Raw genomic sequence first — 71,491 nt, 5'->3', positions numbered from 1 at the left:
GGGGTGGGGGGTGGGGATGGCAAAGCATGCCAGCCAGGGAACTGCAGGTGGACTCGAGGCATCTACAGTGTAGGGAGGGAGTCGGGCGGGGCAGAAGGAAGAGAGCCAGGAGATGAGGCAGGAGAGGCGGGCAGGAGCTGGACTGTGAGCCTGTTAGGGAGATGGGCTTCCTCCTGAGCCTGAGAAGGTCTAAGTATGTCTTTTACACAGCAAGTTGGTGGCAAAGCACAGCCTGTGGCCCAGGTGCCTCTCTCTTATACTCACTCACCACAAAGAACCATACGTCCCCTTGCCTGGAATGGTGAGGGACAGAGGCCTGGCCATGGGGCTGAGGACCTCCTCAGATGACCTCCTCAGGGTCCCTCCCTAGGACCTTGGGAATCTGGCCTTAGCCAGACCTACCTGTCCTTACCTTCTCTAACCCAGAATTAGCTTCCCGAAGTCTTGTTTAATTAGGGTCATTTCTCTCAACCTACACATCAGACTGAAAACGAAAACACAGCAACAATCCCGGCCTCTCCCGCACAGCTCCAGCACTGCTTCTCCCACAACAGAAGGGGCGGCCCCACACCCATCTCCCTAGCACTACCCAGAACTCCCAGCATGGGCCGGGCCTGGGGGCCAAGGTGCCGTGGGCCAGGTCTGCCCCACCACCCAGGGAGGGGCCAGGGCACAGAGTCCATATAAATTAATTTAATTGGGCCTATTATCACTTTGCTCCAAGCCTGCAAGTCTAATCTAGCGTTGAAGTAATTCATTGGGTGTGAATGTCCTGGAGCCAGGACTTCCCTCTGCTCTCAGAACAAAGCTCTCCGCTTGGCGCAGGCCCCGGGCCACTGCAGCCTGGCGCGCAGCGGGGCTGTGTGGGGAGCGGGCGGGCAGGGGAGGCCTTAAAATAGCTCTTTGCTTTGGCTGCATCCCCTGACTTTCCCAGAATGAGGCCCTGGTCCACACCTCCAACACACACACGTTCAGCCACACAGACACACATCGGGTGACAAAGACCCAAAGATGGCTGAAGGGGTCCCGGGAGACCGGGGTGAACCCTGAATTATTACAAGATGCTGGACAAGTCTTTTCTCCTTTCTGTGCCTCAGTTTCCGTTCGTGCAGAATTTCCTGGCTTCTCACTTTAGTAGCTGTGTGGCCTTAGGCAAGTTCTTAAACCCCTCTGAGACTCAGCTTTCTCATCTGTGAAACAGAGAATCCAATGCTTATCTCATCGGGCTATTAGGAGGATTAAATGAGTTAATAGATGTAAAATAACTAGAACTATGCCTGGCATACTGTAAGCACTGCATAAATGTTCGCTCATGATTACTGTGAGACTCAGACGGAACGGGGGCAGCGAGCCTTCCATGCCGCTGTAATTGCTGAGGCCGAGGTACGCGCTGTAGTTATAATTTCAGAGAAGTACGAGCGAGCTGGGTAGTGTGGTTCCCACGAAAGTTTTGCCCCAGGATTAGGGCATCTGAGAGCTGAGGGAAGGCAAGTCGCCCAGTGTGGTGGTGTTATGACTAGATTTACATACTTGATGGTGCAATTACTCATTCCTTGATGCCAAGCTCATTAAGCAATCAGACACCATGAACAGGACCCACTGGGTTGAACCCCAATCTGAAGGAGAGACACGGCCTTGGAGGCCCCCAGGGGCCCTGGCCTGAGGGCAGAAGCAGCACACCCATTCTTTAATGCAAGTGTGCAGACCACACCCCCATGGGGGCCCAGTGCATTGCTCAGGACCTCGTCAGCAGGAGGCCGGGGGCACAGGCCCTAAAGGGGGTGTGGAGGCTGAGGACAGACTGGTCTGTCTGCTCCCTCCCTTACCCACCCTGAAATACCAACGAACCTTTGCAGGGCCCCTCCTGCTGTCCAGGCCATGAGCCTGTGCTAACCCCTGAGCACGCGGCCTTCTGAAAGGCAGAGTTTATTTATTAGCACTACTCCCAGTATTAATACCGATCTAATGGACGGGGAAAGTGAGGGTGGGCAGGGCCAACCAAAATCTCCCCCCAAGAAGCATGAAAGCCAAACCAAAGACTCCCACCCAGTGGTGTTCTCTCCCTAATGCAGGGATCGCAAGAGACGGGTGTTGTCCTCTGGGGAAGCAGCCGGGAAAAGTTGAGAGAACCCTGGGCTGGGAGTTGGGAGGTCTGGGTGAGTCCCTTCACCTCTGGGGACCTCAAGCTCCCCCCTCAGGGCCACTGGCATGCTGGTCTCTCTCTCGGTGGCCCCTGTACGGACTGGATGGGACCCCTGACTTCCAAAGTCCCCCATGGGCTCAGCACACCTCAGGTGCCTGCGAGATAAAGCAGCATCTGAACTCAGCCCCAGAGCTGCCAGGCCAGGACAACGCTTGAATGGGTCCTGACCAGTCTCAACCTCTGTTAAGAAGAGACTGCTTGGTGACAAAACCTGGCCCCTCCATCTCGCCCTAGAAGGAGACTCTTCAGGGCGGAGGGAAATCAGGGCCCTGGCCTCGTTACTCAGGATGGAACTTTCCTCGTTCTGTAGCCAGTGGTCACGCTGTGGGGAGAGGCTCTGCTCCCCCTTTGTTCTCTTCCCTCCACTCCCAGGGCTCAGCAGAAGCCGATGGAACGTTTCAGACAAGCGTCACTGAGGGATCCGTGGCTGAGGCAGCTTGAACACGTCCCACCTGCAACTCGCTCCAAATGTAGACTTGAGGTGGCTGAGCCTGGGTGTGGGGGGCTTCCTCTCCCTGCTCCAGGAGGGCTGCCAGGGCTCTGGGAAAGGGCGGTGGCTCAAGTCAGGGACTCTGTCCCGGCTCCCACTCCTACCCTCCACTCTGAATTCTCTTCCTCTGATTGAGGCTCCCACTGCCCACCAGGAACCACGGTGCAAGTCTGTCGCTCTCCAAGCCTCCCTTTCTTCATCTTTAAAATGGGCTGATTGAACCTCTCCACAGAGCTGTGAGAACGACTTGCAGTGTACACAGAGTACAGCGGGAGTGCTTGACAAACCCTTCCAACCGGCTGGGGCGCGGGGAGCCCTGTTCTGTTTGGTTTTGTCGTTTAGCTTGTCTAAGCTGCAATCATGGGAATGGCAGGCCCCGGCTCTCTCGACTGTCTTTCCCCTAAAACATCCCACTGACATCACCTGCAGGCTCTCAGCCAGCACGCAGGCTGGGCCTCTGTGGGTGTGGGGGCCAGGGATGGCACCCAGGGCTGTGAAATGCCCGCAGGAGGCCCCAGAGTCCTCCTCCCTCTTGTATCCCCCAGAGGCAGCGTCTGCAACATCCCTTCAAGCGCCAGGTGATGCCACCTGGCAGAGGCACTCCCCCCCTCACCGCCCCCATGGCCCGCCACGGGCCCTTGTGCCAGCTCACTTAATCATCTGAAGCAGCCCTGGGAGCCACCCGCGCCCAGCTGCCTCCCGGTTCCCCAAGGGGAAAGCGGGTGCCCAGGGCAGAGAGGACGGTTGGGAGCGGATAGAGCAGCTGAGACACCACGCAATCACAGAAACTCCGTGAGCCTCAGTTTCCCCACGCGTCATGTACCTCACAGGTGCTGTGCTGGGCTGGCCAGGTCCCCCCTTCAGGAATGAGGTGCTGGGACAGCTGCCTCTGCTGTCAGCCCTTTGCGGGGACTAGCTCTGCTGAAGAAAACGCCCTCACCCACGATCCCAGTCTTGCTGGGGCAGCCTCCATCCACGCCGATCGACTGGAGGGAAGGGAAGGCCCCGGCCCCCCCCCCCAGATTGGGACAAGTCTGAGGCTCGTCCCAGTGCCAGAGCTCCCCGCGGGGTCAGCTGAGGGCTTGGGGACCGTCTCCCGCCCACCTCTGCTCCCTCTCCCAGTCCAGCATCCTCCCGTCCCTTTTGCAGTGGTGATGCCAAGGGTGCACCTAAGAACCCGCTGCGGGCCAGGCTCCAGCTCCGAGGCTGCCTCTCGGGGGAGCCGACCTGACGGACACTGTGTGAGAACGAAGGAGGCTGGTCCGTTGGTAGTTATTTCCCGGGCGTTCTTTGTTTGATGTAAGTCTCCCTCATTAGACACCAGGCTCCAGGAGGGCAAGAACCAGGCTTATCCTTGTCCATCACCGTATTTCCATGCCTGGTACAGAGTAGGGACTTAAATACGGGCAGAGAGAAGGAAGGTAGGAAAGGGAGAAGTTAGGATGGTCTGGGGGGGCAGGCAGAGAGTACCTAGAGGAACCTAACTAGATTCAGGGGGTCAGGTAAGACAGCTCCAGGAAGCGGCGTTAAACTGAGAGCTCAGGGAGGGAGGCAACTGGCCACCAGCGGATGCCATGCGCTTGGGGTGGACGGGCAGAAAGACGCATTCTTCCAGCGAGGACAACAGCACAGGCAAAGGCCTTGAGGCAGGCCTTTGAGAAGCTGAAAGAAGGCCAGGTGGAAAAGGCAGGGGGCACGAGACGAGGCCAGAAGGTGGCACAGCCTGACACTGACCCACAGAACATGGCTTTAGCCTCTGGGCACTGGGGAGCCTGGAAGAGTTTTAAGCAGAGAGAGATCCAGCCAGGTCTGCATTTTGGAACGACAATCCGCAGCCACGTGGAGGCGGGTGAGAGAGACCAGGAGGCGACAGTCACGACTCCAGTGAGACTCTGGTGATGAGGGTTTGATGGGGGTGGCGACGGTGGAGATGGAGAAAGTGGAAAGAGCAGGAACTTACTGGGAGGCAGGATCCTCAGTTTCCTGCTTGCTTGTTTGGGTGTTAGAGGGAAGTCGGGGGGGAGAGGAGGCTGAGATTGGAGAGGTCATTTACCGACTGGGGAAAACTGGAAGAGAAGAGGTTGGGGGTGGTGCTCCGTGTTCCAGTGTGAGGAGCCTGGGAGGCATCTAACAGGCAAAGTTAAGGCATTTGTGGAAAATAAGGATCTCGACCTGGGAAGAAAACATCCAGGCCAGGGACAGAGATGCGGGGGACGCTTGAGGACCTCTCATAGGAATTTACTCTGCAATCCCAGTGTAACCTCGGCCTGAGACAGTGACCCTGCTGGGTAAACGTCTGCTGGGCAGCCAGCTGGCTGGCGGGCTGGCTGGACAGACTGATGGATAGATGTGTTTTCCGCTGGAGAACCTCCGGCCCCCTGAGGGTGGGCACTGGCCCTCTCTTGATGCCCAGCCCAGGCCTGAAAAGTGGCCAATACACAGGATGCTACTGTAGCCACCACCTTCGCTGTGAGGCTGATGGAGAGAGGGTGAGCGGAAGGGGGAGGAACAGGCAAGAGCCAGGGCTGCTCTTTGTACAGACAGGTTGCTGAGGGCAGAGCTGAGCAGAGCTGGGCCTGGCTCCTGGTCCAGCAGTTTCTCTGCTTCCTCCTTCCATGGAGGCCAAGCAGTCCCTCCATCTCTACAGGCACCTTCAGGAATACTGGGCAACAATTTTCTTCTTCAAACACATAAAGAAATGAGGCCCAGAGGAAATCACCCACTTGCCCAAACTCACATCTTCAGGCAGCACTGGGATTAAAATAAGCCAGACTGGAGTTCAAGGCCTGATTTCAGATTCCCAGCTGGGCCACTGCTCGCTGAGCACTCAGGACCCGTCTGGCCCCTCCCTTGGTGGGTCCCACTTTCCTCGGTGACCAAATGAAGATGAAGAGGTCAGCCCCCTGGGGTGTGAGGAGACGGCGGGGAGCAGCACAGGCCTGGTAACCTGCAGAGCACTGCAGATGCTCTCTGACCCTGGGGGTGGACTGTGGGACCCGCCCCCACCAGCCCTGGCTGATGTCAGCAGATCTGCTGGCCGAGCAGGCTTGCTCAGCGGGGCAGAGAGATCCGAGCTGAGACAGAGCATTTCTGAGATGAAGCAATGTGAAGCAGCGTGGGGCCAAAGCGACTCGGTGGTCTTTCCCCGTGTCCCTCAGTGGGGCTCAGGGCTGAGCAGACGGGGCCATGGGGCAGCTTCCTGCTAAGCATTTGCAGTGCGCTTGGCCCCGCCTCACCCCCCCACCCCCCCCCCATTTCTGAGGAGCAGCCCGAGGGTCTCGTTACCCCAGTGGACTGAGGTGAGATTGGAAACCAGAGTAGACCAGGGCTTTGCCCAATGTCCCCCAGACAGGTGGTGGCAGAACTGAGCCCCAGGGCTTCCCAATTGGGGCTATTTGCACTGCTTGTTTCATTCATTCATTTATTCCTTCATTCGTTCACTCACTGGTTCAACAACCTTCCTTCCTGGCCATGTCATGGGAGCTGCAGACTCCGAGAGGAATCAGACAAGCCCTGCCCTCAGGGAAGGCCTGGTCTGATGGGAAAACAACCACATAACTAGTCGATGACAGCATGGAACTTGTGTGACAACAATTCACAAGGAGGGGGGAGCCCAGAGTGAGGCCCAGGCCAGGGGTAGCACAAGAAGGATTCCTGGAGCAGGTCGGGTCTGTGGGAGAAGAGGGGCTCCCAGGGGTATTCCCAGACAAGCAGGGGCACAGAGAGCTGGGGACAAGACCAAGGAGCACACAGAGGGGACACCCCAGTGTGAATTCAGCCCTCCATCAGATCCTTCTTGTCTTCCTCACCTCAAAGTTGCCTTGCCTACCTTTCAAAGGTGGGGGTGAGAAAGAGGAAATGACCCCCCAGGTCGTTGCAAGGGACAAGGGTGACTGCCCCCGGGTCCCTGAAGGGCACCTCCTCTCTGGGCCAGGGTTGAACGCCAATAAGGGCAGGCCCTCTCATCAGGCCCCAGCCCCTGAGAGAACTAGCTCATTCACCCACTCATTCGACAAATACTTACTGAGCCCTTACTACATGCCAGCTGAAATATATTCTCACCAGTCCAATCATTTGAAGAAGAAACGATGAATGGTCTTTCCCCCTCCACAAAAGGGGACAGCCTGGGAAAAGGAGTGAATTTGGATTCAGAGAGTTAAATTCAAGCCCTGGTTCCCCCACTTAGTGGCTTGGCACTTTGAGGTCTAAGCTGGTCATCGGGGGGGGGCGGGTGACACCCACACGGCATAGAGTGGCTCTGAGGACTAACGCAGGAGCATTTACATGGAGCACCAGCAGGAGCTCAGGAAGGGCTGTGCCCTCTCCTCCAGAGCAGCAGGCAAGCGCCCTCACGGCTCATTCCCGGAGAAGGGAGAGGATATTTCTGGGATGAGGCAGGGCCTGAGGAAGAGCCAGGAGGCCAGGAGCAGAGGCTCTCGGCGCGTTAAGACTCGCCCAATTTCTCCACTTGGGGTGGGATGACGCCCCCTCAGGCGAGCTGGTGGCACCGTCCCAGGGGCTGATCTGACCTTTTCCAGCAGGCACTTCTCCCTGCAGCCCACAGCTGGGGAGCAGTGACTAGAGGCCCCGCTGTCCAGAACTGGGTGCCTGGAAGAAATGCCCCACCCTGAGATGGAGGACTCAGGGGAAGACTTGCCTTCCAGAAGTGGCTGGACCCCTTGGCTGAGTCAGGGACAAGACCTGACCAGGACCCCCTGGGAGCCCCCAGGAGCAAGCCTCCCAGAGCAAGGATGACCTCACCAACCGTGTGATGCTGATGGGCGGGCAGGCAGGCGTCAGGCTGAGCTGGGCGTCACCACCAGGCAGACAGCCCTCTCCCACCAGCAGCTCTTCACAATGCCCTGCCACAGACACATCCATGAGCAGGATGGCTGCAGCTGGAGGGAGTCGGGGTACACCCCAGGAAGTTCTCCAGCACTGTCTGGAGTGGATTTAGACCAGGAAGGCACGTGAACACGCCCTCCTTGGGGGTGAGGATTAAAGTGGGCCTGCCCAGCCACAGAGGCTGCACCGAATGACCCCCAAAGGGTTCCCCCAAAGAACGAGAGCACAAATCTGGGGAGAACAGGAGGGAGTGTGCTCTGAGTCCTCACCAAATCAGGCTGGGAATCAGGAGAACTGGGTTCTGGGCCTGGGCAGGCGCAGCCCCTCTCTGGGCCTCAGTTTCTCCTTCAGATAATGAGGGGCCCAGGCTTAGGCCCTTCTGTCTCTGACTTCTGTGTAGCTTCAAGATTGGACATCCAGACATAGAGGCCCCCTGGGGACTCTAGGCTAGAATTTTCTTTATTGGTGCCTAGACCAGGCCAAAGACGCACAGCCAGCTGAGGACACTCCCATCATTGACTGTGACCCAGAGGCCTGAGACACCCTGCGGGCCCCTCCTTCTGCCCATCCCCAGCCCTGGGTTTCTCTGCAGCAAATATTTGCAGCCGGTTACCACGTCCTGCCCGCCTGTCTTCTGTGGGCAGCCTTACCTCTGGCTCCCAGCATCCAGCCTGCTGACCACAGGGCTCCTTGGAAAGTCTTGCTATTTTGGCCCAGCCTGATCCCACACCATGAGCCGCCCACCCAGCGGGGCCTTGCCTCTCCCTGGATCTCCAGGTCAGCCTCTTCCCTGGCCTCCAGCCTCTGGTCTCTGCCTCACAGCCACCACACGAGCACTTCTGGTACGCAGGCCCCAGGTCCCTGCCTAGCTCAGAACAGCTGGGGGCTCCCCATGCTCCAGGACAGGGAGGGAGCCTCACTTTTGGGGGGCCCTCTGCCCCAGGCACCCCGGGTGGTCTCCTGAGAGCCCCACACCAGCCTCACTCGGACCCTTGGGTACCTGTGGCTCCCAGCGCCCTGCAGCCCCCTTCAGCTGTGGCCCGAGGCCTTGCTGTGCCCACAGCCTGCTGAGCCGGGCTCCGCTCCCTCGGGCTCCGCTCCCTCACCGGCTGTAGGAGCTTCTGCACTTCCATCTCCTCTTCTGCAAAACAGGGATGGTAACAGCAGTCTCTGACCTGTGCAGGTTGTGGTGAGGACCGAGAGGCTGTGTGTGTGCAAAAGCACCCAGCACCATGCCTGGCCCACAGTGGTGGGCATGAGTCTGGCATCGCTCCCCACCAAGTGTAGCTATCGTTCCGTCATCCACCCAAAAAGGTCGTACTGAGTCCAAGTGTGGTCCACGCCCTGTACCAGGGTCCCCACCCAGAGGCTCTCCGGGTCACCCAGCAGAGGAGATGGGCACAGGGGTGCCCAGTCACATGGTGCAGTACCAGCCATGGGAGCCCAGCAGGGGCCTTCAAAACCCCACATCTTGGAGGCCCCGCCAAGTCGCAGAGCATGAGTAGGAGTTTGACAGGACAGGCAAGGGAGGCTCAGCACGGACACAGGTGTTAGGGGCCCAGAGCAGATGTGCACGGCCTCAGCAGAGGGCTAAGGCCTGGACAGCTGGGCTAAGGAGCCTCTGTGGAGGGGCGGCGGGTAGGCGGGACACTGGGAAGGGCATCAGCTGGGAGGGTTCTGGTCGGATCCGTGTGGGGAAAAAACCCTTGGGTTGGGTGGGGGTTGGGTGGGGTGGGGAGAAGCCCAGGCAGGAGTGGAAGAGGACCACAGGGCAGGGACCTGTGAGGAGACAGGGACGGTGGTGGAGCCCAGGCAGATGGTTGAGGACCCAGTGGGGAAGGGGTCGTGGGGATGCCAAGGAGGAGGCGAACTGGAAGGGACAGGATGACCTCCCACATGGGGCACACTGGAACCACGTGGGGCTACTAACCCACTAAGTGACTCAGGCAAGTCCTCCTTTCTGGGCCTTAGTTTCCCCACAAGTGAAATGGGCCAGAAGGGGCCCGGGGACACCCCCTGCTCTCATCCTGTGGCTTTCTGCAAAGCAAAGCGAGCAGCCTCCGCTGCTTCCGGAGCAGGGGGAGCAAAGCCCAGCCCGACCCTCAGCCCAGCCCAGCCCTTCTCCCAGCCTGGAGCCTCATCAGCTGAGACAGGGCCCCAGCACCAGGGCCCAGCAGGCCCAGGGGTCTCCCCTGCCTAGGTGAGGGGCAGGTAGGCCCGCCCATGAGGCTGGATGCACAGAGCTGCAGCGCCACCTACTGTCCACCTTGGAAGAGGCCACCCGCCCCAGGAGCCTGACCCTAACCTAAGTCCCAGTGGATTGAAGCATAGTGAGGGGCTCCTACTGGGCCCCCTGCTCCAGTTCCCCCCTCCGCCAGGCCTCTCCAGGTGGCTTCCTGAACACAGAAGATTCCCTTCTCTAATGGATTCTGACCACATCATTCTCTTGCTCAGAAACGTTCCATGGCTCCCCACTGCCCTCGGGTTCCATGCACACTCCTTAGCCTGGCATTCAAGGCCCTTCTCATTGCAGCCTCTGCTGTCTCCTGCAGCCTCACTTCCCATACAGCAAAATACTCACCTGCCCCCTAAACACCCCATATTTTCCCCTGCCCTCCTGGCTTTGCATATGCTCTTGCCTGTGCTTGAAATACCTTTTTCTGCCTTCTTGGTTTAGAAAACTCCTGCATAGCTATCAAAGACCAGTGCAAACATCACCTCCTCTGTGAAGCCCTCCTGACATACCTTTCTCCCCAAGTTCACCACCGAGCACCGAGCCTGCCCTGCAGCAGGGCTTCAAGCCCATCTTCCTCTGCATCCCCAGAGTCCCTGGGCTGCCCTCTTTCCCTGCATAGGCCAGGAATGTTCCTGTGTCCACCGCCTGCTCTTCCCAGGCTCTAAGCTCCTTGAGGGAAGAGACTGAGCGTGTGACCCATTGCCTCCCAGTAAAGGGTCTGGTGTGAAATCAAGTAGCATTTATTAAGCATCTACTATATGCCATTGGACTAGAGGTTTTCCCATGCCTCACCTCACTACAGTGACTCAGTTTACCTGTGTTGAACACAGAAGCCTTTACCACTTTGCTCCTGCTCCTCCTGTCAGCCAAAACGCCCTGCCAGGATCCTGCGGTACGACCATGTGTGGCTCACTTCATTTTCACCTGGGCAGAGAGAAGGGTGCGACGACACCACTGTTATGCTCCTTCAGCTGAGACCTACCCAAATCCCGGGGCTCTGCTCACACACATCTCCTCCTGCTGTTCCCAAGATGCCCACCTCCCGTACCCTGAGAGCTGCTGCAGCTGCTCCAAGGCAGGCCCCCACCTGGATCTGTAGCTCTGGGCTTGTCCTCCAGGTGCTCTCCCCCTGAAGGAAACCCAGACCCCATCCCACTAGACTCCAAGCCCTGCTGGAGGACCAGCCCCGGGTATGGTCCCTGGAGGCCTGGAGGAGGGCGATGCTCTTGCTTCCCCATCAGGATGACCGCAGTGGGGAGCCAGACTCCCAGGCTGGAGGCAGGAGGTTATGGCAGCGTGGGAATGGGCACTGCTATCCCTCAGCACTCAGTGCTTTCTGGGAGCTATGGGACTCCACTGGAAACTGGATGACCACAGGGCAGCAGTGGGACCTCTGGGGCCATCTTGCCCACTCCCTGTTGTCCACGGTAGACAAAGAGGCCTGACTTGCCTGACGTCACACTGGAAGTCCACAGCAGGAGCTCATGCCTTTCAATCCCTGGCCCTAAAATCTTTCTGTTACTTCTGTCCAAAAGCCCCAGAGAGATTTCAGGAGACACTCTAGAGGTCTTTGCTGGTTTCCAGGCTGACCAACTAGTGGGGAAAAAAAAGCCAACTCACTGAGCACACGCCACATGCCAGCCACACAGAATCCCTCACGGGCGGATTATTATCCCCATTGAACCAACGGGGAAAGTGGGGCTCAGAGCGAATGAGTGACTCTCCCAGGTCACAGAGCAAGTCTGCAGCAGAGCTGGGATTCTAATGGGAGCCTAACCACCATGCCGGCTCCCTTGAAGGGTGATGCACACAAATTAATTCGAGAACAATCCAAGACAGCAAATAACCAAATGCAAGCTTTGACGTTCTGAGATCCGTAAGGAAGCAGGGAAGGCTTCCTGGAGGTGGTGGAGTAGGGCACTAAGCGAGGCCTTGAATTCAAGCTGGAGGGACAGGGAGGGAGGAGGATTTTCCAGATGGGACGCATTGTGGGAGGAGGCGCCATCCTCCTCCTTGCTTCCTACTTGGGAAAGGCTGGGCCACCCACCCATCCCCCACTTCCTGATGCCCACATCCAGTCTATCAGTGAGTCTGCTCCATTCCGCTCAGAAATTCTCCACTCCATCCGCTTTCCTCCATTCCCACCGCGGCTACGCGGCTACCTTGGACCAGGCACCGTGACGTCTGTCTCCAGACTCCTCACCCACGTCCCTGCAAGCCCTCCATTCCCCCGCCCCGCCAAGCCAGAGTGCTCTTTCTTAAAAGCCAATACTCTGGCGGAATCGCACGTCCTGCTTAGAACCCTACAGCGCCTGCCCTGCTTGGTTTACAAGGCCCTGCTTGGATGGGCCCTTGCCACTCTCTCCAGCCCGGTCTTGTGACACTTCCCTTTGAACTCAATACTTCAGTGACACACAATACTGCTAATTTCCCCAAATGCCTCTTGGTCTTTGTATATTCTGTTCGCTCCATCCATGTATTCTTCCATCTTTCAGAGTTTAGCTTAAACATCTCCAGGAAGCCTTCCTTGACGCCTGGGTGGAGTGGCGAGCTCCCCTGCAGATTCCCCCCGCGGCTCTGCGTGCCTGCACCCCCCGCGTCCCCCTCGCCAGGGGCGCGGGGCTCCCGGGTCAGCCGCGGGTCCCGGGCCGCGCATGCGCCCCTCGGACTGCACGGGGCGGGCGGAGAGGCGCTGAGTGGCGTCCAGACTTCTCCTTGCAAGGATCCGCGCGGGGCAGGTGGCCAGAGCCTGGAGGCGCGCTGGAAAGTCCGTTTCCGCCCCCTCCGGGCGCAGGGAATATTTATGGGCTGCTGGAGGGCAAGGAGGAGGGAGGCGGGGGCCGCGGCTGCCCGGCGGGCGGGAAGCGCCGCGCGCTCCGGTCCCCTGCGGCCCCGGCGGGGGGTCGGCGCGTGCGGAAAGCGCCCCGAGCCCCCAACCTGAGGGCCAGTCCGCAGCTGATGAGGACGCGACCGCAGTCTGGAAGCCGAGAGCCCCCAGCTGTTTCCTCCCCCTCCGGGGGCGGGCGGGGGCGGATGGAGGCGGGAAGGAGCTTGGGGAGGGGGGAGCGAGGCGGGGGAGGGAGGCAGGTGTGAGCTCCCCTGCTACCCGGGTGGCAGCCCGCGGCGCTTCTGCCCTCGGAGCCTCGCGTGAATAGGCCGCCTTCACAGGAGGGAAACTGAGGCGGTTCCGAGACAGAACGAGGAAGGGCAGTGCTGACTCCAGGGTCCCCGCTCTGCCCGCTGCGCCATTTGGCATCACTGTAGGCGGAGGGCAGCTCAATCTGAGCTGAGCACAAGAATCACGGGGACAGTTGTTAAAATGCAGATTGCCCGGCCCTATCCCCCAGAGATTAGGTAGGTCTAGAGTGGGACCCAGTAATGGGCTTTAAAAAACAAGCAGGCTGTACACCACACATCGTGAAACACTGGTGAAGAGAGGAGTCTCAACTGATGGTGGGATAAAGCAGGTGTGCACAGGGTCGGGGAATCGGCCAGCCTGGACTTGGAAAGCCTGGATTTGAATCCTGGAACCAGCATTTTCCTCTGGGTAACCAGGAGCTCGTGATTAACCTGTGCCTTGGTTACCTCTTGCCTAAAATGGAGATAACATTCAGCACGTGATGTTCTGTAATATCAAGGAGATCTTTGCAAACTAAACCACCACCACCATTATTCATGTCACTGACAATCCTCTGAGCAATGAGAGAAACCAGCCTGAAGTGGAGGTGGTGGTGAGCTCAGATGCCACCTCCTCTGGAGAGCCCTCCCTGATTCAGTCACTTGGGAGGAAGCCCTCCTTCCTCTGGACTGCAGGCCACTCAACTTCTTCACCCCCGTTTGTACTCCTTTCCTGTGCCTGGGGCTGACTTTACAGTCCATGTGCCATTTTTCCACCAGAATGTGAGCTTCTCCTTTGGGGCTCCTCAACGTAGCCATAATGTCAGAGGGGCTGAGTGATGGAGACAGACCTGAGTTCAGATCTCAGTCCCGTCACTCATTAGCTGTGGGATCTTGGTCTCTGAATCCACCTCTCTGAGCCTCTATAGCTATGAAGTGTAAAGGTTTAAATGGAATAATGTCCGTAAGGATCTGTAATGTCTGTCACTCAGTAGGCCCAACTCAGGTAGAACAAGACACAAGCTTGGGAGACTGAGGAAGGCATCACAAGGGATGGCTTTTGACCTGGGCTTTTAGAGCCAGGAAAGGTCTTAACAGGTCAAGCACTGGCAGGGAAGGGCCCGGTAGACCCACTTCCGTATTCTGGTTACACTCTATTTACTTCTGTAAATTGGCATCAGAGAATTCCTGCTCTGCTCTGAAAAGTGTTGCTGTTCATTTATAAATTGAAATGGGATAAAGATAGCAAGTTGGACACACACTGTGGTCTTTCCTGAAACCAACTAAAACAACAGGAAAGGGATTTATCAAAATATTGGAAACCAGACACAGCCAACAAAGAATGGTAACTGACTGAAGCCTAAACAGGCAATAAAGAAAGTTGAAGAGCAGCCCAGTTTACACTGCAAACCCTTAAATGGGTCCGGAATTGGCTGTACCAGGTACTTCTGGAAATTGGGTGGGTGGAGAAGCTTAAAAACAGGAAAATTGTTTGAAAATCTATTTAAGAAGCAGTCAGACTCCCAGACGCTCTCCCCACCTGTTGGAATACTGAAGGTCTGTTCTCAGGAGAGCGACAGAGGATGTCTCTTCTGGGGGCACTCTGACAATGGGAATCAAGTGAACACTTGTGTACCCAGTCCTGAAGCCTCTAGCCTTCTTCCTCCACTCTGCTACCCAAACTCTGGCTGCCAGGATAGTACCCTCCAGGCAGGAGACTGGAGGAGCTTTTCTCTTGACTAGCTCAACAGGAAAGACATGGAATGGCCCAGCCAAGTCCATGTACACAGCCCCATCATGATCAGAGGGGATCAAGTCTGTGGTTTAGTGTCTGATTCTTAAATATGAGCAGACAGCAAAGGATGAGTAAGCCTTTGAGGAAAGCCTCTGATAAGAAAGAGGTTAAAACTAACATCAGGAAGAAAAAAAATTAGCTTGGAAGATAGTGACCATGCAAAAAGCAGAGGACTTAAAAGAGAAAATTATCATTAATGTCCTAAGAGATAAGATATTGCATCCCTGAACAAGAGTGGGATGCTACAAAAAAGAACTCTTGGAAATTAAAACTACGACAGCAGAAAATGAAAAACTCAAAAGAATAGGAGAAGAAATTTGAGAAAATAGAGCAAAAAGGCTAAGAGATGGAAAACAGAAAACACAAGATAACTAGAGGGCCAGTCACAGGAACTCAACATCGGAATAACAGGAAATCTAGGAAGAGGGTTAGAAAACTACGTGAGCTTCAGACTGAAATGCCCCTTTGAGGACTCAGCACAGTGGATGAAGGCAGACTGATGCCAAGACATCAAAACTTCAGAACGTTGAGAACAAAGAGAAGATCACGAAAGCGTCCAGACAGAAGAAAAACCAAAATAAGCAGGCCTCTTACAAAGGAGTAAGAATCACAGTGGCATTGGATTTCTCAATAGCAAGATGGGAACTAGGGGACAATGGCAAAGTGCCTTCAAGATTCTGAGGGAGGGGCTGGCCCCGGGACCGAGTGGTTAAGTTCACAGGCTCCACTTCAGTGACTCAGGGTTTCACTGGTTCAGATCCTGGGCGCAGACATGGCACCGCTCATCAGGCCATGCTGAGGTGGCGTCCCACACAGCACAACCAGAGGCACTCACATCTAGAAAATACAACTATGTACTGGGGGGCTTTGGGGAGGAGAAGAAGAAGTGGGGTGGGGGAAGAAGATTGGCAATAGACGTTAGCTCAGGGCCAATCTTTAAAGAAAAAAAAGAAAGATTCTGAGGGAAATGATTTCCATTCCAAAATTCTATACCCAGCCAAATGGTGATCAAGGGTGAAGATAGAATAATGACATATTTAGTCATGGAAGGTCTCTGCATGCTTTCTCAGGAAGCTGCTGAAGGATGTGCTTCAGCAGAAATGAGTGAGTAAACCGAGGACAGGAGGACACGGCATCTGAGGAAGAGAAGGCACCACAAGGAGGGGGCAGGCCAATGCTTGTGCAGTAGAAAGCAGCCAATCCTGACTGGAACAAGATGGAAGACTCCAGAAGAGATTCCTTCAGGAAGATGAAATTGGTAGACTGTCCAAAGCATTTAAACATATCGAGAGGAGATTACATAACTGTACTTGTTATGCAGGAAAGGAAAAGTGATCAAAGACTATTACATGGCTCACTTGTCAACAGCAGTTATGTGGCCTAATAATGCAAACGGTGAACACTTTTCCAACCAAACTCATGATGTAATTTTATACTGGGAGGATGGCAGGGAACACAAAATGGACATGTGGTATGGAGAGAGCAAGGAGAAAGAGAGAGATTGAGAGAGAGAGAGACCTCAAACTAAAAAATCAAGAAGTAGGAATATAAGCAAATAATTTAGAATTGAAAGCAATTGCTTCTGTAGAGCAGAAAATGATGATGATGATGATGATGATGTGTGTCCCTGTGCATGTGTGTGTTGAGGAGGGCAACTGTTACTTTCCATTACAACTCTTGCAGACTTTCTAAATCACGTGCATGTACAACTAAAGTTTTAAAAAATTGAGTGGCAACAAGCCGCTAAGCCAGGGCCACTAGTGGCGGGAGGACAGTCACTTCAGAAGGCTTAGCTGACCCTGACCAACTCTGAAATGCTAGCAGGAGAGGAACATCCTGGGGAAGTCTGGGGAGCTGAGCTGAGTGGGTGGAATGCACTGCATCCGAGGGCAAGCTCAAATGCCAGCCTTCCGGAAGCCGTCCACCATCCCCACAACCTCCTGTGATGCTTCCTTCGCCCTCCCCCAATGCCCCCTCATTACCTGATCACTGCCTGGCTTCACCTGGAGATATTTTGTCTGGCTTCATCTCTCCCACCAGGCTGTGAACTCCCTAAGGACAGTGACTTCAGCCAAGTGACACAGAGAGGCTGCTCAATAAATATTTGCAGAATGCATGAGTGGTCAGCCCCTAGTGAGGGCTGGACACATACTTATCGAACAGAATAATACTTAGTACTCACTGAAGAGAAAGGCTCTTCCTCCTTAGACGGACCCTCACCTCTGTATTCGGTACAGAGCGACCCTTGGTAAACGCGCATTGCCTTGGTGGAGCAGCTGTGGCCTCCTGGACTCCCAGCCTGCCATGGGGTTTTGAACAAATTTCTTAACCTTTAGGAAAGGTGCTGGGATTTCCCCATATATCAATAAAGAGAAAAAAGAGGTAGAGAATGATCTCCTGGGTCTGGGAGGACTGACCTGGGAATGGAGTGGGGGGAGAGGAGACGGCGATGATGATGCACAGAAGAGCCCCCAAGGATGCTGGGTGTCCAGGAGGGCGGGTGGGCGGAAGGGGAGGGTGATGGCTAATGAAAAGCAGTGGAGAGAGGCCTGGATGGGGGAACGAGTCACCACCCAAAGCCACAACTCCTCACTGTCCCTTGGCCCTGGCTTCCCACGGCCAGCAGTGCTGAACCCCACAGCTGGAAGGACATTTTTCTGGATTTTCCCTATCCCCCAGGACTGGGCAGGCAGGGTCCCCAGCCAGGCCTGCCTCCCTCTGGTTGGGACATCACTGAAGACGCCAGCTGCAAGGGCCCCACCATAACTGCAGGGTGCTCACACTGCACCAGATATTGGGTCATCTAGCCCAGAAGGCCCCCAAATTTTAGGGTTTTACAGGTGGGTACATTTTTAGGAAAGAGCAGGGAGACCAACTTTTTATTTTGCTCGGAAAAGAACATTTCAAAAAGAGCTATCACGATGTTCTGTTTCCTGATCTGCGTGGTGGTTACACAGTGTGTTCCCGTAGTGGAAATGCATCAAGCTGGACACTCGTGAGTGTGACTATTCTGTGTGCCAAACTTTGTAAAAGTTTACTCAAGGAGCTACCATGGGCTATTACACCATCATTTCATCTTAAAAAAAAGACATTTTAATGCTATAAAATGGGAAAGGCACAATCCCAATAAGTGACAGTCATTCCTTCTAAAAAAGGGCAGTGGTATATTTACACGTGTGCTAATAAAGAATATCCAGGGGAGAAACAATCAAAGCTTTATTTTGCAATATCACCCCCATGCCGGTTTTGTCGAGGTAGGGATGTGGTTGGGAGGCCCTGTCCAGCTTGTCCTCAAGCTTTATCACAATTGTTAAGGAAAACCCTGTTTCTCTTGGTTCTCTTGGAAATGGAAGCCACGCCCAATGGAGTGCCACTGTTCCAGGAGAGCTGAGAGAGGCTGAGGACCAAGACAGCAGCTACCAGCCCCTGCCAACCCTACCGCTGAAGGGGCAGGAAGCCAGGTGGTGGGACTCTGAGCCAGCGGGCATCCTGATCACCCAGCACAGAGTAGTCAAGCCTTTATCTGGGGACGCTGCAGACCTCAGAGACCTTTGTCAGAGACCCTGGCCAGTCAGTCCACAGACAAATGTTTAGGAACCACTCCTCTGTCAGACTCCCCTTATGCAAAAACTGAGGCCCAGAGAGAGGAGGTGATTTACCCAGTCACACAGCAAGTTGGTGAAGCGTTGAGGCTAGCACCTGGTCTGGCCTGTGAGCCCCGTATTCTCCCCGCCCACCCTGGCTTGGGGCTCCTGGCGGCCGCCTCTCCAGACCCTGGAAGCTGCTCACAGGTCCTGCTATGTTGCCCTAAGCTCTTCCGGGCTCTGGTTCTGGTGGCCAGAGATGGGCTGGTGCTGGGCTGCAGGGGATCAAGTTACCAGCTTGGCGAGGGTCCCCCTCAGGAGCCAGGCGCCCGCTCGCTTGGCAGGAGGACAACTTGGCGAGGCCGGGCTGGTGGAGGATGCCAGAGCTTCTACAATGGAGGGCTTCAGCCATGCAACACCTCCTTCAGGGCTGCTGTCACCAAACCCAAGCTGACACCCTGGCTCTGGGCAGAGGATGGCGGGGGCGGGAGGGGAGGGGCGGCCGTGCGGAAGGCCCTGCCAGGCAGGGGAGGACAGGGGGGGCTTGGCCTCTGCAAGCCGGCTTCTCTCACGCCTGGAGGGGAAGGCCGTGCCTCCAGCCTGCTTCCCTCCCCTCACGGACACACCCAGTCTCCAGGATCCCACAAAGCCTCTTTGATTGATGATGCCGTGACGGGGCTGCTTCAGGGACCCTCGGCCGGTCTACTCTTTGGGCCTTTGTCCCCTCGTCTGCGAAATGGCCGGTTGTGGGTGTGTGAATCTCTCTTTCACTGAGCCTTTCAGGTCAGCTCCGTGGGGGGCGGGCCCCAGATGAGGACAGGGACCCTCGGCAGCCCAGGTGGCCAATTCCCACCCTGAGCAAAGGGGTCGGGACCCTTAATTTCTCTCCCACGTGTCAGAGTGCCTTAGAGTAGGAAGAAAATCCACTCCACCATAGGTTCCAGGCACCTGGAATGTCTCAATAAGTATTTGCTGAATGGATGAAAGACTATGAAGGTTTAGTTTAACATTATTTTAAAGAAAGGCGCCACTGCTTAACAAAGAACATCAGAGACCTAGTCTGGCTGCCCTCACCTGACAGCAGAGGGAAGAGGCTCCGTGAAGCCCTTCCTTGTGAGGGTCCCCCGGGGAGCACTCGGCTGGACAGGCATCCCGAGCCGGGCGGTGGGAGCGCTGCTCTCCTGAAGCGGGGAGCCCATTGAGGGCCAGGGCTGAATGCTCCATGAGAAGCCCCCCTACTCGGCCCTCAAATCTGCAGCTTCCAGGGACACTCCCAGTCTCCAGTGGGTACTCCGGGCTTCTGGAAAACTCCTGTCCTTCCTTTGGCTAGCTTGCCCCACCCCACCCCCCTCTTTTGAATTTCCCCCAACTTCTCCTACCCTCTGCTGTAAGCTGTGTGACCTTGGGTAAGTTGCTCAGCTTCTCTGAGCTTACATGATTAAATCGAGAGGAACATGACCGACCCTGAAGTGTTGCTATGAGGTTCACAAGCTCCAGCAGAGGAAGTGTATGATACCATCAAGGTTTATGGGACCCCCACTCTGTGCCAGACACAGGCAAGACACAGGATGGTTTCCTGCACAAAGCAGTGTAGGGGTTAAGTAGAGATTAGATTCACAGGCTGGGCCAACCTGAGTTAGAATTCTGGCCCTGCCACTGATTTACCATGTGACCCTGGGCAAGTCACTTAGCTTTCCAGGACTCTCTTTTCTCATCTGTAAAATGGAGATAGTAACACCTTGCTGGGTTGGTGAGAGGATCAAATGTGAACCCTATAAACACCCAGTGCTTGGCATACAGTGGGCGCTCGGTGAAGTTCAGCCGTCACTCGTTTCTTTCTCCATGAAGTGCCCATTGGGCCAGTCCTGCAGGTCCTCCCCAGGTTCTCCGGTGAGCACTGGCCCCTGGCACTAAGTCCTCAGTTCAAGGCTGTGGAATCCTGCTTGGTCTAAGAGGGAGCACCAGAATAAAGAGGAATGAGGAGGCCCTGGGATGGGAGCTTGGAGTGCTGGAGTTGGGGGTGCTGGGCTGGGCTGGCAGCCAGCGGGCCTGGCCCTGAGCCCTCGGCAACCACCTTTCTAAATCAGGTCCTTCCCTCTGAGCAAGCAGGCAGGAAGGCCCTGGCGGAGGCGCTGGCCAAGCACAGCGGAACCTTTGTGAGCTCTTGGCTCTCCCCACTGCTCCCCCTCATCCTTGTCATCGCCTGCAAGGAGCCCTGGGGGTGGGGCTTCAGGCAGGGGAGCAGCTCCCAGCCTCCGTAGCCCCATCACCTCCAGTAATCGCTAACCCCTGTTAGCCTGGCATTCAAGGCCCAAGGGTCTGGTCTCAACCCCTCTCTCCAGTCACATCTCCCTCCAGCCCCTGCTTCCCCTCCCAGGCTGCCCCCCTGTCTTTACACGTGTGGTCCTCTCTCCCGTGATTCTCTGGAGAGGTATGCACAGGGCCCGGGCTGCGGAGGGGCAGGGAGAGACCTCCGCACCAGGAGAGGTCAGCGCTGGCTTCCCAACCTCTCCTGCTCCTGGAGCTGCACTTCACCGCCACCCCGGCCAGTCCTAAGCATGCAGACCTCGGTTTACGGCTCCACTGGCAGGATGGCTTCAGCCCTGAGAGTCACTTTCTTCCTCTGTACGAACAATTGAAACTTCTGCCTTGGGCAGGCCCCTGTAGAGTAGCTTTCTGTCCACTCAGAGACTCAAAGAGATTCCTTGGACTCTGTCCTTGCCCCCTACACCCAGGTGTGGCGTGCCAGTGCGTCATCACCACCCAGGAGGGCTTGGGCTCCAGGAACCTAAACTCTGACACCTCCGTCTCTCTGCGGTCTGGCCTCGTATGAGGCACTGCTCGGACTCCCCCTGCAGTGCGGACCCCGTGGGAGTCCCTCCTCATTCTCAGGTGTGGCTGGGCGGTGCCCGGGACATTCTCACCGAGCACTGCCCATCGCCGCCAGCAGGGCACAGTCTCTGCCTATCTTGTTCATCACCGGTTTCCTGGGGCCTGCAACAGGGTAGGGGCTCCAGAAACAGGAACTGCCTGCCTAGCCCAGGTCCCCCACCCTCCTTTGCTGTCGGCACCTGAACCCACCTTCACTTCACTGAAAAGTGATCATTTCTGCCTGAAGAAGCCCATAAACAAAGTCAGACAAATGGCAACTCGAGAAAACATTTATACATAAGACAGACAAAAGGCTAATTCCCTTAATATTTTTATAAAGCAATAACAAAAATATCCCATTGGAAAAAAATAAAATTTACAAAAAAGAGAAAAATAAACATTTTTATACGTATGAAAAGATGTTTAACCTCACTCAAAACAAAAGAAAAATCAGCTGAAATAGCAGTGAAATGCACTTTTTGAGCTATGCTGCCCTCATAGGTTTAGATCAAACAGGACGATATTTAGGAGGGATCTGCTTGCACGGTTTGCAGTCACGGCTAAGGAGGTGCATTGCAGCATTGCTTCGAGCTATGAAGGACCAGAGAGTAACTATTTTAGGCTTGAGGACCATATGGGCTCCCTGCCATAAAAACAGGTAGTGGGCGGGACTCAGCTAGCAGGCCACAGTTTGCCAACCCCTGATTAGATTAACAAAAGACTAGAGATGACCTGGATGCCCATCACTAGAGGGATGGCTAAACACACACGACACATCCCTAGGATGGAACATGTGCTTATCAGTCGTCTCCATCTGCATTTTGAAAAGGAAACACACACACACATCCCGTGTGGCCTAGGAGTCCCTGGGAGGATGCAGAGGAGCCACCAACGACTACTTGTGGAGGGAGGAAATGGGAGTCCGAGGGAGCCGAGGGAGGGAGGGAGGAAAACTACTCAGGTCTTACCCCCTTGCTCTGTTTGAAATGTATTCATACCGTAAATTCATTAACTTAAAACAAAGTTAATCCCTTGTCCCCCAGATAAAGATGTTCCCTGGAACAAAGGGATTTGTGGTGAAATGAGTGTGGTCCATGCAGGGTTAAGTTAAAGTGTCTTTGCTGCAGGATTTGGGGTGAGACGGTCTTTCACGCGCTGCTGTGCCTCGTGAATCCTGAGGAAGACGCTGCCTGTGGTGCTTCTCACGCTGACTGTGGGACCACGTTCCCACAGAGTCTCTGGGGGCCACTATTCTGTGGAACAGATGCTGAGATCCGCTGCCTCTGGGAGCAAGCACGAAGCTGTCACCCTCACTGTGCTCTGCTGTGCGCATGCGCACGCTATACCAAAGCGTTTCCTGAAGCCCATTCCTCAGGTCCCTGATCTTGTGGGATACTCTGCGGTCATATATTCTTGGGAAACACTGTTCTGCCAAAGCGGATGACAAACTATAGCTTACACTTCTCCCAGATTTTACAGCTTCTCTGCCCTTGCTCACACCATTCCATCTGGACTGCTCTTCGTTTTAACCCATTTCTGCCTGCCAGAGTTCTAGCTCATTCGTCAAGGCTCAGGTCTCATGTTTTCTGCACCATGATGATGGATTCTTGGATCCTGGCAAAATTCTAGAGATGCCTGACAAGTGTCCCCAGACACTTGTTGAAAGAAGGAAACTACAAGTGCAACAGAGGAACGTGAGAGGGAGGGAGGAGGAAGGGATGAGGGTGGATGCATGGGGGGTTAGAGGGATGGGGGTGGTTGTGAGTGGGGCAATGAGCGGGGAGGCAGCAGCTGGTTATGGTCCACCATTGTACTCACCGTGTGCGGTGCAGGCAGCGTTTTGCTTGCAGAGCAGCCTATTGGCCTGCTCTTGAGCAGTCCCAGGGACAGCGGGAGCTTCCTCTCTCCTAAGCCTCTCCCTTGGGCTCTCATGCCCGTCCGAAGCCCCAGGAGAAAAATGCCCACCTCTGCATGTGGGTCTGGGGATGTCTTGCCATATCATGTACTCTTGCCCTTTAGACTGTCCCCACAGACACTCCAGGGGAGATGGGCTCCCCCCGAGTTGTCTTGACCAGAGAACCTGTAGGGATCTGAAGAAACTGGGCTGCCCTCACTCCTCACCTAGACTCTGCAGCCCACTGGACACCCCCACACTGCCCCTCTCAGGGGTCATAGAGGGTGGACATGCACAGAGATCCAAGTTGGACAGAGCCCAATTGACTGCTTATCCTTATGAGCAAGTTTCCTGATGTGCAACTTCCTCTGGAACCTTCAGCATACTGCCTAACCTCTTTGAACCTCATTTCTCTCGCTCCACAATGCGTATTATCTACCTTGCCGGCTACCTCTGAGTATAACGTTAAATAAAGTAGATGGAAGTCCCTAGCACATAGGAGGGAATGAGCAGCAGTTTCTTTCTCTCTCTTCTCTCAGTGCAGATCCTGAGCTGCTTGACAGAGACTGCTTCTTAGTTTTCCAGCGTGCGGTGTCAGGGCACCAACTGAAGCATGGACTGGGATGTGTGGGAGAAGGCAGCTGCTGCCCAGACCACGTCAAACACAGGTAAGCGAGTGTCACAAGCGGCGTTGCCCTCCCCTCAGGGAAGATGTCCCTGAGCCCTGAGCCTCCAAGGCTTGCTTTCATTATTCTGCTTATAACCGGCTGGTTTACTCGTCAGTCTCCCCTCTCACCCCCACCCACCTCCCACAGATGTGGACCCCTTCAGAGCAGGTGCTGAAGGTGACTCAGCTCTGTGTCCCCAAGCCCCCCTCAGTGCTTGGCACAGAGCAGGCTCACCAGACAGAACAGTGGGAAAAGCTAGTCTCTGCAGCTGTCACTGAAAGTGCCTTAAAGAACAGTCTGACTTGCTGCCGAGAGCTCTTGGCAAGAATGGGCAGGCCCAGGGAGCCCAGGCGAGGAGAGGGGAAGAGGGCGTGAGAGGCAGGGATGGGCTGAGCTGGGGGAGAGACAGGCTACTTTGTGATTTGCCCTTGGGCATGCTTTCATTAAACTCAGTGAACACATATTAAGTGCCTCGTGTTTGCCAGCCTCTCCGCACGTGCTGGCTTGGGGTACTGCAGCGTGGTGGTCAAGAGTGACTTGCGTTCTTGGGCAAGTTGCTTAATGTCTCTGAGCCTCAGTGATATCATCAGCCATGAGGCCATAATACTCCCAGTGTCACAACGTTGTTCTGAGAATTATACGAGTTTATTTCTGTAACTTGCTTGCCACAATCCCTGCTAGATTACTGTTTGCTAATATAATCGTTAAAGATGATAATAATCCTCACTCAGTCCTGTGTGGTTGAGCGAGGATTCCAGCACGCCTTGGAGTCCCGGCCAGCAACCCAGATTCGTTCATCTGAGAGCTGAGAAAACTGGGGCCGGAGAAGACAGAGGTGGAGCAGGAACACGTCCCCGGCCAAGGCACTCTTTCCATCTGAGCTGTTGTTTTCCCTGAGCTGAAGCCTGCAGAGCAGGCGTGCATGCTCGTTCGCCAAGCACTCCTCCGGGGAAAGTGGTATGTGAGGCTGGACGCGGTTTGCACATAACAGTGCAATAAAGGCGACTTCCTGGACTCACAGCTGAGGATGTACTTAAGGCGCAAGCCGCCGCTGGGCCTGCAACGTGCTGCTCTGAGCACCTCCTCTCTCTGGCTGTCCCTTCTGCTGAGTTACGGCCTGGCCCAGGAGAGTTTATTGCTTCACCCCAGCACATTCTCTTACTGGAGTGTGAGGCAATCATAAGGATACAAGGGTATTTGTAAGATTTTCCACCGTTTCCATAGTGCTAGTATATCCTTGATTTCATCTGATTGCCACAACATTTTTTAACAGAGTGGAGAAACTGAGGCACGAGGAGTTAAGGAACTTATCTGAGGTGCTGGTACTGGTCACCTCAAGAAGCCTAGTGCTTATTCAACTGCTTAAAATAAGAGCGGACACTTACTGGGTGCCTCCCGGAAGCCAGTCTCCAAAACGCTTTACGTATAGTGGGTCCTAGCAGTCCTCACAACCACCCCCTGTGACAGAAATGGTTATTACTCCTCTCCCAGATGACAGAGGTCAGGTAGCGACCCAAGGACACACAGCTAGTAGATGGCAGACCGAGGGTTCAAATCCAGATAGCTGGGCTCCACAACCAACATTCTTAATCTCTGTGTCAGGGTTTCTTAACCTCGCACTAGGGACATTTGGGGCCAGAACATCCTCTGTGCTGGCGGCTGTCCTGTGCGTTGTAGGATGTTTGACAGCATCCCTGGCCTCCACACAACACATGCCAGTAGCTCCCCCGTCCACAGTTGTGACGACCGAAAATGCCTCCAAACGTTGCTCAGTGTCACTTGGGGGGTCAAACTGCCCCTGGTGGAGAACCATTGCTCTGTTATACTATCCTAAAATGACAATATACAGGTTTTTAAAAATATGGCCACCCCTAGTTTTAGACAAACTATGTTCTGTAGACCTCTTTCCAAAACAAATCAACATTCAGATTCACACAACCTTAACTGCTCACCTCCCATGCCCAGGCAATTTACAGACCATTTGAAAAAGGAATTGATGCTTCGGGAAATCAAGCAACTTGCCCAGAATAACAAAGCTAGTATGTGGCAGAACAGGAACACGACCATCAGTCTCAAGGTCCACCTGACGACGTTTTTTGGGCAGTATTCATTCTGAAGTGACATAGTCTCTATTTTCTCAATTCTAAGACAGACTTTCTCCCCACAATCGAATGGTTTTGAAATTGAGATGCAACTTAAAACCAATGTATGTTTATAGTAGAAATATTTTTTACTCCCCTAATAGCTGCTATTTAATTAAAAGTGTGTTTCATAACTAATGGCCTCTTAGAATTGAGAATCGAGGGCTGGAGCTATGAATGTAGGAGACGCAGATAGGAAGGAAAGAGACAGAACAGTAGCCCTCTCCGTACTAGAAGGATGCCTGGTCCCCCCACCCCAGCTGTCCACCCAAACCCTCAAACCCTGCATTCTTCCCTGAGGACACCTGTCCAGCCTTTGTGACCTAGCTCACACCACATTCCTCCAAGAAGCCTTTCCAGGTCCTTTGGCATGAAGCTCCTTTTCTAATTTCATCTAGAAGATTTTATCGTTCTTTCTGTGTTTTTTTTTTTTGTTTTTTTTTGCTGAGGAAGAGTCGCCCTGAGCTAACATCTGTGCCAGTCTTCCTCTACTTTATATGTGGGTCACCGCCACAGCATGGCTGATGAGCTGTGTAGGTCTGCACCTGGGATCTAAACCTGCAAACCCAGGCTGCCAAAGTGGAGTGTGCCGAACTTAATCACCACACCAGGGGGCCGGCCCCTAGCTTTTTTTCTATCAGAGCATTTCAGTGACATGACAGAGTATACGGCTGACTAAACATTCTCCTTAGTCATATTAGAGACGTTAGCATCCTTGCTTTACAGATGAGAGAACTGAGGCCCAGAGAGGGGCAGCAACTTGCCCAGCCTCCCTCTCAAAGGCAGGTCAGAGAAGTGTGTCCAGGTTCTTCACATCAGTACTTCCTGCTTGTCTGGGAGAGTTACCATACCCAGCTGGTTAGCAGTCAGGTTAGCTAAGCCTTCCCTTGGAGAAAGTGGCATTGCAGGCTGCGGTGAGGTTCGCCCATGACTGCATGATACACACAGTGACATCTGGGCTCAGAGAGGTGAGGCGCTTCACCCAAGGCCCCACCACTCCCATGTGACAGCTCAGACTGGATCTTCTCACACCAAACTTCTGCTTTCCCCTCCTCCTTATGCTGGTCTGTCCGACTCTGCCCCTTCTCTGACTGATGCTTCCAGGTCCCGGCCAGGCCTGCCTCCAGTCTTACCAGCAGGAAAGGGACAGCAGCCTCTTCCAGCCTTCCCCAAAAGAAAGAGCACCCACATCCCTGCTCTTATTGATGTTGTGGTCCGGCCCCTCCGGCATAGCCCACCAACATTCTAACTCTTCTAGAGCTGGACTCAAATCCCCCGTCTAGCACAGGACCCTGCCCTAAGCACTGGACTCTGAATCAGAGAGCCCCAGAGCTGGAGGAAAGGAGACGTGCAGCAGAGGGCCAGCAGTGCTGCATTTTGGCCAGTCACAGGTTGTTGTGAATACTGAAATGACACAACATCTGTGACGGCCCTTGGTGCACTTGCAAGGGCTGTGGCAGGGTTGAGGCTGGCTGTGCAGCGCAGGGCAAAGACATGGGCTCTGGCTTCCGACAGACATGGACTGCTAGCGCAGGCAAATAATTTCTTTGAAACCCAGTTCTCTCATGGGGATAATATATCAACCTCATCAAAATGTGAGTCTTAAATGAGATTATGCACATAAAGCATCTCACACAGTGCCTGGCATACAGGAGGCACTCAATAAATATTAAATTCCTTCCTGAATATAAGCACCATTATATGAAGCGCAGCAGAAATCAATACTCTCATTCTATCACTTAAGCACACTGATAAACCTCCTACTATGGGCAGGGACCTTAATCTCAAATGAGCACTAAGACTGCCAATGATTTTAAAGCACGAACAGCCACCTTGGCGTTTAATCATCTATCTTCCAGGGAGACTGCGAAGCTGGAAAAGGAATTGCAGTCCAGAGGAAAATGCCACTCCACAACAGAGGTAATTTAAAAGTGCACCTCTCTCCCTCCACACTGTTCAGGTCTGTTCCCTTTCTCTATAAAAAGGCTGGAGTCGAGACACAAGCAGGTTCTAAAGAGGGCAATGAAAATTATATGGGTTGTGGTTTGAGAAGGGAAGGAAAAGAAAAAAACAAGGCAGAAATTACTTGACTTGGAAAGGAAGGGGTAAGATGGGTGATAAATAGGAGGGTATCATATGGCAGGGGAGGGTGGTGAGTCACATGCCAAGGCTGTTATTGTGGCAGGGCCTGGGAGGAACCAAAGGGATCATGTCTCAAGACTTGGAACACTTTGGAAGAAAGACTATACAAATCACAGACATTATTAATTATGATTAACAGTGACCAATGTGGGGTTTGCTTTTCAGTTCAACCGTGTTCTCTCATTTTTAAAACATGCCCAGAAACTGCAGGCTGGCCTTTGCCGTACACATCTCACCCATCGAGGGCTCCACTCCTACTGCCAGTTCACACAGGCAAGAGGTCTAGGCTCAGCATCTCTTGGAGCAATCCTCTGACCAGAGGGTGATGGCTAACTCCTGAGCAGGAATTTCAAGGGTTTTCATGGATTGGGAGGCCCCAAATGCCTTTCCATCCTCATCTCTGGTTGCTTTCCTCTCCCCTCAGTCCTCCAGCCACTCCAAATTTCCCATCGGTCCCAGAACTCATCATTTGTCCATTCATTCAAGATCGGAGCACCTATTACATGCCAGGCACTGTTTCAGGCTATGGGACACAACCGCAGTGAACGTGACAAGGTCCCAGCCCCTGTAGAACTTACATGCTAGTGTGGGAACACAAATCATTTCTAGTAAAGGTACGCTAATTTTGAAAGGGTAGTCAGAGAAAGCTTCTCTGCGGAGATATTTAAGCAAAGATCTGAATGACGCAAAAAGTGAGCTAGGAACTAACTGGGTTAACAGTTTTCAAGGCATAGCAAGTGTAAAGGTCTTGAACAAGCTTCTCTGAATGAGCTTGGTGAGTGGAAGAAACCAGAAGAAAAACATAATCGCTGGGCAGAGTGAACAAGAATCAGACTAGCAGATGAGGTTGACTAGGAGACCAGGGGTTGACACGAACCAGACCATGCTGGGCCTTAGTCACAGCTGGGGCTTGAATGCTGGTCTAAGACCACTGGAAAGGTCTGAGGAGAGGGGAGCCATGGTCACTCCCCCTGTCGGCTAGAAAATAAACTTGGAGGGAAAGACAGAGATGACGGTGGTTGGGACTAGGGTGGGAACGGCAGAGGTGGTGAACAGTAATGGGGGGAAGAAGTGGAGGTACACTGCTGATGGACACTTGAGCTGGGCCTTGAAGAATTAGCAGCCCAACAATTTGCCACCAGGGTCAATGTCTTATCTTTGTAGCCAAAACACCTGGCATAATGCCTGGCATGATGTGTGTTAAATGGAACTGAAAAGTACTAACAAATCTTCTGGAAGAAAACTTTTCAGGTAACTAATCTTGAATTTTCTATTTCAGAATGTATTTAATCCTTTCCAAGATGGGAAAAATATATACATTATAGAAAATTTGGAAAGCAAAAATGTCAAAGAAGAAAAATTCATAATTCCTCATACTCACTGCCTAGAGGCGAACATTAGTATTTTGGTGTACCTCCCCCAAGTCTTTTCATACACATTTCTAAAAAGGTGAGTGTTTCCACTCTGAGGAGCAGCCTGGTCTAGCACAATCAGTTGGTCATGGTTTGAATCCCACTCGACCACTGAAGGACCTTGGACAAGTCACTCTCGGATCCATAAAATGGGGACAGCAACGCCTTCTGCATCAAGTTATTGTGAGCCTAAACGATTCACATGAAGCACCTAATGGTGCCTGGTGTATGGTCTAAGTGCTCAATATATAGTAGCTGTTATTAACAAGAGGAAGCCCAAATCCCACAAGATGCAATTATATGGAAAGCTTTCAACATCTCATTTTTTAGGAAAACGGTTTTGCAAATCCACAATCTAACCACATGTACTCTTCCAAAGAAAAATAATCATACCAAGAATAGGAATTTGCCAAATAAGATGTAAGCAATATCAAATATTTTTAAAACCAAAATTTTACGGTAATGCAAAACAGAAATGTGCCAAGAACTCACCCCAGACCCTGGCCTGCTTAATAAATCTCTCTCCTATAAAGCTGACAGACTTATGGGATTACCGTTTACATTAATAACAGTTTAAAGGGTGGACACTGCTCACCTGCCAAGAAATGATTCTTCCAGGCTTTCCATCTTCGGTTACGTCTGCGTGGTACGACAGAGCACAGCACAGTCGAGACTCTTCTGTTATCCCCCGGCCTCTGCTGCCACCGACGGGTGTGATCCTCAGCAAGCTGTCCTGTCTAGTCTTCTGTAAAATGAGGGGTTGTCTACAGCCTCCAAGAATCCTTCCAGCTCTAAAACTCTACTACCATGCAGATTTTACAGTTTTAATATGTAAAATACTGGATTGAGGAACAAACATTAGATCTTAATCAGCTATCTTCAAAACCTTAAATAGCATACTGAGTATCATAATGATTATCTACTCATCTGGTTTTTTGGGGGGGAAATGAATCATGAGATAGGGGTATATTTCTAATATTAAGATAACAAGAGTCACGTTTTCATTGAGAAGGAAGTGAGAGACTAACTTAAAAACATTTGGGGTCATGAAGTCCCACACTATACACCATTTTCAAAGGTGGAGCTACTCTTAGCAAATGTCAGCTTCTCAGTGGCTTCAAACCTATCCTAACTGGACTTCTTACTGGCAATGTTGGTGGTGAATTTGGCTTAGTTCTATATACCATTATCACTCATTAATTAAATGAGGTACCGTTATGGGAAAACAAATACTGCTGTTTCTGCAAAGGCTGTTGCCTACCCTTTGACTTCCTATATTCAACATGACTATCTACTCTCAGCTACAAACTGGGAGACTCGTCAGACCCACACAGCTTCTCACAGGGCTCACACCTAGCGGAAGGGCCAAGCCGGGCAAACCCAGGAGCCCATGTAGCGGCCACTTCACTCAGAGCTCAGGGACGGGGAAGCCCTCAGAGAAAGTGACACCTAGGCTGCGGTCTGACGGCTGAGCGAGGTGTAAGGGTGATGACAGGGACAAGCATGTCTCACTCTGCACCCTAGGTTTAGCTGGGCCCTCTCCTCTCCGCTCATCACACCACGGGTCTTCCTCTAGCTGGGATGACCGTAAGTCCTGCTTAGCTCTGGATAGTTGCAGTTTATCTGTTGTTCTGGCATCACTATTTTTTTTTTTAAAGATTTTATTTTTCGTTTTTCTCCCAAAGCCCCCCAGTACATAATTGTATATTTTTAGTTGTGGGTCCTTCCAGTTGTGGCATGCCCTGATGGGACAACCAATTATGCCACCATCCCACCTTTAGCCCTGCTCCTGGCAGATCCCCGCTTGCGAGTCTGGCTCCTACATGTGACTCAGCTCACTGAGGTTATGGGCTCAACCTTATTTACCTTTGCATCCCTGGCATGGGCTCCATCTCATGCATGTTTGTGTCTACGACACGTAGCCTCCAGCCTGAGGCTAAAGAGATGGACCACTACAGGCATTCAATACAACATTTGAAATTAGAATGAAAAGCAAACACAAGAAACAACAAATTATACTTGTAAATCTTCACATCATGTTAGAATCCTGGGTCCACCTTTCACTAATAGTATGACTTTCTCATCCTTAGGTTTTCACCTGAAAAAATGGGGATAATAGTATCTTTTTCATAGGGTGGAGAAGTTTAAATGAGATCATACAGGCAAAGAGTTTTTGCACAGCCCTGATATAGCAGCACTTTGTCAGCAGCAGCTGTTACTGAGACATGATGACCATTCTTCCTGCTGCCACAACCCTGTTCTGCTGTAAGAAAATTAAACCAGGGCCGGCCCCGTGGCCAAGTGGTTAAGTTCATGAGCTCTGCTTTGGCGGCCCAGGGTTTCGCTGGTTAGGATCCTGGGAGTAGACATGGCACTGCTTGTCTGGCCACGTTGAGGTGGCATGCCACATAGCACAACCAGAGGCACTCACAACTAGAATGTATAACTATGTACTGGGGGGCTTTGGAGGGGGAAGAACAAAAAAAAGAGAGAGAGAAGATTGGTAACAGTTGTTAGCTCAGGTGCCAATCTTTGAAAAAAAAAAAGAAAATTAAACCAACACCTGACAAGTATCCAGTAGGGACTCAAGTGTGCACTAAATGAATGCTTGGTATCATACTAGATGCTGGCTACAGACCAGATTCTTGGATTACAAGATACATTAATCAAAATTACAATTTAGAAGTCAAAGGTTTGGAGGGCTGGCCCCATGGTGTAGTGGTTAAGTTTGGCACACTCTGCTTCAGTGGTCTGGGTTCGTGGGTTCAGATCCCAGGCTCAGATCTACACCACTTGTCAGCCATGCTGTGGTGGCAACCCACATACAAAGTGGAGGAAGACTGCCACAGATGTTAGCTCAGGGCAAATCTTCCTCAGCAAAAACAAAAACAAAGAAGTCAAAGGTTTGACTCCTCTAAGACCAGTTTTAATAGTAACAATTTTTAAAAACCCACCTCCTATCCATAAGCAAAGAACCACAAAACATAGAACGCAGCAGCACTACCTGGCCGCATCCTAGATGTGCTCATTAACAGCACTTAAACCTCATGCTTGTTACAAATATACCCGCTTTTAAAAGTTACTCTTCTATCAGCACGCTAACTTGAATATTTGGGTCCATCTCTACTCTTTTTGAACTGTCAGCCTCTCGAGTCTTATGTGATTAATGTGTATAGAGAAAATTAGAAAGGCTTCAGATTTGAGTCAATAGTAGCTTTCTTGATCCCCCAATTACAATATCCTCTTTGCAGTATATCCTTGTTGAACATTTGGAATGAATTAAGACTTTAAACTTCCAGATGTTTAAACTACTACTGTAAACTCAAACTCATTAAAAAGGGCAGATTTACTACCTTTACTTAGTTTTGAAGTCTGTTGTTCACCCTGTCCAAATAATTTATGAAACCAAATACAGTGGCAGGTAGTGTATTCTATTTATATAGCATTCATTCATGGTGAGAAATAAGGGGCATTTTAAAAGGTCTGGAAATTAACTGCTATTTTAGCCAACCTATAGATCACACTTATTGTTGTTTCTAAGCCAGTAATTGTTTCCTGAAACTGATCTAGTAGAGATTTTTATGCTAATCTGTACTAAAAATTACTTTGCTTTTTCTGGCCACAAAAAGCTGGCTATGGAGGAGCATTTGATTACAGCAAAAAGACAGCTGCACCCACTCTCGTGAAATAAATGACGTGAATCTACAGTCCTTTGTGGTCGTGTCTTGGCAGCCAAACAAAGGTGGCAGCATTTCTACATCTAGTTTGTAAAGTCTCAGAAGTTTTAGGCTTCAATTTTTTCACAAAGAACCCATGTCGACTATAATGAATGCATTTTAGAGATGCTGTGCTGAAAGCTGGCAATGGATAAAGCAAGAACATAAAAGGAGCTTATTCGTAAAGCAAATAGTTCTTCTACAAACCTTAAGAATGAAGTGGCTTTCAAAATCAATTCTAAGACTGAAGGATTGGATTGAAGTACCTGGCTCTGGCACTTATTAGCTATCTCATTTGGGGCAATTCCTTTACCTCTGTGAGACCAATTTCTCAACTGAAAAATGGGGATAATACTTGCCTGAGTTTTTCTGAGAACTTGAATGAAATATTCAAAGTATCATATAAATATTAATATACACTAAGTGCAATCTTCCTATGTTTTATGAATTACTCACTTTAAATAGTACTTAGAAAGTGGCTGTCCCTAACATGAAACAAAAACCAGATCCAACTCAGTTACTGCAGAGGAACTGGCCTCAAGAGGACGGGTCGCTTTCAACTCAGTCAACTGCTATTTACCTCACAGGGTTACTGTTAAGAATTAAATGAAAATTACATTAATATTAATAAAGCATTTGTTCTCATTTATTTTACAGGTAACAAATCATGTTAGGCTTCAACTGTGTAACTTTTTTCCCCCAAAATGAGGAGATATGTCAAAAGCAAAAATTCCTCCAATTAGATATAAATCTTGAATATATTTCCTATTATGTTTGTCAAACTATTTAGATATGATAGATTTTAAAAGATGCGTAGGTTTTTATGCCTATCCCTTTAGTTTCAATAAATCTGGTCACTTAACTCTATCAAGTGCACATGTAGTTATAAATGAGTACAGTTGTAGTCTGTGGGCCAACTCTTAGGCTGTGAACTCTACGCATAGGAAAATGCATGTTATTGCCAGCAACGCCTGGCACACAGTAAGCACTGAACTGATATTTGTGGAACAGTCACTAGGCTACCACTTTCTAACTATCTAACCTTGCAAAAACGACAATCTTTGTCTCATCTGTGGGGAGACTACCATTGTTGACTCAATCTACCTTCAGAGATCAGACTGAGAAAATGCCCCTCAACAAATTACGGTTTTTAAGCTTTCAATAAGTTCCCAGATTAATTTAGAGAACAACAGAGATTAGAAAAACAAATGATGGGCACCTTGAAAGCTTAACCAATGCTCGCTGCATGAATGTTCTGGATAGATTGCTAGGGCAGTCTGAAAACAGTGCCATGTTTTGCACCTCCTCCTATCAAACTGAGGAGTCCACTTCCTCATCCCTTGAATCTAGGCCGGGCTTGCGACTTGCGTTGACCAAAAGAATGTGGTGACAGTGACGTTCTGTGAGTTCTTGAGCCAGGCTTTGAAGCTCCTGCCTTTGCCTTCCTGTTACTGAGAGCACCATGCATGCCATAAGCCCAAGATAAAGGGCCACGTGGAGAGACTCAGCTGTGGCCCCCTGCCCCCAGCCAAATCTGCCAGCTGAACAGAAAGACCAGATGAGACTAGCAAAAAAACCACTTAACCAAACCACAAATCCGTGAGAAACAATAAACTGTTTTGTTAAACCACTACATTTTGGGATGTTGATAAGCAGTAACAGGCAACTGATGATAAGTTATCTAACCCTCAAAGCGCAACCATTTGCGTGGCTTTATAGTTGAGGAAACATGTAGGTTAAATAATCTGCCGAGGTCACACCACTCTGAAGTGTTCTAAGAACTGGATGCAGGTATTAAACGGCCAGCTCTGTGTCTCCTTCACTGTCATCCTGCCATCATGAACCTGATCAGTTCTTTCTGCCAAGGGCAGGCATCTTTCAGAGCTCTGGCTGTAAGATAAACTCTGTTACCTTTTTTATAACCCACAGAGGTAATGTGTCCTGATCTGACACTTCTGCCAGGCTTGTCCATGACAGGGAAACGCATTGCCAGCTGTCATTAAGACCCAGCACTCCACAAATGCACCCCATTCTGTTTCCTGAGACTCAATAACACTAACTTATCCCAATATAAAATACTTCATGACATTTCTGCAATTATATTCATTCATTTAGATTTTAGCCAGCAACAATTACACAAATTGTGACAGTTTCTATCATGGGCCATAGAATATATAATATTAAAAAAAGTCAGTCAGATAAACCTTATATTTAATCATTTCTTATTTAAAACATCTTTTTATATACCCCAAGTAGTAAACCATCTACCAAAAACAAACAAAAAATTTATCTTCAATTGTGAAGGTGATAAATGTTTTCAAAGAGAATTTACCACAATAATCTGTTTTGTCCCCACCAAAAATAATGTACCTGAACTTTAAACAAAATTCACATTTTATTTAGGTTGAAATAAACTATACAAAATTGATTTTCTTCACCAAAAATAACAGCAATATTTTCTGTATTATTCCTAGATAAACCACAAAATGAGTATTTTTGTAGGTTTTCCAGGTGTTGCTTATAAATCAAGACGAGGCAGTAGATATAGTCATGGAAAAAGAGAGAAGACGGAGACATCGGTTGTCGGTATCCATGGCCTCTGATCCTGTGCTGACCATGAAGCAGAGGTGTTCAACAGAGACCTGCTGAAAAGCTTATGGAGCTGGAGGGAATGTAAACAGCAACAACCAGACGTGGAACAACAATGGCAGGCTCTTCCATCCAAACTTTAACTGTAATCTGTTCTTTTAAGTTCATTTGAGAGAGAGAAAATCTACACTGAAATCCTTGTTTGGTGAGTTCACATGTTTTTCTCACTGTCTGGTAATTCCCTTAACTGTCCATTACAGATTTTTAACAACATACGTAAAACTCCTACTATTCAAAGGTCAATTGTAAGCTTCATTGTAACATTTTAAAAAATGTATTCCTTCCTCCCACACCTCCTCAAAATTTATTTCTTCAAAAAACTGATAACTCAATACCTGACAATTGGATCCACAGTGATAATAAATGTGATGTCTAAAATGACTTAACTAAAACAATTCCCAAGTGCCATTAGCAGAGATCACGCAGAACTGTAACACGGCACTTTCAACGCTATCTTCTGGAAGAACAGTTAGGTCTCCAAAGCACGAGAGTTGAAACAGGAGCCATCCAAATAGGCAGATTATCAATGGCTAATGTACTCAATGGGAGGCCTATAGGTCAAGATATTCAGTGATTAAGTGGCCTACACATACCTTACAGATTTTCTGTAAGATGTTTTCAAATTTCTTACAGATTTTTTCAAATATCAAATATAAGAGAAAGCCTACTTCAAAAGTCTCTTAGGTATTCTCAATGGTTTCTGAATTCTCTGTAGGAAGCTCTGACTTAGCTGTATAGAGTTTGATATATGTGTCCACCATTAAATCCAGATCATGTTTTATATCAAAATTTATGTTAAGCAAAGCCAAGTTACTCGACCTTTGGTCTGTCAAAGTGTTCCTCAGGTATGCTTTGAGACGCTTCCGCCCGTTTTCATAGCGTTCATTCTCAACCTTCATCACAGGAAGGATACAAAGGACCTTCAGCAGTGCATAAACATTAGGAAAAAACTTGATGTCTGGCAGATGGAGGGCTTCATAAATGGTGGATGGAAGCTCTATATCTTTCCCTCTGTGTTTCCACTTGATTCTCCAACAGTGCAGCTCGGCCGAGAGCGTGTCAGGATTGGGTAAGTCGCTTCTGTACATGTCAGCATGATGCTCCTCTGACGTGTTGAACTTGAGCTGTCCCATGACAGACGGGACCAGAGATAAGCATTTAAGAGCTTTGAGGTGCTGTTCTGAGAATATATCTTTCAGTTCCTGAATAATGTGTTCCACTGTTGGGACACTCAGAGTTTCTTTATAGTAACCCTCAGAGGTTAGCTGAGATTCCAGGTTACCTTGCTGTGCTCTGCGGAATTTCCCAGGGAGCTTCATTTGAATATCAAGTTTGGTTGCCAAATTTGTGGCTTCCTCAAACCAAAATTCATGATAAACTTCAATATTTTCCATCACTTCATTTAGTGAATGCAGCACTGCAGTCAAGCTACTGGCTGCAAAGAAGACATCAGAGGTTTGCCCCTGGAGATTTTTCCCAAAGGCTCTTGTAAAAGATAGAACATTTTTAAGAACAACAATGGTAACGATGAAATCAAAATCTGTTACTGCACTACAGAGGACAAATGCTCGGCCAGCTATACAGTTATTCCATCTAATACTTGTGTCACTATTTATACCATCTAAACATAAAACAAGTGCCTGGAGGAGGTCCACTAAAATCTCGAAAGCATCATGCCTGCCTGTCCAATGAGAATGGCAAATCTCCTTCAGTTCTTTACCCCGTTCTTCATTGTTCTGAAAGAGGACAGTGATTACATTGTCAAGTTCTAAAAGCAGTTGTGGTGATCGATGGAAAAAGGAACAAACTTCCTCAATTGTTCCTAATGCAACAGACACTCCCATAACAGGCACAGATTTTGCCAACCACATATTTAAGGCACAGGAAGAGCAGAGTGTGTAGATGGCTTGGGGATATTTCTCTAAAAGTCTAGAAGCAACAACTTTCATTTTGGAAGAAAATCCACTGGACACAATGTAAGCCTGACCACGGCAATACTCCATGTTTAATCCCCACTTCTCAGTTATTGTAGTGTGAAATTTCACAGCCAAAATTTCTGCATCAGCTTCATAAGGCAGGAAGCCCACGAACTCCTCTCTCAGGTTATGAGATTCATCAACAAACCTCACCAACACAGGCAGGTGCTCTTCCCCTGCTATGTCCACGACATCGTCAGTGATAATGGAAAAGAAGTGAGAGTCTCTCACCTCCCTGAGGGTTTCTTCCCGGATGCAGCTCTCACAGATCTCTAACATCTGTTTCTGCTGTGTTTTCGAACAGAACAACGTGTTAACTGCTGTTGTCTCAAAGCGCTTTCTCAGAACCTCTTCACCAGAATTTATCCGGCACTCCAGCAGGGCTTGAAAGTTATCAGGAGTAAAGAGACCTTCCGGGATTTCATCAGCTTCATGTCCATCCAGAGGTATGTTTTGTTTTCCCATAAGAATCAAAATTTCAAATAAAGATTTTAAGTATTCTTTGTTTTCCTTCTCCTCAAGGGTTAAAGGTAAAATGTCTTCATCCTGTTCTTCACCTCCCTCTTCTGCACTGGGCTTCTGAGCACTGCTGTTGTTTATTTCTTTATGTTTCTGTTCCTGCTCAGACGTTTCATCAACTGAAAAAACAAAGGATTAATTTTATAAACAGGCCCGTGAGGAACTATATATAAACAAAAAGATTACACTTTTGATTGGTTAAATATTTGAAATCCACAAATCATTCATTCAGCATTCACACAGCACCTACTGGACCACAGACTAGGATACAGAGATTAAAACAAGACACTCACACTCTACTGTGGGAGACAAATACTATGAACAGATATATTTAATCCTCCATGTAAATGCTGTTACAAGAGAGGAAGGATTTCTTATAAACTTAACAACAAGGTGCAGCACACCCACAGAGTAATAACAGACAGCCTATGCTCTCATAAAAAGGAAGGGGGACAGAAATAATATTTATTGAGGCACTGTGTTGGCATTTTATGTGTATCATGTTACTCCCTCTTACAGGTAGGTGGTATCAACTCCATTGGACAAATGAGGGCCGTAAATAACTGTCCAAGGTCACAGAGGCAGTTAGAAGGATGGAGGTGAAATTCAAATCCAAGCCTGTCTGGCTCCAAGGTCCAAGCTAATGCTGTTTCTATCAAAACATTAAGCTATCGTTTTATATGGGCGATGAGACTGTTATACAAACCAATATAACATAAAGTATATTCATGCAATTTTCAGGGCTAATATTAGAAACCTTCACCTAATCTCTTCATTTTGGATAGGAAAACTGAAGCCCTGAGGTTAAGGGTCCTGCCCAGAGTCAGACACATAACCCTACAAATCCTGGCTCCTGTGGTCTCTGTAGGCTCACTTTCTAACCCCCATGAGTTATGAGAAGCTCCAACAATAAATGAGTGCAGTTCCCCAAATATGACATCATGTTTCAAGCTACTCTATTTCTGGACAGAATACCCTTCCTGCCTTTCTGTGCCTGAGTCCATGTCTCCTCATCTATAAAGGGGGAAAATAATAGAACTTTCCTCAGGGCTATTCTGAGAATAAAATGAATTAATGTAAGTAAAGCACTTGGAATAACGACGTGGCACACAGAAAGCACTCAATAAAAAGTTACATGAATAATAGTAATAGCAGGAGCAGGAGGAAATAGAGGAGTAGTAGTAATAACTAACAAAACCAAAACGACTTCTAGTCCTCATCCTTTGGTGACACAGCTCAGGCATCAGTACCTGCAGAAAGGCTACTGTGACTCCAACCCTCCATAAGGCTAAGTGTCCCACAGCACTTATTCCTTCAACATTTACCAAGAACTTATCACGTCCTACACATCCTCACTGTTGCCTTTCCTTCCCTACACTGGGACACGGTCTGCGTGTCTGCCACGCATACCACACGAGAACACCTAGTGCAGAGAAGGCAAAGTGGATGGCACAGTGTATTCAATAAAGACCAAACTGAACTAAGACTTTCACCTCACAGACAATTCCAGACCACAGGACAACGCCTGACACACTCTGACATCATTCTCACGGTAGGTTTTGGACATAAAACATATTTATTTGTCCTTACCAGGTCAAGGCCTTTTTAAAAGGCATTCAGAAGTTGAGTCATTAACACTATCACTTACTTTTTTTCTGTTTCAGTGTCCTGATTTCATCTTCACTCTAAATGACAAGAAAAAAAGAAAAGCCATCTTTAAAGAAAACTGAACTGCAGTATATCATCATAGACTCACAAGTAAAAAGCAAATTTTGAGTCAAATTTAATTCTTTCAAGAGCATAAATTCTTTATAAGGAATATATTCTTCAAACAGACAGATGACAGGAAAACCAAAACAATAATTTGCTAATGACTCCAAGCTTATAATAAAATACTAGAGGGGAAAGAATACATCATTTAACTTACTTTATACCTAAATCACTGTAACTTTGGGTTACAAGTGTACTGGCTAACAAAAGGCATGAAAGTATACCATGTTACTTGGGGGTCAAATCCAAGGGGAGACAAATCATGCCTTCCCCACCCCCAGTCTAACCTGGGGGATGCCATGTAAGAAGGAACTGCAGGATCTCAGAATCTAACACAAAAGCTATGAGAAATCCCTGGGAAGCAGAAAGGGACACAGTGCTGATATGGAGGAGAAATGGATGCATACAACAGAGAGGGCCAAGTGGCAAACACAGGGTTAGACTGAGGAAGAACTTTCCAGTCGTGTCCTTTTCTCTCCCTCTAACCCAATACAATGCTTAGATCACAACCCACCCTATCACTATTCTGGGGCAGGAAAGCAGCAGTACCAGTGACAGCTGGAGACAGCAGGGTACCTGCAGGGCAGCATGGGACATGACACTGGTAACAAGAAATGTCAGCAGCCTAGCCAACCTGAACATTCCCTCCTTATCCTGTGGGATGCAAAGTTACAAGGATGGCAGATCTGGAAGGCTGTGCCTGTTGTAAGGTATCTGAGGTTCTCTGGCAGGCAGAGTAAGGGAAATGACAGCTAAAGGACGGGAAGCAGTGGAGCTCCTCACCCCTGGCACACCTTCCTAAGAAGAAAGCTGATGTGGAGGACTGCTGTGTAGTGTCTGCCTTCATCTATGAGAATTCCCAGAACAGTTCTGTTCCAAATATTCCAAGAGAATAAGAGAGCTCCCAGAAACAGCTCTGCATATATGTACACTTGGCAAATGACAGAGGTGGCATCTTACACGAGTGGAGGAAAGGACAGATTAACAGACCATGTCGGGAAAACCGGTTCTCTATAAGGAGAAAAATAAAATTATCTCTCTACTGGACAGTATACATACAAACTCCAAGTGGATCAAAGATCTAAATATGAAAGGTAGACATAGAAGAAAACAAAGAAAATTAGATAAATGGTATCTTAAAAAAAAGTACATAGTAGGTGGAGTGAAATGACATATTAAACACAGTAGCATGGATACCAACAGGAGGGGAGGAATGCAAACGGTAAAAGTGAAAGCAGGATAAACAGAATAAGGGCCTTGCTGGCAGCAATGAAGACAGAGAGCCATGGACCGAGGAGTCCGAGTAACTTAATTTTGTTCACCTAAGGTCAACCAAAAACCAGGCTGGTTTCAATCATTAGAACTAAAGGTTATCAAAGGAATATAAAAACATGCATAAAGTGATATACAGAGATTTAAAAGCTTTTCTAAACCCCGTCAGTACTTACTAATGATAGAACCCTTATCTCTAGTAAAACTATCCATGTCTTAACTTTTATACTTTCCCTTTCTTTATCCTCTGTGCTGAATTCTGGAAATATACCTCAGCTCCACTTTCCTTACTACAAAAGAAAAGGTAGTGGTTTTTTCCTTCTTCCCAGGAAAGAAAGAAGCCATTGGGCTGTAATTAAAGCACACTTTGGCCCAAGTTAGTGAGTATCAACTGGCTAAATTTGAGGGAGATTTTCCAATTTAAATACTAAAACAAACTAATCATCTTACATCCAAGCTACTTCAATATTAACCACAGCATTCATTTCCCATAATGCTACCTTTGAAATATAGAGTAATGTGTTCAATTTTAATGTGAATGCATCTATATTTGATTTCATAGTATTCAGGAGGGGTGGGAAAGCTGAAAGCACACTGACATACCAATTCTTTTATTCGTTTTCTGTGTCTACTATGTGGATTGTTCAAATGGCTGGTAAGATCAAATATTGTTGGTATTGCATTATCTCGAAGAACTGTCCTATAAGGACTCTGAAAAAGAAAAATGTGTTAATTCAGACATGGTCCTTCAGAATGTATTACACATCAATAAAATTCTACGTTAATGATTTCCCCAGTACCCCTTCAACTCCAGCTCTAAAGTGTAGAGACTTGCAGAATTGATCATGTCAGTCCAGATCGGCTTATTATTTCTAACTCTTTCTGTATTTGCCCTTCTGTCAATCTTAATATTATAAATTAAGAACTGAATTGACACTAGGCATAAAAAATAAAATGTATTTGCATTTTGCATATATATTTCTAATTCACCCTGCCAGCTACTTTACCTGTTCTGCCCTTCCATGAGCCCACAAAATCTACAGCAGGCACGGAAGTTTCTCAAATAATCTATACTCTTGTATGTCTGTAATAATTCTTCCCTCCTTATCCTGCTGTTCCCTCCACTTTTGCTACTATTATTAAGAAGCAGCAGGCACAGCGAAATAATACTGGACTAGGACCCAGGAGACCCAGGACCGAGGAACAGCGACTCACTCTGAGACCTGGGCCAAATACTTTCCCTTTTTGGGGTTGCTTCCTCTTCAGAAGGAAATTCAGGTATTGAACTAGATCAACATTTCCCAAAATGGAACTACTCACATACTAGTAGTGATCACGTTTGCCACTTCAGTTATACCACATCTGTACTTGCACATAATCCACTCCCTTTTATAGCTAACATTGTCTTAAGCAATAAAAACTATAAAATAATGATTTGATGGGCTAGTTATATTTTTAAAACATATTATAAAACTTCTAAAATAAAAATTGATTCGTATGCCACTTAAAATCACTCACACCACAAGTGATATACATAATCACACTTTTGCAAACACTAAACTAGGTATTTCTAAATTCCCTTCTAATCCTAAAGTTCTTATCATTAAGGGATGACCATCCTCTATCCTAACTCCTGTTAACCTAATCCAATCTGGCTAGAAGCTGGATGCATACTTGGATGGTGACAGTCTTCCATAGTCAGCCCAGAGGAGGTCACACAGGGACAACAAGCTTATTAAGAAGTGGAGTAACAGATGAGTAACTGCTACTACACTCCCCCTAGCTAGTCCAAAGAAACAGTGCCTTTAATTTCTTCCTGAATTTGCACTGATAAAGACAAAACACACTTCATTTTAAAAAGCTTCCTTGAGAGCAATGACTGTTTTAAAGCTAACTAGTAAAGCACGTTCAAAGAATATGCCAAACAAAAATAACAACTCCTATATTTTTTCACCAGGGAAGGAAGGTTAGGAAGATACGAAGGAAAAATATAAAATTAAAAGCAACGTATTATCTGAGGTTTTATCCAAAGAGTTGTTAAACACATTTGGGAAAAATTTTTATTCAGATTCAGTGTTTTCTAGTTCAATCCCATGCCTCACAGAAAACAAAGACAACAATCTATTTCTTTTTTATTTTTTTGGTGAGGAAGATTGGCCCTGAGCTAACATCTGCGCCATTCTTCCTCTATTTTGTATGCGGGACGTCGCCACAGCATGGCTTGACAAGTGGTGCATAGGTCTGCACTGGGGATCAGAACCCGTGAACGCTGGGCTGCTGAAGTGGAGCACATGACTACTATGCCACCAGGCCAACCCTGAAAATCTATAACTCAATGATACTCAGATTCTAGTGCTGGGCCCATTATCCTGAGTCTACTAGGCAGTTTGAATCAGGAATTCATTAGGGAAACAAACATTGAAGGGAGCAAAAATTATACTCTACCCAAAGCGTTTCATCTTTCCCACTTAGCAACCATCTCAAAAAGCAAACATTCACACACACAGTCAACTCTTTATATCTTACCAATTATTAAACAAGGAGAGGAGAGATAAAACATTCTAAGGAATTTTAAAAATTCAAATAAAATTAATTTCCGATAAAGCAAAGATATGACAGACCAGAAAACAGAATATATGAATGATAAACATGCGACTTTTTATAAAGTTTGTTAAGTACGCATGCCAAAAGGGGCTATATTCAATTCATGTATGTGATAATTTTAACTCAGTACCAAGATTTAACCTTCAACTGCTGAATTAAGGTTTAAGCATAAAGCAATAACCTTACTCTAGCATCGAAGGTAATATTTGGCTTTGGCCGAACTAGCCACAAATGCCTACTGATGAAACCTTAAATGCCAAACTAATGAAGTCAAAACTCTTCAACATTTGGATACAGATACCAGATAATCCAGCTTTTAATAGCAGTATCTTCTACATGTGCAGAAGGAACATTTTCTCTCATTTGCATTAATTTATTCAAGAAGGAAGAATCATGTGGAAATTTAAAAAGCGAAAATAGCTCATCTTTCTGTTCTATGCTCTGACTAAGCAAGAATATGAGTGAACTATATCTTAAATTTTTCACATTAATCTTGTTGGAATTATCTAATTAAGAGACCATTATTTATTACTAAAATAAAAATATAAAAATGCATATGGCTTGTGTATTTAAAGTAATAATTTGGGATATTTTTACTTAATGTCAAGAACATAAAAGTAGTTTGCCTTTTAAACATATGAAATCTCTTATTCTGATTGATCGTTATGACCCTCTTAACAAAGCAAGGCAAAAATATCCCTCAAATATTCGTGATTAAACTGTTGAACCGGAATTGGCTCACCTCCCAATGACTTCACAAGTATCTGCTTCAATTAATTTTGAGAAATAAAATAACCCAATCATTCTTTAGTTTTCTGATGCCTCTGCAAAATGTATCTGAAAAAAATATCAAAATAAATTGCTGCATAACAACATATAGTGTACCTTCAAATCAAGTTTATGTCTATCCCAATATCTGATGATACAGTAGTTATACCTGAACAAGAATATATTAGCTATTTAACAAAACTGTCTTCCTACCTAGTTTTTAAAGTGTTTCAAAGCTGCTTCATTTCAGTCAAATCTGCCCTATTTGTGCCTTTTAGGAATCACAGCAATAACACAATCACTAAGGGTTAAAAATTCTAGAGCTCAGGAATTATGCCGTTTAACCTCATTAGAAACTGGGGCCCAGAGAGGGGAAGTGACTTGGCCAAATTCACAGTTAACAGTAGTAAGGCTGAGAGACCCAGGTCTTGATATGAAATTACGAATTATTGATGGAAATGTTTTTTCACATTAATTGTATGATTTGCTTCCTGTTGTATCTAGCACATAAAAAGCACATAACAATATATATAAAAACAAACAGCTCCGTTCCTCAAGGAAGATTTCACTCATAAAAAAGCTCTAGAGAAGCTGCTCCAAATCAAAATGCCAAGTTTACCTTAAATACATACTTTTACAATGTAAAATTTTCTGAAGGCTACACAGAAGTTTGAAAGTGGCTACCTCTGGTGAGTAGGAATGGGGCATCAGATATAGAGGGGTTAAAAAAAAAATTTTTTTAAGAACAATACAGATACTATTCAGCTTTAAATCTGTCTTGTTAAAATAAAAGAAGAAAAAAAAGTGGCCAGGTGTAAGGATACCCTCCACCATTAACAGATAAAGATTTACATTTCCAACCAGATACTGAGTGAGTGAGAGAGAGGGAAAACAAAAAAACCAAGCCCCGCTATTACTTACAGTTCGACAGATCATAGAGGTCTCAAAGTGTTTGGCACATAATCGATAATGTTTATTTAGTTGATCAGGTGTTTTATCTTCTAAATCTGCTCTCCTACAATTCTCCACCCACTTCTGGCATCTATAAATAAAACAAAAATACAATTATGGAATATGAGCTCAACGTTTAAATTTCAGCATTCAGTTTTAAGGCAATTATATACTATGGACAATGGATTCCTGCTCCCCTCTACCTGCAGAACATAACATCATTTGAAGAAGATGATTAATAACAAAATGAGAGCTGGAAGAAATCCTAGAAATCATTTAGTACATTCAATTACAGACAAGGTTAAGAAGTAATCTGCTCAGAGTCATGTACAAAATCAGCAGCAAAACCAGAACTTAAATCTGAGTCTTTTAACTCCCAGGACACCCTAGCATCAGAGAGGACTCCATCATCAATAGCACAAGTGAAAAGCTGCACAACCATGAGGCCAATGGCCTGACATTCCCCTCAGGATTTCAACTTAAACAAGTATATGAAACAACAGTGTCACTGTAGAAAATTAGTGAGTAGATGTTCTATAAATAACTAGAGTTTCTTATGGAAGCATGACAGCTGTATTCATTTGTATTATGAACATGATTATTACCTATAATGATACATACAGACTAGACTGCCAACTCCATAAATGCAGGGATTATGTCTACACAATCTAGTACACAGAAGGTTTTAAAGGTAGTAAACAAGACAAAGTCCATACCCTCTTGGTGCTTAAACATCTGCAGAAAAAATAATAATAATAATAATAATAATGCTTACTAAGCACTTACTATGAACCAAACATTGCTCTAAGTCCTTTCCATAGGGGGTAGTATTATTAGCCCCCTTGTGTAGATAAAGAAATGAAGACACAAAAATGTTAAGTAATTTCCTAAAGGTTATAAACTAGATCTTTCCTTCATTCCTCAAGTTTCTATTCTGCCATGAATAAACAGCGTCATAAATGTGAAAACATACTTTATAATTACATCATAGTACATTTTCATACGTCTTAACATTCCAACTCACCCCTCCACACACCTGGACACTTAATTCCCTCCACTCTCAATACGTAAAGCCATGGTGAAATGTGATTATCTAACCTAAACCAAAACCACACCTAAACTGCACAGCATTTCATCCGACCAAGAAGTATCACTGCCCACAGTAATGATGCCTAAGATGCTCATATTTTCATATTTTTATATAGCTGCACAATATAATTACAAACACTTCATGTTTCAACATCCAAATATTTAGTATAAAAACTGTCTCGCTATAAAATAACTTGCCATATTGCTACAGTTAACTTTGCTTTTTAATTCTTGAATCTCTGGAGAGCTTCACACAGAACACTACTGTCTGTAGGATCTCTGAACTATGCTGAAACAGCTTTCCGATACCAAGAGCACCCAGATTCAAAGAGCGCAGACTGGGCAGAAAGCCCAATTAACTACATCTACGTCTCTCATATCAGATACCTAGAAATAAATCTAGTGAAAGATTTGCAAGGCCTCTAATATAAAAATATTTTAAATAAGTGGAGGGAGGGGCCAGCCCCGTGGCCGAGTGGTTAAGTTTGTGTGCTCTGCTTCTGCGGCCCAGGGTCTCACTGGTTTGGATCCTGGGTGAAGACATGGCACCACTTGTTAGGCCACGTTGAGGCGGCGTCCCACATGCCACAACTAGAAGGACCCACAACTAAAATACACAACTATGTACTGGAGGGATTTGGGGAGAAAAAGCAAAAAAAAAGAAAAAGAAGATTGGCAACAGTTGTTAGCTCAGGTGCCAATCTTTAAAAATAAGTAAATAAATAAATAAATGGAGGGATATTCATGGATTGGTACACTGACTTCTAAAGGTATCAATTCTCCCAAATTGATTTACTGATTCAACACAATCACAATCCCAGCAAGTTATTTTGTGCATGTCTGTGTGTGTGTATGTGTGTGTGTGTGAGAGAGAGAGACAGAAAATAAATGACAAGATGATTCCAAAACTTTTTATACAGAAATTTAAAGGACCAAGAATAGTCAAGACAATCTTAAACTGAAAGATTTACATTACCAGATATTAAGATTTACTACAGCGCTTACTCAGACAGTGTGGTCTTGGCACAGGGATAAAACAATGGAACAAAATGGAGAGCGATGGATACTTAAGACAAAGGTAGCAGTGCACAGCAGTGAACACAAATTTTTTTCAAATAGTGCTGAGTCAGTTGGAATGAATCTTGACCCCAACTTTCACACCATATACACAATAAACTCCAAGTGAACTGTAGATCTAAACATGAACAGCAAAACAATAAAGCCTCTAAAGGATAACATGGGAGACTACCTCCACTATCTCGGGCAGACAAAGATGTCTTAAAGAAGGCAACAGAAAACACAAATGCCAGAGGAAAAGATGAATTAGTTAGGCTACGTTACACTTAGTAACCTTTCTTCATTAAAAGAAACCATTTAAGAGTGAAATGGCAACACACAAATGGAAGAAGGTATCTGCAATACATACACATATCCAAGATTGGACTCACAGCCAAAATGCATATGAAGAGCTTCTACAAATAAATCAGACAGCCCAGTACAAAAATGGGCAAGAGACTTGAACAGGCAATTCACAATAAAAAGGTTATCCAGACAGCCAATACATATGAAAAATAAATGCTCATTAAAAAAACCTCAATCTCATTAGTCATCAGGGAAATATTAATTAAAACCAAAACAAAATATTACCATTTACCCGAAAGTATGACTACCATGTAAAAGAGATAATACCAAATGTTGATGGAAGGTGAAACAGCTTTGCCCATCAACAGCAGAAAGGATAAACTGTGGTATACGTTTTTTTTTTTTTTAAAGATTGGCACCTGAGCTAACATCTGTTGCCAATCTTTTTTTTTTTCCCTTCTTCTCCCCAAAGCCCCCCAGTACATAGTTGTATATTCTAGTTGTGAGTGCCTCTGGTTCTGCTATGTGGGAGGCCACCTCAACATGGCCTTGATGAGTGGTGCCATGTCCGCGCCCAGGACCAGCAAAACCCTGGGCCGCCAGAGTGGAGCACGCAAACTAAACCACTCGGCCAGGGGCCGGCCCCTGTGGTATACTACTACACATGGAACACTATTTGGCAATGGGAATGAACAAACTAGCTAGATCTCACAAATATATTGTAACACAAAATAAGCCAGGAGTACACACTATATGATTCCTTTCATATTAAGTCCAAGAATAGGCAAAACTCACCTATGGTGATTGTGCAGAAAAAGAGTTAACACGGCAGGCCCGAGACTGCTATCCTTAGAAAGCCTTGTTTCTAAGGTTGGCCTTTTGGCTAGTGTCTGGGAACTTGGCTGGTAAATAGTTCCCTACACTGACACAAAACTTTCCCTAACTGATAAGGTGGCTCACTGTGTCTGAACTGTTTGTGCATACCATCTGATTTATACTGAACACCTGCCTTCCTTCCGGGAGCCTGGAATATTAGTAAATGCTAGGCAGAGAGTGTCTATGTGACTAGACCCCAATAAAAACTCTGGGCACTAGGTCTCTAATGAGCTTCTCTGGGCAGAAATGTGGCACACATGTTACTGCATTTTCACTGCTGGGGAAAAGTGGGCTCTGTGGGACCCCTCAAGGGAAAGAGAGAACATAAGGAAGCCTAAACACGGATGCCCCCATCTCTACCTGTGCCTTTTCTCCTCACGGTCCAGATGCCTGTTCTTACTGCATCACTGTAATAAACCTTAGCTGGGAGTCCGACGACATGCGGAGTCAGGTGAGTCCCTCCAGTGAAGCTCTGAATACGGAGGGTGGCCTTGGAGACCCACAACACAGTGATGACAGTCAGAGGAGTGGATACATTCAGGGGGTAACAACTAGGACTGGGCACAAAGGAGGCTTCTCAGGTGCTGGTAATGCTAGACCTTGAACACTACCTGGGTATGTTCATTTTGTAAAAATTCATCAAGTTCTAGACTACCATTTTGCACTTTTCTCTACGTATGTCATATATCAATAAAACTGCTTCCCTCACTCTTCCCCTTCTGCTCAATAATCAACTAATCTAACGTGTGTGAAGTCAGACAGTGGCTACCACTGGGGAGAGTGGGACAATGACTAAGAGGGCCACAGAGGAGAGGGAGTTTGGGATGTTAGTAATATTCTATTTTTTTTTTAATCTGGGCAAAAGTTTCATGGACATGTCACTGAAAATGCTACAAGTCATATACACTTATGATTTGTGATCTTCTGTGTATATGTTTTACATCAGTAAAGTTATAAAAACTACATATGACCACAATAAGTCTTTTAATATACACACTTACATGCTCACATAAGTATATACATACTTAAACAATTAGCTCTCAAATTTTTCTTTTTTTACTGTCTCCCCTTTCCTAGCTCTCCCTGTCATTGTTCCGTGCCTCGTACTCCAGACTCTGCAGTCTTTTCCCTTAGCAGAGCGGGAACAACTCCCCAAATCCATCTACTTCCAAACTTGTCTTTTGCCTTTCTCTAACCCTTCTCCACACTGCCAAGTAAATGTTTTAAAAAGTCTATTTGAGACGTCTTTCTCTGCTTAAGACCCTTTCATGGCCTCTCATTACTCTTAGGGTAAGGAACCAACTCCTCACATGTCTTAGACCTCACACAATCTGGACCTTGTCTACCTTTCCATCTTTATATGGCACCACCCTTCCACTCTCTTTGCCCCTCACATGCCTTACTTCAGTTTCATGAACGCACTGCGATCACTTCTATCCTGGGGCTGGTTCCCGTGCTGTTTATTCAGCCTTGTATCGTCCTCTTGTTGTTTTTCACTTCCTTTGCACAGGAAAGCCTATGCAAAGATCAGTCTTCATATCTTAGCTGAAATGTCATCTCTTGAGGGGAAACTTTTCCTGATGCAGATGTGTGTACATATATGCGCAGGAGTATGTATATACATACACACACCCCCAGGTACGGTAGGCTCCTCAACCTCTCTGTACATGGTCTCTCAACATCCTATATTTACCCTCCTATACTATTACCATCGGTATAATCATGTCCTAGGTTCTCCCACTTAAAAACCCCCTTTACCTTGATCCTCTACACAGCAAAACTAGCTCGAGTCCATTTTCACCGTACCCACTTTTTCCCACGTTCTCTCCTTAATCAATTCAAAGGAGGCTTCTCTTTTATTCCTTTCCCACTGAAACTGCTCAAGACTAATAATGACTTCCATCCCGCCAAATCCAATGGACACTTTCTACCCTTGTCTTAATCACCCTTTCAGTACTATTCAACCATCACTCACCACTCCTTTTTACATTTTGTTTTTAATTTTTTCTTTCAATGATCTCCTACTACTGCAGCATTTCCAAAAACACATTCCAAGGAATACTAGTCAAAGAATTGTTCCCTTTATTAAAAAAAGGCTTCATGGGCAAATAAGTTTGGGTAATACTACAAATTTTATCCTACTCTTGAGGTTTGAGATATTCTTGTGGGACCTTGAACAAGTCAGCTAACCTCGCTGTGCCTGCTTTGGTCATCTGAAACCAGGGACTATCTCAAAACTTACAGTGAGGGTTAAGTGAAATAATGTACATAAAACACATAGAATAGGGCCTAGCACACAGAATATGAAGTATTCTATAAGAAGTATTATTATTATAACTCACAGCACTGTTTGGAGGATTAAATGAAATGCTATTAAAGTACTTTAAGATATTTTACAGAAGCAATTCTCAAACTTCACAGTCTCAGGACCCTTTACACTCTTAAATTATTGAGGACCCAAAGAGCTTTTGTTTATGTGGCTTTTATCTATCAATATTTATCATTATAGAAATTAAAACTGAGAAAATTTTTTAATATTTATTAATTCACTAAAAATAGCAATCCCATTACATGTTAACATACATAACATTTTAAGGAGAAATAACTATATTTCCTAAAACAAACAAAAAACATTCAGTGAAAAGAATGACATTCTTTTCCATCTTTGCAAATCTCTTCACTGTCCAGCTTAAGAGAAGATAGTGGCTAGATCCTCACATCTACTTTTGCATTTAATCTGTTGCCATATGTTGTTTCGGTTGAAGTAGATGAATAAAATCTGGCCTCACAACTGACATGCAGTTAAAAAAGGTTATTAAAATATTCCTCCTCTTCCCACATAATTGTGGATGTTCTCATTTGATACTACACAAAAACTCCACAGGTGGTGCTTCCTTTAAGGATCTGTTGCAATGCAGAATCTGAAACCAGACCAATGAGCACTGTCATAGTGAAATCCACTAGTCTATCCTGCACTTTGAATACAGCTTTTACCCACGCTTGTCTTTGTACAATCATGAATGGGTCAATTTGGAAAACATTACTTCAGAAAGTTATGCAGACCATCTGAATGGTAACACACTTCATTACACAATATATTTAAAAGTCACATTTATCAATCTCACCATTGATCTCATCAGAAAAGTCTTTAAGTAATAGGGAGCTGTCAAGTTCAAGGTCATGCACATAAACTTTCCAAAATTCTAATTTTTGCTTAAATGCTTGAAAGTCAGTTGTTTTACTTGAAGTGGCAGGCTTATTTCATTTATTTCCAAGAAAATGTCTACCAAACACCTGCATCTGAATAATCATACTTAGGAAATTTTAGAAAATGCAATACACAACTTACCAGAGCAATGATGTTATTCTACAGTATGCAGCCCCTGAAAAATGATGTTATTCTACGTTATGCAGCCCCTGAAAAGCTCCACTGGATCCACTTTACTTAGATATACTGTAGGCAACTAGACTTTTGGTGGTGAACGCGAGGCAGTCTACAGAAGTCAAAATATAATGATGTACCCCCGAAATTTATATAACGTTATAAACCCATGTGACCTCAACAAATAAATAAAACTCCACCGCATGCTCCTGAGAGAACGAGCCCGAAAAAGGCAAGTACCAACAGTGTTATTATGAAAATAGGTTTTACCTTGTGGCCTCCTTGAAAAGCTCTTGGGGACCCCTCACGAGTGCCTGGAAAACTACCACTTACCATTTTCCAAGCTAGAATACATCAGCTCTCAAACAACTTTGATTAACCTGCCAGAAGAACTTTGGAAGACCTCACCACCTCAGGGTGAGCTGGTACTCACTGCCTGAGGAGGGCGAAGAGTGCTTCAAAGCCCAGCTCCCTCCAGCAGGAGCTACTCACAGCTCTGCCTGTGCCTGCACCGCGTCTGGGCACGGGCTCCACTAGGCACCGGCCCCAGCTTCCTGCCAAGCCACCCCAGGGCAATCAAGTTTCAGGCTATTTTTTACTTTAATTTTAGGTAATCTCTGACCTCCCTGCCACTGCCCTAAAGTGAGCTGATTTTATTATTTCATATTTTTTTTTAAAAAGAAAAAGCACATTAATGCCACTTTTTCTAAACCAAAAGAGCTATAGAGTATGAAATTCCACCCTGCACCCTTTATTAATTACACTCTTGAATTTTAAATTACTTCTAAATAGCTGTCTCTAAAAGTGTGCATGGAATTTGCAAATACGATGAATGGGAAATGTACTATTTAATAACATTAAATACATTTAAAATTGTTAATGACGTTAACTTCTGAAGAGTAAATTGATAATGTCACATTTTATCAACCTTCCCTACAACCCATTTACAGGAAAAAAAACTAGTTATAACTAATAACCCTAAAAATACTGATATTAATTCAAGAATCACCTCTGGAAACTACTTCTTTATTGTAATTAACTCTGGAAATGACGGAAAAGAAACTGTCAAATACAGCAGAATTTGAAATCCTATCATATGAGAAGACTGGATCTGGATTAAAAAGTTAAGACCTTAAAGACATTACGTTAAATAAGCCAAACATAAAAGGACAATTATTGTATGATTCAACTTAAATGAAGTACCTAGAACAGACTAATTCACGGAGACTGAAAGAAGATTAGAGGGGGGAGGGAGTTATTGCTTAATGGCTTTGCTTAAGGTAATAAAAAAGCTTTGGAAATAGATGGTGATGGTAGCACAATATTGTGAATGTAATTAATGTCACGGAACTATACTCTTCAAAATGGTTAACGGTAAATTTTGTTATATATATTTTACCAAAGTTTTAAAAATTAATAATGTAATATACCAAAAACCGTTGAACTGTACACTTTAAATGGGTGAATTGTATGGTATGTAAAATTATATCTCAATAAAGATGGTTAAAAAAAGAGTTAAGAAAAGTTTGTGATTTGGTCTTGAAATATTCCGAGGGTTCTTACATAGCAAAGGGCACAGCTTTGCTCAGTGACCCTGGGGACAAAACTAGGACCTCCGAAGCATAAATTACAGGGAGGCGTATTTCCACTCAACACAAGGAAGAAACAAACGCCAAAGCTGTCCAAAATCCTCAAGTTTCCCCTCACAAGGCCGAGAACCATCAGTGGAGGTGTTTCAGCAAAGGGCCAACTGTCAGGAACACACAGGACCCCTAAAGGGTCCATAAATACCTTGAGGGTGGAACGCAAAATTGTGAGTACATCTTTTCTCAAGTAAAGGTCCTTATGCTAGATTCTCAAAAGTGACCGTGACCCAAAAAAAGGTTAAAAAGCCATTACTATTGAGGGAATCCCAGTATTTCAAGGGATACTGCACTAGATCTAAAGACTCCTTCCAGATCTGAGACTGTAGGCCCTATACGCCATACTTCCCCTCAAGACTATAATGAAAAGCATATTCACTACATGTGGACACAAATGACCTGTGGTCCAGAACTGACTAGCGGTGCCCTCAATATGCACCACTATATAAGCATATAAGCAAAATTTACTCCCAAGAATGTCCTTGGGATTAAATTTGGGTAAAGATAATGCTGAATGAGGTAAGACCTAGTCAGATTAAGATGCTCCTCTTCTCTGCTCCCAGAGAACCTAAGAGCTGTTCCTTTCTCATCTCCCAGAAATTTAAACACAGGAACAGCCCAGCGCTCAATCCTTGGACCTACCCTGCTTTATTTACTCGGCATTACAGCTTTAAACGCCTTTAAGAACACCCGTACTTACAATCTCCAATCTAGAAGTCTCTAAACTCCGGACTTGTGTACCTTTTTACAGTTTAGCTCTTAAATATTTAGGTCATTGATCTAAATGTGGGCCATTCTGAGTTCATGTCTGGATATGGTATGGAAAAAGACATCTATTCTTGAACCTATCAGACCTCTCAAACCTCTCATGTCCCAAACCAAACTTTTAATATTCTTCCACCAAATCTGCTCCTCCTAGTCTTCCACAGCTCACTAAATGCTCAGGCTAAACATCTTAGAGTCATCCTTGACTTCTCTTTTTTTCTTGCAATCTACATCTAAACCGTTAACAAATCCTGGTGGCTTCACCTTCAAAACCTATCTCAAATGCAACAACTTACCACCTGCTCCCCTACTAACCTGGATTATCACAAATGCCTTTAACCAGACTTCCTGCTCTCACCTTTGCTACCCTACAATCTATTTAACAAGCAGCCAGTAATCCTATTTAAAGTAGACGCCTCTCTGCTCCCAGCCCTTCCAGGACTCTGTATCCCACTCAGAAAAAACCCACAGCGCTTCCCATGGTCTGTGACCTCCTACACAATGTGCCCCTACCATAGCCACACACGCACTTTCTGGGCTCACCTTTTCCCTCTCCCTCCTTCCTTAAACCAGCTCTAGCAGACCAGGGACTTCTGGCTGTACTGCTGACAAGCACGCCCTGCCTTTGCATTGACTTTCCACCTCTGGCAATGCTCTTCCCCTAGACATCTCCATGGCTGGCCCCCTCACCTACGTCTGGTCTTTGCTCAAATTCACCGTCTTAGTGAGGCCTTCTCCACCCATCACCCTGTTTAAAGTAGCAATTGTGCCTCCCCTGCCAGTCCTCATTCCCCTACCGCAACATCTGCTCTTTCTGCATAGCACTCATCACCGTCTGCCTCACTGCATATTTACTTGTCTATTCCCCTCACTAGAAGGTAAACTCCAGAGAGAAGGGTCTTTGATTTGCTCATCTGTACACTCTCGGTGCTCAGAACAATGCTTTGCACACAGTAGGCCTTTAATAAACCTTTGCGGAACTAACAAATAAACAGCGTGCTATATCATTATCGCCAGCCTATCGATCTGTCTCCAGAATGGACTGTAGCTTTCTGCAGGCAGCGACACTGCCTCATTCACCTTTGAATTCCCGGCGCGTAACACTGCTCGGCACATAGTAGGTACTGAGGCGAAATGAATGAATCAACGACAGGCCTACGAAATATCCTCAGCCTTTCCAACGCAGGCCCCACGCCACCACCCTCTAAACATAAGCCAGAGCGTGTGGGCTGCCTCAAGGAAGAGGTTTCAATAGCGATTGCCATGCCCGCACGCGTACCTCCCCCCACCGCGCCGTTATCCCCACAAGAACCGAGCGAGATAACGAGTAACGGTCAGAGTCAGAATCTGAACCAGGAACAAGTCCCAAGGAGGGAGTCATTGTGACTTGAGATCAAAGAAGGTGGCCGGACTCCAAAAAGAAACCCCGTCCCGGGGGTGGAGGGAAGGAGAGGGAAGGGACTCGGTGACCACAATCAAAGAACCCGAGTCCCTCTTTTGACAGCTGAGGATACTGAGGCCCAGAGAGGACAGCGTCTTGCCCGAGGTCACACAGCACGCTAAACAGGGCGAGAACCAGCCCCCCGCCCCGCTCCCGCCCGCGCGCCGCCCCACTCGCTCCTTCTTTCGGGTGGCGCCCTCCGCGCCGAGCCCCCGCGGCGCACGTGCTCCGAGATCCCCGGGCGCCCGCCCGCCCCCGGGCTAGGGTCGACGGCTCCGGAGTCCGCGGCGCCGGCCGTGGGAGCACGCCCCGCGGAGATGGGCCCGGCGGCCCGCTCGGCGCGCCGCTCACCTGGCCGGGTCCCGCGGGAACCTGAAGAAGGCCAGGTCCGACTGAGTGCTCTTCCGCGTGCAGTTGGGGGCAGCGCAGAAGTTCGGCATCGTCGCCCGCCCGCCGGCCGGCCCAGCCCTCCCCTCCCCGCCTCCTCAGGGCAGCCCGCCCGCCCGTCGGGGCCGGGGAGGGGAGCCAGGCCGGCCGGCCGGCTCGGCAGGGCCGGCGCGCCGGGGGAGGGGCGGGCGGGCGAGGAGCCGCGAGGGGCAGGAGGGGCGCCGCGGTCCGAGGCCGGGCTGGGGACGCGGCTCCACAGTGCTGTGAGCGGCCGGGAGGATTTACCGCCGCCGCCGCCGCTGGTGCACCTCCCGCCCGCCCGGGACGCTGCCGCCTCCTTCCCACAATGCACCCCGGCGCCCGGGGGTGCCCTCTCTTCCCTCAGCCTTCCTCCCCCGCCCCCTCCTTTCCGCCGACTCCTCCGCAGGCGGGCACGCGCGAGGAAGCGCGCCGGCCAGGGCGTGGCGCGGCGGAGGCGGGGCCTGGCGCGGGCTGCCGCGCTGCGCCTGCGCACGGCCTCCCCCGCGATGGGAGGCAATTGCGCATGCGGGCGTGTCTCCCGGAACTCGGGAGCAGGCGAGCCCCGGGCCGCTCCGGTAGGTTGGGCGTGCGCGGGTTTCTGCAGCTCTGGGGCGAGCTTGCACGTTACATCACCGGTGCATCTCTCCTTGCTTGGTTACGTTGCCACCACTTAGGCCTCCATGGCAGAAATCGCCGTAGACTCTTAAAGGCCTCGGAATCGGGACGACCTTGGTGACTGATTTGCACACTCCCGGCAGATCTGCGTGCAGGAGTTGGACGCAGACGTGGGTTGTAGGAGGTTCCATTTCCCCCAGCTTTGCAGCTACTGTGTGGCCGCGTTAGCGACTCAGAACGGTCATCCCCAGCCTCGACTGGAAGCCGAGGGGCGAAAACTCAAAAGCAATTACTCCTCTCTGGGGAGGCTTCCAGAGGAGCAAGAATAGCGACATGGTTCCACCTGCAGCTCTCTAGAGATTGGTCCCTCTGTCTTCCCTTCACGGTGGTGGCCTTTTAACGTTCCTGTGTTAAGTGCCAAAATGAGCGACCGCTATCTAGAACAAAGGATTAGTATCAAATTTTGCGTGAAATTGAACAAGTCTGCAAGCGAGACCCACCATCTTTTAAAAGAAGCTTATGGGGATGAAGTCATGTCAAGGGCCAGAGTTTTTGACTGGCATAAAAGGTTTAAAGAAGGGCGGGAAGATGTTCGCGATGATGCCCGAAGTGGTCGTCCAGTCACCCACCGGACTGATGAAAATATCCAGAAGGTCAGGGACTTGGTTTGTTCAAACAGGCAGTTAACGGTGAGAATGATGGCTGAAGAGTTAAATTTAGATAAAGAAACCGTTAGACTCATTCTGAAAGAAAACCTGAATATGAGGAAAGTTTCTGCAAAAGTTATAGCGGATATTTTGAAGGATGAGCCTAAACCTCGAAAACTTGACTTTCGGTCTGATCTTTCAAAGGAAACTGGGAGAAATGGCTCATATACGAGGAAAAAGGTGACAAGTTCTGAAACATGGAGTCATCTCCAATGCGAAGCTGGTGGGGAAATGCCTCTGCCTGTATCTCATCCCAAAATCCACTGCCCTACCAGCCAGCTTCTGCAGGCTTCATCTTCAACAAGCCTTCCCACCAGGGCAGCTCAGGATTGGTTCACACCGTGGTGAAAGGAATGTGTGGTGGCTGACCCTGAGCTGGAGAGCCGCCTCCCCGTTATGCACCTTCATTTGCTGCTCATCTGTTTTCGGTCTTCTCTGCCACTCCTCCCTACATGTCATGGCCCTCCTAGGTACTCTTTGCTGGACTATTGGGCGATCTTCTTTGCTGTTCTCCACAACTTGGAAGAGCTTTTGGCTGTTGAGTTCTGGTACTTGCTTGTTCTTGATTTCTTTTGCTTAACAAGTTTGGATCTCTTCACTGCCCAGACCTTAGCTTGTTGTGGCTGTCCTGTTCCTTTGTTCTCAACATTCTGCCTCCGGGGATGGTACCAGTGCAAGGTGGGAACAGAACCTCCTGGAGTTTGTCTGTCTGTGCCCAGGGAGGCATACTCTGCTGGGAGGACCCCAAAAGAAGGCCTACTGTTCCAACCTGCTTCACAGTCAGGGCCTGAGGTATGGTACAGAAGGCAGTGGCATGCTGACCTAGTGAGCAGTGCTCAGGGCCACTCCAGCCCAAGTGACTCAGTGGGAGCCCCTCAGAACTCAAGGGTTGGACACCCATACTGATCTTCTCACAGACCTGACCCTCACGGAAGAACAGGGTTTGCTTCCCTTTAGTCCTGTGCTTTGCACTCTACCCCCTCCACCCCCATTTGGGTATCCCCTCTGCTGGAACAGAAGGATCTGGTCCTAGAAAATACCAACCAGGGGACTTAGGCCCAGGCTGTGATGTGTGAGGAGGAAGAGCAGGTGACACTCTAGACCTTGAATTAAGGGAGTGTGCTGCCTCCGTGCTGATTCTCAGACGGCAGCTTGTTTTTAGTAAGCAACGCCAACGTTGTCAGGTGATTTCTGAGCACCTGCAGTTTTTAAGAACACTGTTGGGCATTGACAGTGTGAGGTTATGAAGCGCGATCAACAGGATCACCCAGGGCTGGGCAGACTTCATGGATGAGGTGGTTCCTGAACTGGGTCCATAAGGAAGAATGAGACAAGGAGCTAGGAAGTTAGGGAAAGCGTCCCTGGCGGGTGGAACAGTATGAGGCCTCGAACCTGCAACAATAGGAAAATGATAGCATTCTTGGCTGAAATAGCAGAGTCTAAAGAGGAAGATAATGATGTGGCACAAGATGAACAATTTGGGATAATTTGCTTCCTGTCCTCTGCCCCCAACTCTACGCCAGTAGTTTATAAATTGCTTCCCCTGAGTCTGTGGATAGGTTTATAATAACACACTTATTTGATTATTGAATTTTCCCATCAAACCCTCAAAACAGTCTCTACAAGTTCAAACTCCTTCATCTCTTCCTTCCTCTGCCAGGATTTATGGAATGGAACTTTTCCCAAGTGGGTTCCAAATAATACCACATAGACTGGAAACATCTCAGAATGTCTGGTGGAGGTGTGGGGGTTCGGGGGGATGGTTAGTAACAGCATTTCACAGGATTGGTCAATGTCTGTGTTTTACCCAGGGATTTTTACACAAAACAGCTCCTATTATTTAACTAGTAAGTTAGTATACAGGCTGAACACTTACTTATTCAACACAGTTATTTTTAATTCTGTTCTTTCATTGTCTCTATCCCCTTCAAAAAATTACGAGTTCCCCACTAATACCTGTCAGTTTTGAGGCATCCTGAAACCTAGACCTTATCCTACAAATAAAAGATAATTGTGCAAGATCATTCTTAAACCAGCAACAGCTTACAGACTTCTGCCTACTTAGTAATTTCTAGACATTATATTTCAGGACCATTATGTCTTCCTACATCAGAAGAGACCCTGGGTTCCCCACAGGCACTTGCCACCAGAGACACTGCACTTCTGGAACAAAGCTGTCATGACTGGCTATTGCAACTTTGTGTCTGAACCTCATATTAATCCCTGCTCAGGCGCAGAGGTAATTGTAGCCGAATTGTGTGCTCCTGGGCCCAAGCCAGGATCCCACAAAGTACCTATAGGTATTATCTCCAACCTGATTACAACACAGAGGTCCTGTGAGAATTTACTGCTAGATTTATTCCTGTTCTGAACAGGGCTGAAGTGACCCTTCCAGAGATGCTAGACCAAGACCATGCTGGAGCGTAGGGTACCAGAAGCTCTGTTGGCCCAGACAGGGTTTGGACACAGAGCAACCAGAAGCAGGTAATCAGGAGTGTGAATTCAAATTGTTCCAAGTAGCTATAATGAAAAGGATGTCATTTATTATCTTAGATCACGTCCCAAATGGAGGTCAGGTCAAACTTAACTACTTGAAGTCCTTGCCCATTTGCATGACTTCCAAGAAAATATTCAATAAGATAGTAAATGCTAAGATGCCTCATATTTGGGGGAAGTAAAATTACTGCCCTAACCCTTGTCCAGAGCAAACCATTCAACATGGCTGCTCAGCATCAGTAAACCCCAGGCTGGAAAGTGATCTAGGCGTGTCTCCAGACAAGAGAGTTACATGACAGGGCCCTTATGTGCCCACCCACCAAATCCATTTTGTTGCTGATAGAAATTTGCCCTGGCCTGCACCTGCTCCCCAGGCCTCTTGAGCTCCTGATCCTATAGTCTCTGTGCTCTCCCCATCATCACGCACCAGGCTCTTGTCCTTGGCTTTTCTCAAACACCTCTCAGCTGATTATTTCTCCTTCAGTTTGCTCTCCCTTCTCTGCTTCCCTGGTGCTTTGTTTTCCGGTTCTGGACCCACCTCCCTCCAGCAGCTGCTTTTGGCCACTTTGGTGTGCTGATCTTGAATCACCCTTTTGGTCATGATTTCCACGAACTTGCAGCTCCTCTCCCCTCTGATTTTTGGCTGCCTCTTCCAGCTCCCCACTTCAGCCCTATAGTCTTGAGTAAGGAAATTGTCTGTGCCTGCCCTGGCCCCAGGTTGCCTTTCTGTCCTCAAGAAGCAGGGTGGGGTGACGTGGGGGATCGTCTTCCTGTTTTTGTTTTTTATAAGGTGCGTAGAAGGAAGAAAAAAGCTCCCTCCCACCCTTAGCCAGCAGGGGTTCCACTCCCCAGAGGCAACCAGTGTTAGTAGTTTCTTAAGGGGGCAGTTGGTTAGCTGTGGTGCTCAGGAGTCGTGAACGTTTTTCAGAGATGTAATATCCAAATCCCATTCTCCCAGTGACTGTGTCTTCCCTGGCAGGAGAAGCTCCAGCTAACCGTAGGAGAGGAAGCCTGGCTCTGTAAGACCAGAGGAGAGCTGGCCATCTCTAAACCTTGACCACAATTCTCTGGCTCAACACAATCAGTTAATGACAGTCTTTGGCTTTTTGGCTGATCTCCCTCTCTGTCCCCATTCTGGTTCCAAATCCACATGGAATGTTATATGCTAGAAGTCTAAAAGGAACAGACACCTTCCAGGGAGGATCGTCTCATCATTGGTTTTATCCAATTCTTCCACCCATCACCCCGCCCTACCTTATTCCACCTGTCCCACTGGTAATGAGCAAATACAGAAAGAAAATGTTCACCAATCTTTGATTTTGAAAAACATGTGGATAGTTTTGCAGTCTTCTGAATTCTGCCCCTGGCTCTGAATATTCATTGAAATATTGTTTGGGAAGAACATGTACCTGGGGCCTGCTTTCCAGAGCCTTCTTTTCAGATTTGCTTCTTAGAATTCACACTTGCCATTGGAGATGTCCCAGTAAGTCTGGATGCTGAATGACTTGAGGACATCTAGTAAGGGAGCAGGGTACTGTTGGGGAACCGTCTGTCACTGGATCACATAGACTGCCCAGCCAGCCTGCTGTTTGTAGACATCATTGCCAGCAAGTCTCACTAGGCTCCTTGGTATTGGGTTTCACCAGGGTCCCATGTGGCTCAATTAGTAAGAGGTTCCTTTGCTGCTGGAACTGCATATATAACCTGCGTTCTCTAATGGCTTCTTGGTTAGATCAGACCTCTCAGGTTCTACCAGGCTTTACATCCTATATAAGGTAACCCTTGTGTATTTATCTTCTCTGGTCTCTGCCTTATCAGATCCTTGCAAACACTGTCCCAGTTGCATCACCCTTCTCCCAGTATTAATATCCAGAAACAAAAACCTACAGTTGGAAACTTCAGTACCTCCAAGAACCCGCTTTCTGTAAAGGAACTGTCTTAGGATTTGTGGGCCATAGAGTCTCTGTTGTAACTATTCAACATTTTATTGCAAAGGCAAACATAGCTAATGTGGAAACAGATGAGCATGGCTGTGTCCTAATGAAACTTTATTTGTGGATACTGGAATTTGAATCTCATATAATTTTCACATGTCACAAAATATTTTGATTTTTTTTCCAACCACTTAAAAATGTAAAAAAGCATTCTTAGACTTCTTAGCCTGCACACCGTAGAAAAACAGATGTTGAGCCAGATTTGGCCCATGGACCATAGTTTTCTGACCCCTGGTCTAGTGTATATAAAGTGTGTATATAAAATGACGGATGATTGACTGTTGAGCCAGCAGCATCTGACAATTGACTACATAGAAATTGTGCAATATTGAAGGGAATGTTTCTGGTGCCAGGAGAGTGAACTAAAGCCGAATGATTGATTATTTTACCTTGACCATATTCTGGTTCACAAAATGAGTTTTGTGCTGTCTTTGACTAAAAATGATATTAGACAAACTGCTACCTATATTATGTCCTTGTAATATCTCAAAAAACAATTTTGGCAATACTGCAAATGGTGCCAAGTTACAACTAGCAATAAAGGAATGAACTGAAGGTGGTTCCAAATTGCCTTGACCATGGGCAGCATTTGAAAAGTTTATGTTGTCACCTATGAAAGTGACCAAACTCACTGAGTTATATTTTCTTTACAAGCATGTAAAGAAAAAAAAAAAATATATATATATATAATTTGCAAATTTTTCCAAGGGTATGTCCTTTTAGGTGTTTTTACTTGTTTTTCCCCAAAAGACAACTGTATTGTGTCACCTTTATTTAAATTGATTTTCCAAAGTTGGAATGGAATCTCCAGATTCAACAGACCTTTACAAGTGTGTTTAATCCAGCCAGTCATGTTTCCCTTGAATCCAGGAGTGACTAAATCCTACAGCTGCTGCAAAAATGCATCTAAAAGAAGATTCTGTGTTAATTCAACACATTTTTATTGAGTGGCTGTATGTGCCAGGCACTGTCCTGTGTGCCGGGGTACAGCAATGGACAAAACAGACATAGGCCTTCAATCTCACAGTCTGACATCTAATTATATTACTCTTTACTTTTGCAAAACTTCTGCTCCATGTGCTTACACTAACTCCTTGTTAATGCCAACCTGGAAATAGGTCTGACCTTTGCCACAGGCCTCTGCGCTGTGGTCATAACGCCTCTCCAACTGCATTAATAATTTGAGGACTGTATGTTCCACTTAAATTTTATTATCCTTTAGACGGATCTGTATTGGTAGAGAAATACACTGGCAATGTTGGAAGTGTAAATTGGCAACAGCTTTCTGAAAAGCAATTTGGCAATATCTATCAGGAGCTTTAAAAATGTTTATGTCTTCTGAGCCTCAAATTCCACTTCTGGGAATCTATCCTAGAGAAATAGTCTAAAATATGAGCAGAATTTATGCTGAACAATCCAGAAGTCCAACAGTAGAAAATCGGTGAAGTAAGTTACAGTATGACTATGCAATAGACTGTGATGGAGTTGTCATAGTTAATGTTTGTGAAGAGTTAAAACAGCATAGCAAATGCTTATGATGTTAAGTGAAAAGAGTGATGTACAAAATTGTATATGTAAATCCAAAAATGTTTTTAAAATGATTAGAAAGGATATGCTAACTCTGGGTGGCTGGATTATGAGTGTTTTTTAAATTGTCCTGTTTCTTATCTTTTAAAGAATATTTTTCCAAAATATTATTACTTTTATTATCAGAGTAAAGCAAGAGCTCCAAAAGTTGGCAATGGAGAGAGTGAGGCCAAACCTGAGTTTGGTCAATGAACAATTAACTGGCTGGGTTGACACGGAGGCTGTGTGATAGATACTGTGTTGACAGCAGGAGTGGGACAGAAAGGAGAAGAGCCTCCCCCGAGGAGAAGGGCATGCGGTCAGAATCCCTACAAAAAACCAGAGTGGTATGAGAAGGAGCCACAAGTGGCGTGCTCCTGTCGTGTAGTCCTAGGTAGGTAAAAGCTCAAGTGGATCAAGTGTGTTCGGACAAACGGGAAACGCTATGAAATACTCTCCTAGGTAAAATTAACCTCATTTTTGCATTCTCTCATACAAAATGAATGTTCTCGAGATGAATTTTATTGCAGCTGATCCTTGAAGAATATTTGAGCCTTCCGTATAGTTTCTTAGGATAGGAGTGGCTTCCCGTGTTGCACGTCTACCTCCCCCCATACTGGGACCCTCGGGCAACGCGGAGGCCCACGGGAGTCTTGGTATTCCGCACGGAGCATACCACACACTGATCGTTAGTCATCTTAATGTTGTAACTGATAAAACTCTAAGGATTACAGATGTTATTTTGTTGCTGTCCAGGATTACTATGCTCTTTCTTTATGTCTGAAGAGGAATCACGTTATGGGATTTTAAAGTGATAAAGGATGTAGATGTGTCTATCCATGGATAAAATTGTTGTTATGTTGGGAAAATGTGTCCTTCATTGTTGCTTTAGCAAAATGTTTGTCGTTACAGTGCCAAATATAGCTCCTTGGTAAAATTTCAGACTTCCAAATGAGCATGCGAGGTGAATACGTTTCCTAGGCACAGAGATTATAGGTGTGTCCAGCTGGAAGAGCTCCTCAAGACCGAAGTCTAGGTCTGTGTCTCTTGGTCTCTAGAAAGAACAAGAGGGAGACTGGGGTGTGAGTTCTGGCTCCTTAACGAACCATGTGACTTTGGGCCGTTCGTTTGCACCCTCGGAGCACTTCAGTTTACTCACCTATAAAAGGAAAATAACGTCACCTATCTTGTGGAGTTGTGTGTTTTGTTCATTCAGCAAATACTGATGGAGTGCTTATATGTATCTGACACTCTAGACACTGAGGATATAGCAATAAACAAGACAGTGTTCCTCCTCCTGGGTACATCGAAATGGGGGAGACAGACGAGAAATAAGATAAATGAGTAGAAATGTAGTATTTTAGAGAGTGATTATTAGCTGTAAGGCTTATATTAAATAATGTATGTGAGGTGTCCAGCACAAGACGTGGCCTGTAGTAAGGACTCAATAGATAGTCATTTCCTTTGCTTCTTTGGTCTTCCTAACAGCTCCTGAATTACCCTACAAAATGGCAGTAATTGGCAAAAGCCTGACCCATTGCCGTCTATCCCTTGCCGGCTAATAAAGGCAAAACCTGTTTTAGCTGAAGACAGAAGAATTCTTACAGTTGTGTTTTGTACTTCCTCTCTGGCGGATTAATCAAGGTGGTGCCTAAACTCTGTTGATAAATGGGCTTTTCTTCAGCCGCTTGGCAGAGGTCCTTGCCCGGGGCTGGATGGCAGGTGTTAGGTCCACAAGGACAAATGCATAGTGTCATTGCTGTTTAAGTAAAACAGACTAGGAGACTGTAATGGCTGTTTCTCTTGAAGAAAAGATGTGTGCCCTAGGTCCTATTCCAAACATTGGAGAACTGAGCAAAGTTTGCATTATTTATGGGAGACCAGGGCATTGACAAAAAGTCGGGAGAAGGAGGATTTAATGCTTGTGGTTTGTTTATATGGTAGTCCCCCCTTATCTGTGGTTTCACTTTGCGTGGTTTCAGTTACCTGTGGTCAACCATAGTCTGAAAATATTAAATGGAAAATTCCAGAAATAAACAATTCATAAGTCTTAAATTGTGGGATGTTCTGAGAAGCATGATGAAATCACACGCCATCCCACTCCATCCCGCCCAGGACATGAATCATCCCTTTGGCCAGTGTATCCACACTGTATACACTACCTGCCCCTTAACCCATTAGTTAGGAAAAAACATAGTATATATAGGGTTCAGTACTATCCCTGGTTTCAGGCATCCACTGGGGGTCTTGGAACGTATTCCTCATTGGTAAGGGGGCCTGTGGTATTTCTGCCTTTTGTAGAAAATTTGGCAAGTTCAGAAACGTTTAAAGGAGCAACCAAAAGCTCGCCCCTAGGGTTCAGGTATTTCACCAGACCCACCTGTGGCTCAACTTCCTCCTTCAAAAACATCTAGTGAACAGTCATTCACCAAATTCCTTCTTCAGGCCTGGACCTGTACTAGGCCCAGAAGGTACGGCCCTTGCCCTGAGGCAGTGTCCAGCCTTGTGGGATAGGGAAAGGGCCAGAGGTCGAGAGACAACTGAGAACAGGCTCCTATCTTAGACTGTCAATCTTTCCCAGAGGACAGTGCGAGGAACAAACTTTAGTAAAGAATTTAGGGGGCCGGCCCCGTGGCCTAGTGGTTAAGTTTGGCATGCTCCACTTCAGTGGCCTGGGTTCGCAGGTTCAGATCTCAGGCATGGACCTACACCACTGTCAGCCATGCTGTGGCGATTACCCACATACAAAACAGGGGAAGATTGGCACAGATGTTAGCCCAGGGCTAATTTTCCTCAACCAAAAAAAGAGGAAAATTGGCAACAGATGTTAGCTCTGGGTAAATCTTCCTCAGGGGAAAAAAAAAAAAGAATTTGGAACAAAAAGTTGGAATCATGACACCTAGGGTGATTGTGGGAGTGAGAAAGTTGGGTATCAAGAGGCAGGGCACACAGATCAGTGGTAACTGGCCTGCTGGTTCTATGGTCCCTGGCTCCTCTTAGGAAGAAGGGCCCTGAGTCCTGTTCACAAGGATTCAAAGTGAAGTATTACGCCTCAGAAGAACTGGATGTTAGGCTGTGGGCCAGTACCCCCATACCTTGCTTTAAGAAGCTAATAAGTGAAAATTCAGAATTACAACCCAGATTAGATGAGGAAATTGGCTCAGGGAGGTTGAGTGACTTTTCTTGAATCACACATCTAATTGGTGGCAGAGCCAGGATAATAATGAAGGACCTTGAATTTCACTCAGTCCAGTGACTTTTTTCCCATTACTCCATTGGTAACAATTTCTTTTACTAAAAGGTACATTCTTAAGATATCTTTAAAATAGCAGTCAATTTTCCATTTGATAAATATGATTTACCAACAGTTGATTTACATGCAATTTTTTGGAAACATATTTATGTTGTAGAAGGTGATACAGAGATTTTTCCAAGTCTCCTGGTGGCGTCCAGGCCCCCTGGTACTTCCAGAGGTGTGTATTCATAAGTACATGTGTATTCATAAGTACATGTTGGCATCCTGTCATTCATTGTTTCCAGATGTTCTTCCCAAGTAGTGTGTTATGTTTTGTGTTTTTAATATTTCTTATATACATTTTTAAAATCTGGGCACATAAATCCTAATAAAATTCTCCACTATCTCCTCTCTGCTGTCTCCAATTTCCGGGTGTGTTTATATTTATGGCGCAGTATCTGAAGGCATGAACACTATCACATCATTAGGATTTAGATTCATAAACCATAGACTTGTGTCTCTAGATGCTCTGAAAATTCTTTACACTTCTCTTGTAAATGCCACTATACTGTGCCATGACATTTCCGTAGTAACATGTATTTCAAACAGGAAAACAGAGGAAGCCCAAAGAAAAGGGAAGTGGGTTTCAAATGCAAAAAAGAAAATCATTAAAAATAGTAAATACATGAGATGGGGGTGGAGGGTAAATTCTAGTGTGATGTCCCCTGAGAACAGAATGTCCTGCAGGCCTGCCTTGGGGACCTGCAGTAACCACCACCCACCACGTGGTCCACTCTGGGAGTCACACTTTCTTTGACCCTCGCATCTAGTCAGGTCCGTGTCATTCCCCTCACATCTCTTAGTGTCACCTACTGCAACCAGACAGGGGCAGTCACCCACCTGTCACCTCACTGTCCTGACGTCCATCCTCTACACTGCTGCATATGTGCTATTTGGTATACAGTTTGCTGAAGACTAGAGGCTTTTTGACACGCTTTTTGAGCTTGCTCAAGTCACCCCCTCTGCCCAGAACCCCTCCGTGCTGCCATCCTACTCAGCTCTCAAGCCTCAGCCTTGCCATGGCTGTTCTCCGCACCCCCCCCCCCCCCCCGGTTAAGCAGCCGCCTCCAGTGTGCAGTGCACATTCTGATGTCAAGGAAACTATAACACTTAATTGTTTGCAGAATGTTTTTCCTCCCCTACCAACCGTGAACTCCTCAAAAGCCAACATCACATCTGATTATTCTCTGTATTCCCTGCATCCAGAATAAAGCTTGCCTGGAAGCCTTCAATAAATGTTTGATAGATAACTAAGAGACTTTTATGGTAATTGCTTTTTTTCCATTGTGACAAAATTCACATAACAAAATTCACCATTTTAAAGTGTACATTTCAGTGGCATTTAGTACGTTCACAGTGTTGTGCAACCATCACCACTATCTAGTTCCGTCACCACTATCTAGTTCCAGAACAGTTTCATCGCTCCAAAAGGAAAACTTGTATCCATTAAGCAGGCACTCCCCATTCCCCCTGTACCCCCAGTCCCTGGCAACCACTAATCAACTTTCTGCTCTATGAATTTGCCTATTCTGAAAATTTCATATAAATGGAATCATGCAGTATGTGGTCTCTTGTGTCTGGCTTCTTTCATTAGCATAACGTTTTCGAGATTCATCCATATTGTAGCATGCATGAGTACTTCACTGGTTTTTGTGGCTGAATAATACTTGGTTGTTTGTTATACCATTTCGTTTATCCATTCATCCATTGATGGACATTTGAGTTGTTTCCACCTTTTGATTATTAATGAGTGGTGCTGCTCTGAACATGTATGTACGGGTTCTTGTTTGAACACCTGTTTTTAATTCTCTTGGGTATGTACCTAGGAATGGAATTGCTTGGTCCTATGGTAATCCTACGTTTAACTTACTGAGGAACAACCAGACTATTTTCCAGAGCGCTTGCACCATTTGAATTTTCCGCTAGCAATGTATGAAGTGAAGGTTCCAATTTCTCCATGTTCTTGCCAACACATTATTTTCTCTCTCTCTTTTTTTCTTTATTATCCATCCTTGTGAGTGTGAAGTGGAATATCATTGTGGTTTTTATTTGCATTTCTCTAATGACTAATGATGTTGAGCATCTTTCCATGTGCTTTTTGGTTATGTGTATATCTTCTCTGGAGAAATGCCTATTCAAGACCTTTGCCCATATTTTATTTGGGTTGTTTGTCTTTTTGTTGAATTGTAAGAGTGTTTTATATATTCTGAATATTAGACTTATTAGATATACTATTTGCAAATATTTTCCGCCATTCTATGGTTTGTCTTTTCACTTCCTTGATAGTGTCCTTTGATGCACAAAAGTTTTTAATTTTGAGGAAGCCCAATTTATTTTTAATTTTTATTTTTTTGTGTGTGAGGAAGACTGGCCCTGAGCGCACATCTGCTGCCAATCTTCCTCTTTTTTGCTTGAGGAAGATTGTCCCTTAGCTAACATCTGTGCCAGTCTTCCTTTATTTTATATGTGGGTTGCCGCCACAGCATGGCTCGATGAGCGGTGTGTAAGTCTGTTCCTGGGATCTGAACCCACAAACCCCCGGCCACTGAAGCAGAGCACACAAACTTAATCACTACACCACCAGGCCAGCCCCCCAATTTATTTTTTTTGGTTGCTGGTGCTAAGAAACCATTGCCAAATCCAAAGTCATGAAGATTTATCCCTGTGTTTTCATCCAAGAGTTTTATAGTTTTAGGTCTTTGACCCATTTTGAGTTTGTTTTTGCATATGGTGTGAGGTAAATGTCCAACATCATTTTTTTGCCTGTGGATATCCAGTTGCTCCTGCACCATTTATTGAAAAGACTGTTCTTCCCCCATTGTCACATTTGTCTTTGAAAGGTATTTTAAATTATAAGTTGACAATTCTTTTTTTCTTTCTGTACCTTAAAGGTTTTGCTCCACTGTCCTCTGGCTTGCATTGCTTCTGATGAAGAGTCTGCTGTAATTCTTATCTTTGTTCCTCTGTATGTCCTGTTTCCTCTCTTGCTGCTCTTAAGACTTTTTCTTTATTAGCGACTTTAGCAATTTGATTAAGACATGCCCTGGTTGAGGCTGGCCAGGTGGTGTAGTGGTTAACTTTGTGTGCTCTGCTTCGGCAGCTCAGGATTCGCAGGTTCAGATCCTGGGTGTGGACCTAGCACTACTCATCAAGGCACATTGTGGTGGCATTGCATATAAAATAGAGTAAGATTGGCACAGATGTTAGCTCAAGGCCAATCTTCCTCACCAAAAAAAAAAAAAAGATATGCTCTGGTGTAGTTTTCTTCATTTTTCTTGTGCTTGGGATTCATTGAGCTTCTTGGATTTCAGGACCTAAAGTACTCATCAATTTGGAAAGTTTATGGCTGTTTTTTCTTCAGATATTTTTCTGCCCCTGCCTCCTTTAGGGACTCCAATTACTTGTATATTAGACCACTTAAAGTTGTCCCACAGTGGCCGGCCCAGTGGCGCAGCGGTTAAGTGCGCACGTTCTGCTTCTGGCGGCCTGGGGTTCGCCAGTTTGTATCCCGGGTGCAGACATGGCACTGCTGGGCAAGCCCTGCTGTGGTAGGCGTCCCACATATAAAGTAGAGGAACATGGGCACGGATGTTAGCTCAGGGCCAGTCTTCCTCAGCAAAAAGGAGGATTGGCAGCAGTTAGCTCAGGGCTAATCTTCCTCAAAACAAAAAAGTTGTCCCATAGCTCACTGATGCTCTGCTCAATTTTTTCTGTCTTTTTTCCCCCTCTCTTTTGTGTCTTTTTATATAGTTTCTATTGCTGTGTCTCCAAATTCACTAATCCTTTCTTCTGAAATGTTCAATCTATTTTAATCCTATTGTGTGTACTTTTCTTCTCAAATATTGTGATTTCCATCTCAGGAAGTTTGACTTGGGTTTTCTAAATAGATTTTTTATTTTGGAATAATTTTAGATTAACAGAAAATTTGCAAAGAGAATACAGAGCATTCCCATATGCCCCTCATCCAGCTTTAGTTTCTCCTAACTTTATTATCTTACATTTCTGTGGTACACTTGTCAAAATTGAGATACCAACATTTGTAATTACTATTAACTAAACTCCACACTTTATTCAGATTTCAACAGTTTTGCCATAAATGTCTTTTTTTTCCATTCCAAGGATCAGTTAAAGATATCACATTTCATTTAGTTATTATGTCTCCTTAATTTCTTCGGACCCATGACAGTTTCTCAGTCTTTTCTTGTTTTTCAGGACTTTGAAAGTTTTGA

The 71,491-nt window shown here is 46.8% G+C and overlaps 2 protein-coding genes and 1 long non-coding RNA gene across 3 annotated transcripts; 2 read left to right on the top strand and 1 right to left on the bottom strand.

Moving 5' to 3' along the window:
* Window positions 1-23,565: 23,565 nt before the first annotated feature.
* LOC139041131 (uncharacterized) lies at window positions 23,566-29,397 on the top strand. The gene is made up of 3 exons (XR_011495817.1): window positions 23,566-23,703; window positions 27,704-27,764; window positions 29,266-29,397. It is a non-coding gene; the product is annotated as an uncharacterized lncRNA (long non-coding RNA).
* Window positions 29,398-35,490: 6,093 nt separating this feature from the next.
* On the bottom strand, window positions 35,491-56,757 carry THAP12 (THAP domain containing 12). Its single transcript, XM_044752823.2, has 5 exons — window positions 56,533-56,757; window positions 45,594-45,714; window positions 41,904-42,011; window positions 39,907-39,943; window positions 35,491-38,377 (listed from the first exon to the last, which is right to left on the bottom strand). Exons 1-5 carry the CDS (start codon window positions 56,619-56,621, stop codon window positions 36,444-36,446), a joined length of 2,289 nt encoding a protein of 762 aa, XP_044608758.2. The 5' UTR covers window positions 56,622-56,757; the 3' UTR covers window positions 35,491-36,443.
* A 725-nt stretch (window positions 56,758-57,482) lies between these two features.
* GVQW3 (GVQW motif containing 3) lies at window positions 57,483-58,406 on the top strand. The gene has a single exon (XM_044752824.2). The coding sequence runs from the start codon at window positions 57,627-57,629 to the stop codon at window positions 58,257-58,259; it is 633 nt and encodes a 210-aa protein (XP_044608759.2). The 5' UTR covers window positions 57,483-57,626; the 3' UTR covers window positions 58,260-58,406.
* The last annotated feature ends 13,085 nt before the right edge of the window (window positions 58,407-71,491 follow it).

Source organism: Equus asinus, chromosome 20 (assembly GCF_041296235.1).
Source record: "Equus asinus isolate D_3611 breed Donkey chromosome 20, EquAss-T2T_v2, whole genome shotgun sequence".
Classification (NCBI taxonomy): domain Eukaryota; kingdom Metazoa; phylum Chordata; class Mammalia; order Perissodactyla; family Equidae; genus Equus; species Equus asinus.
This window is presented reverse-complemented; position numbering and strand designations above follow the sequence as displayed.

Excerpts from the sequence above, each read along its gene's own strand:
- THAP12 (XM_044752823.2), bottom strand. The coding sequence starts at position 56,621 with ATGCCGAACTTCTGCGCTGCCCCCAACTGCACGCGGAAGAGCACTCAG. Across the intron at positions 45,715-56,532 it reads TTCCCGCGGGACCCGGCCAG|ATGCCAGAAGTGGGTGGAGA; the intron begins GTGAGCGGCGCG and ends TTTTATTTATAG. Across the intron at positions 39,944-41,903 it reads GAAAACGAATAAAAGAATTG|AGTGAAGATGAAATCAGGAC; the intron begins GTATGTCAGTGT and ends CTTGTCATTTAG.
- GVQW3 (XM_044752824.2), top strand. The coding sequence starts at position 57,627 with ATGAGCGACCGCTATCTAGAACAAAGGATTAGTATCAAATTTTGCGTG.